Here is a 72,089-nt window from a genome sequence, read left to right as displayed (position 1 = left end):
TGCACAGTGCCAAAAATGGCCAAAGCCAGAACCTCTGATTTGGTGTTTTTCACACATTGCCCAGCATTCTTGCTTGGGTCAGCTGGAGACCTGCATTCTCCGGGTAGTTGGGCTTCAGCTGTAAAACACGCAAGGTGCAGAGTGTGCATAGGTGTGGGTTTGGATACCAGAGCTATGCTGGAGCCGATGGGACTGACTGACACACGGGTCTCCTCACACTCTCCATGCAAATGTTGCAATAGCACTGTGTTTCTTAGCAAATTAGCTGATGCAGAGCAATTATCCTTATAAAATAAATGCCAATGGTGATTTAAAATGTTGTTTTCAGAACCTGGTTGCTACTATCTCTCCTGGCGAGAGATGTCCCCATGTTTCAGCCATATGAACTTTCAAACTGCTGAGCTAAACAAAAGAGAGATAATTTTCCTTTCAAATAACATGGCAAAGTGCTTACAAACAAATTAAGAGTTACCTTGCACTGATTAGAGGAGTAGTTGGGAAGCCCCTGTAAAGCAATAACAGAGATTACTTAATTGCTCAGAGGGTGATGCATCACCAATTGTAGCAGCGTTGTGTTTCCTACCAGATCCCATCTGATCTGCAGGCAGAGCAAGTTTCCTAGAAGAGAAAAACCCCGACCGTAGTGCTTTCCTCTGGTAGCTGGGAGCCTTTCTTTCTCAGTGAGAAGAGAGCAGAGATCTTCTATGGGTGCTGGAGTGACTGGAGGTGCTGGACAACGGCTGCTTTGCTGCCTACTGGAGTATCCTCTAAAAAGCAACATCCTTTCTGTCCTGCCACCTCCTACCTTGTGCGTGACTGTTCCTGCTTTACCTCCGCAGTCCTTCACTTCCCTGTGTCACTGCAGCATGCTTATTCCACCTTCAGGAAGGGTTTTCCTCTTAATTAAGTGTGATTTATTTACCTTGTGCTGAACTCTTTTAGCGTGTGAGAGGCCAGCCCCCTCCCAATGGATGCCCAACAGCCCTGGGTATGTTGTCCATCCTCAGCCAAGGGATCCTTCAGGTCCAGATTCCAACAAGTCACATTTTCAAGTTGAAGGTGAGGCTGACAGCAAGCTCTTCAGATTCATGCACTATTCATGCAGTCCTCTAGGCTTCAGTGAAGCCCTTATAAGATAATAAGAAATTAATGAAACGTGGCAGTCTACACCTCCACTCCAGTTTTCATCCAGGGATCTCTGCGTTTCACTAATATTTATTAACTGAGTCTTGCAATAGTCCAGCAGGGTCTGATAGTAATTTTAGATCTGAGGGACTCGCTCTGTGCAGTGAGTCCATGGCAGGGTTGGGGTAAAACCTCAACTCCTGCTTCCACCTACTGATTACTGTGTGAGGACATGGGCACCCCATTTTGGACTCTTCACCTCCATTGCTATCGCTAGGGTGCTATGGGGTTTGCTAACAAACAGAGCTGCTTGCACGTTTGGAGTAGCTCTGCCTTCAACACTGCGGTATGAAAGGAAAACTTTGGATCCTGTGCCTGAGGAGGGTGAAGACGAGGGAATATTAAACACAGCTGTGAGCAGAGGTAGGTACAGTGCAAGGATAAAACGGGCACTGAAATGGAGGACAAGGTCAAAAATGATGTCTCACTTCTCAGCTCTCCTGGGGCAGATGTAGGGAACTGATGTATCTTGGGACAGAAAGTTGCGGATGAGAAAGGGCAGGACAGCAAGCAGGAGAATTTAGGGAAGGACAGACCTGAGTGAGAAGGGAATCGCAAAGACAGGAGCTGGAAGGTGACAAGAAACAGAGGCAGGAAAAAACGACTTAAAGAAGGTCAAAAAGAACGGGCTGGGAAAATGGGACTTCCTACCAGGAAGGATTAGAAAGCATCTGTAAGTGTTCATGTGCCCCTCTGTTGTCAGGATGGCTATGGTTGAGTCACTCCCTTGCACGTTTCCTGTTTTTACAGAGGTATAAGTGCTTTTTCCAGCTAGGTTAAGTGTGGTATTGGCTCTTATTTCCATTTGAAGCTGACTGAGATCACCCAGCACCGCGGGCCACGCTGCCCCGCTTTGGCACTTGGAGCTCCAGGCAGGGCAGCACGTTCACCCTAGCAGTGCCCCTTGCTGAGAAAGCAGACCCCTATACTGTCCACTTGAAAAGATATGCTAAAGAAAATTACTGCCATGACTGATGTGAGTGCACATCTGCCATGTATTGTACGTAGCAATGAATGTGAAGGAAAAAGTCCATCATTTTTCAGGTTATTGAATCTGTCTGTGTAGCCCACAGATATGAGGCAGTTGACATTCTGTGTTTGCTTCAGAAATCAGAATAATCCCAACCCACTGGCTGGCTCCCTTTCACAGAGATTTCGTATCCTTTGTTGCTTTCTTTAAAAAGAAATTGGACAACTAGACTGAAAAATACCTTTTCATTCTCTATGCTTCCCAAGCAATATTTGAAAGTAAGCTCCTTCTGTACTCGTACCAATTTAATTTAAAACTGCTTCTTTAGATCTTCGATATTAAGGAGCTACACATCTTTCACCCATAGTTAGTGGCATCCGTGCAGAGGCAAGGATGTTAAAAATTGCCTGAATGACTCCACTCCAGCCCTTGTTGAGCCCGATACCTGTGTTTCATATGGTGGTGGATACCAGATGCTCTAAGAGCCCTATTATAGGCAGATGTGGGATAATCTACTTCTGCCTCTCAATATCTGATCCTAATCCCTAATAGTCATCGAGTGTCTCAGTCCCAGAAAACCCAAGGTTAGATATTCTTTGCAATGTTTTCTCCTGTTGTTAATTATAAACCTCTGTTTATTTGTTAGTGTTCAGTTAAATGTCTGCACCTTCAGCTGCAATCCTTGAAAAAAACCTCTTACCAGCAATTTAACTAAGACTGGTATTGTAATTTCTTTTCCCTGCCTACTAAAATTAGTTTTCCTATACATTATTTACAGTTTACTGTCATCCTACTATGATAAAGACAACAGCTTTGTGGCTTTTCAAAAATCTGTTCCTAGCTTGCCGTGACATCCCCTCACACGACTCCGTGTGTCAGCACAAGGGTGTTCCTCACGCGGCGTGTTGAAAGCCAGAAAAGATTTACATCTGCGGAGTGTCACTTACCACTGAGGTTACTTTCATGAAAATCGGTGCTTATAACAGCTGCTTCACGTGGGTTGTTTGTGCATGTGGTTTTTTCCCTGTATCTCATCCTCTTCTATTGGTTTCTGCTGGGGGAGGCTAAGTCTCATAAGATTGAAGAAATTCGGGGTCGCATGGTGCTAGTTCTTTTCCCTAGGGCAAGGTGAGTCCCCGTGATCAAAGCAAGCAGTGACAATGACAGAAGACCACCTGGCCATACCTCTCCTTTCCTAGCCCTAGGGCGCTGGCAGCGATGCACCTTGTTGTTTCTCAAAGATGCGGGAGAAGGAAGAATTTCAAAGCACCGAATGGGATCCTGCAATGAGAAGCCTAAGGCAGGATATACGCCTGAAGTGTTGAGTTACTGTGAAACTGCTCTTTTAAAGGAAAGTAGCAAGTGAGAGAAGAAGGCATTTGGCTTCTGTAAAGAAAACACAATGTCTGAGCAAAACCCAATAGCTCCTGAGGGGTAGGACCAAGCCAAGCCTCTCCAATCTTGGGTTATGTTCACATTCAACTCGGGACATTTGTGGCACTGAAATTGCACTGCCACACGTGTCTGAGACACTCATGGTGACCCAGATGTCCCGTGGCATGGAGCAGGGCTGGTGGCCGAGGCTGGCTCCCCCTTTCCCTGCCGCAGACCAGAGAAGGGTTCTTTAGGGCACATTTCAATGTGGCTTTGAGTCACCAGGTACCACATGTGTTACCGAAGATGCAGAGAGGTATATCTCACCTGACGAGGTGCTCTGCCTTTGCACCTTCACGTGTGAGAAAAGGATAATTTATTTAAATTTATGGTGGCTAACGGGCTTATCTAACTACAGTTAAAATAACTTGCTGAATTATTCATGTGATATTTGGAATCATGATTGTGGGAACAAATTAGCTGACTGAAAACTGGAGACTGATGTTGCTCATTAATAATGCATAGAGGGAGGCCGGGTGCTGGGTGAGCGGGCGGGCTGGCTCCGAGCATACAAATGGGGCGTTTCCACGTGAGAAATGTTCTTCCTGGGCAGTGGTTGTATGGAAAAGTATCACCGGCTCCGCTGCTGGCTGAGTGGTGGGGTGTGATTGTAGAAGCAGGCGTCTGCATTGCATTGGTCAGGTATTCTGTGCCTGGTGTTCAGGGTACTTCTGTGCTGAAGGACCATGTCCCAGGCAAATACACGGCCATCCCATGCAGAATTTATACTTTTTAAAGTATCTCCAACAATAGGCCAAATGTTCCCAGCTTCACTTGTGCAAGCAAACGCAGCAAAGACTTTTTGATTCTAGAGAGTTTCCTTTTAAAGATAAAATGGGGCCCTAGATCACTGGGTGTTTAGTAGAATGATACTTTCCCTCTTCTAGGTCTTGGCTGAAAAAGTCAGATAATGTGGTGGACGTGTAAAGAAAGCCATCTCATCACCCGGAGATCATCTAATGGGCATTGCTCTCCATAGAAATCAGTTCTCGCAGCACCAAAGAACTGGAAGATACTTGAGGACTCAGGATCACATTAGCTCTGAGGGTTTGCCAGATGGTTTGGTGTGCCATCAGATAAGGATGATATAATACAAACAGGGCACGACTTGGATAATGAGGGGCTATATGTGAAGCGACATGATTGCTTGATTAAGATAATAGTTGAAGCATGTGGAGAAGGAAATTATAATTTATATATTACTGATTGTGAGGTTTATTTTAAGGACATAATTTAAAGATTGTCAAAATCAGAAAGAAAGATCCTGAGCAAAAGGAAACCAACGAAAGAAAAAAAGAGAAATTGCTACTGAACAATAAATGTCTGAGACCAAGCAGGAGGTGGGCAGCAAAGGGTGGAGGCACTGCAGAAGACAAAGACAAGAGCGCCTGTTCTTAGCAAAGAACAGAACCAGGAGCCAAATACCCACTGGGATCAGGAAGGGCATTGGATGTATCCACCCCATCCTTTGTGGGTAGATGCTGCTTAAGTTCAGCCGGATGCATGGAAGCTCCTGCTGCCGGCTCTTCCAGCCACCACCTCCATGTTGTTGGGGACCCCAGTGCCGGGGGTCTGAGCCAGCCAGTCCTGCTGCATGTCTTAAGCTATCTGCACAATGCCATGCATCTTCAGCTGTTGACAGATAACTGGAAAATTAATTGCTGCATGATCTGGGGGGAAATCACAGTGTTTTCAAATCAGGCCGAAACATCTAGTGTGGGTGTAACTGTGACCAGCGCTGAGCATCTGGATGATGCTTTGGTGATGATGAATATTTGTGATGGTGAAACACTGCTGGGTGGTGGGAGATGGGAACAGAACGTGCATGGTGGGCAAGGTGCTAGCAAGTCCCACAGCCATCTGCAGTGGCGGATAGGTGTACCTGCGTCTCCAGCGTCAGGAGCGTGAGGACTTTCTCCAAGGCAGCCAGTTTTCTGCCTGCATTGCTGATTTGTTCATCTGCAATGTCTTTAATATGATTAATGTAGAGGGTTCTGCAAACTGATCAAGACAGACCTGGTCTGCCTGTAATTTCAGCTAAATTACTGTGATGTTCAATTTCAAACATACCTTTGATACGGTAATAGAAAAAGCTAATTTAGCATATTGCGCGGACTTTGGGTAAAGTGGAGGTGATACTGAATATTGATCAAATGCATACACAGGTAGCAATACTGGAGGACAGTGATAAATATTTCCGTAGAGACTGAGTAGATTTATATTGTTATCCCTCTGCAAGCTTGTACCTTAACTCCTAATACCTTTAATTAGAGCTGTTCAGGGCAGGCTTTCAGCTTGCTTCCATTGTACTCCCATTATGAATCAAAAGTTTATTTGCTTCTCAGGTTGATGTGTGGGAAATAATGATATGGCATATAAGCTCACAACTTGCACAGCCACCATCAAAATGCCACGGTGAATGAAACTACCCATGTGTTATGACCTTGATGCACAATTTAAATAGATGATTTTTCAAGCCAAATAAAACCTTTCACATTAGGCAGTAGATGAGCCACTTGTATGTGCTACAAATGCAGCTCCCCCTTCTCCTAATTAATAATATAAAATAGTGGTGGAATAGATTTATGCTTGTCAGCAGAGCAGTTAACTGTCATGCCACTGATGAGTCAATGGCTTGTTGTATCATAAGTGCTGATAATACCCAGATCTGGGCTGGGCACTAAGCTGTGATATGGCAATTTAGTTTTCACACACCATTTAGTTATGCTTTTATTTCAGATTAATCTCTGTTTTTTTTCCTTTTTATTTCAGTTCTAATGCAATAGGCTCAACAGTGACCGAGGTCACAGTGTGAGAACTTGCTGTCACAGGCTGAACTTCAGCTGTGACTGTTCCTGCAGGTTTTGGAGAGAAGGATGCCTGGCAGAGCCAGGGGAAGAAGCAGGTCACGAGCACACCAGCACCCGGTGATAACTAAGGACCAAAGTTCATGGTTGCAAGGATCCTACAAGCAATAGGGAAACACCACCCCAGGTAACTGAGGTGGCATTTGCCTTTCCACAGCAGCATCAAATTCAAAAATTCAAATGGCAAAAGAAAGAGGTGTCCTGTTCCCAACCGTGCAGTTTTTAGAGGAAGGGTAATGTAAGGGCTCTTAGGCTGACACTGCACCACCAGAAGGTTATTGCTACTCCATGTGATTCAAGGTGGGACGTAAGATGAGTTAAGGTAGAGCAGGCAGGGCCTGGTCCAGAGCTTGGTGGAGATGGTGCTATGTTTGATCGGAAGAGAGCTGCAAGTCTCTCTTCGTTAACCCACAGACTGTCTCCAAAACAGGGGCTTGAAATAAGGGCTTCGTGGTCTGTCTTGTTTTGAGGCTCCTCAGGAAAGATTCTCCTTTAGCAAAATATATGAATGTAAACTATCAGAGATTGTCTCTGGGCAACCACCAGCTGTATTTGGGATTTCATGTGTTTGTTCTGGGCTTTGTGGTACCTCTCTGGTATTCTGTCTTCCCCTGAGGACTGTCACACTGGGAATTTCCTTTTAGTTGATAATATCTTCACCTCTGTTTTCCTTGGGGAAGTTCACCTGGATTCCCAATGAGCCTAGTTTGTTTTACAGGTCAGCACAGCCCTTGGGATGCTGCTGTACCTGCTGTACCTGAGCATTTAGTCCACAGCGTTGGAGTTTTTAGGAACGTGATGGGTTCAGGAGATGAGGGTCTGCTTCTTTGCAAAGCTCTCACCCCACCTTCACAGGCCTGCAGAGACTTTGGTAAAATGGTCCTGGCACGCTGAATTTCAAAGCTTTTTGTGCAGCAAAAGACTTTCCCTGCAGGCATGGATATGCTCAATATTGTGCAGACCAGGAATACCCCAAACCTGGTTTTAGCATTGCTCTGTTGACCTTGCAGCAAAGTTGCATTGAATGAATTATCTGGGGAAGGAAATCTTGTCACCTCGCACCCACCCTCACGTGTGGGCTTCCCATTGTTAGCAGGGAAATGTCGCTCAGCGATATGTATTTTTTCAGGCAGTGAAATGACAAGCAGAAAAAAGGAAAATCAGCCAGCAAATAATAACACATCTTTTAAATATTTTTTCAGTGAAACAATAGCTATTTTATTAAATTTGTATGTATTTTCTCACATACAATAAACAGCTCTCCTGGTGCTAGCTTGAAGCTCTGTCAGATTGACCCTGAAAGGCAGAAGAAGATCTCCCGTGCATGTGGGATGGAGATGCCTGCAGCAGAGTGGAGGGGTCTCTGTGCAACAGCTCTTCTCTGTATTTTATCACTTATGGTGATATTATACGGAATTCACAAGGAGTCTTTATTTCTGCTGCCCCAAATCTCAAAGCTTTTTTAAAAATTCAGTCTGACCATTCTTTGTGCTTGTGAACATCCTACACCCGGGAAAGGTTTTAGTCCTTCTGGAGCAGGGCCTGGAAATTAATTGAAAAATAACACCGAGTAAAATTAAAATGTACAAGGACCATTGCTCCAGCTTGGTGGTGGCAGATGCAAGGTAACTTGTTGCTTCCTGAAAAGCCTGCTGTGAGAAGGATGTATCTGATACCCAGTTTTTGACGGGCTTCCCACGCCGTTCCTCCCGTTCCCTAGTCAGTCACGGTGATGCTTGGAGTGAAGTGGTTTTGAGGCAATGTTTCCACACATTTGACTTTTAAATTAAGGTGGGATTATAGCGATAGCACATGGTTACATGCTTAAATGTGTGAAAGAAATTGCATTTTATATTCTTTAACCCTACGATAATGGGCTTTGGGTGAAAACTTTCATCAGTAATTTCAGATCCCGACTTTGCGGTTGGATTTGCATGGCTCACCCTTCCCACCTGGCTGGCTGCCGGCGGCTTCCATGCAACTTCATGTGGCCGTAGGGATGCACTGCTGGCAGCACAGCCTGCGCAAGCCTTTGTGTCCAGCGTTAGTGGCCTCTGCAGTCAGTTCAGTGAACATCTCTCCCCACCAACACTGGGTTTTTGGTTATTTTCTCTTAAACAGCACAATTCAGAGTCCCCGTTGTTTGGTGCAGTGTAAATTAGGCCGTATGTCCCCCGGTGCTGGGAAGTCTACCCTTCCGAAAGTAGGCTTTAACATTACTATGATTATAGCCTGATGCAAGTTTCTCTTAGGGCATGGCCTCAATTTAAGGATTTACTTTTATAAGGAAACTAAGTGGGTTAAACTGAAAGTTCGGTGCTCAAAACCCAAGTGCTCAAATGTCAACGCACAGCAGAATTTAAACACAAGTAGCTGGTCAGTAGCTTTTGAGCTATGGTATTTGGGCAGAGGATGTCAGAGGCTCTTCTTGTTTGAGTCAGTATTTTTGCATATTGAAGGTTCTGGGCACTTGTCTGCATGATTCTTGTTGAATTTTATGAATTATAGACTAGGTAAATTTTGGAGCATGCAACAAAATGGGTAGACAACCCCAAATAGACATAAATTTCACTGGTCATGCTGTTGTATTTGCATTTGCCAGGAACTGCACTGCGGTGAACACCCCCCCCCTCTGCCACCACAGCGAAGCTGAAGACATTCATGTCATTTTTGCTCTTGCTAATGCACTGCAACCTGTTTGGAATAGAGGAGTTTGCAAAGGTCATGTATTTTCAGAACAGGCATTTCTGATATATTTTCTGAAGATCTATGGATAACTGTAAGAAGGCTGCATTGAAAAAATATAAAAACTAGTAATTGAGTTACAAGACCTGGAATACTTAAAGTTTCTGCTAATATGTCTAAAAGCTATAGAAATGCCACATAAATTTTGAAAAGAGGAGGGGGCAACAAATCTTTTAAAACCAACTGCAGATTGTGTGGGGGGATGCTGGAAAAGTGAATACTGGAAGAGGAAATCTTGTGTATGTGAGGGTAGGTAACTGCTAACACCATGATCCCTAGCCTGCTCCTCTGAAATATTAATGATTTATTCTACGTACAGTGGCAGCAGATGTTCCCGGAGATGGTTCTGACCATCTCTCTATCTCAGTGCTAGAGCAAAACAGCCTGTTCAGGGCAGATGTCCTGCACGCTGCTGTTTCCTCTGCTGTGCACAGCTCTCTGCAGAGGGACCTGCAATCTCAGCAGCAATCAGGAGGTTTTTTTTTTTTTCACCTCACACTTGTGTCTGGCAGCATCAGCTCTGGAGTACGGAGCCTCCAAGAAAGGCATGCACAGTATTTATGTCTAGCTGTGCTCCAGGAGCAGCGTGTGAAAATAGAGATGCTTTGCCTGGACGATAGCCACTAACATCAGTGATGTCTGCTTCGTAAAAAGAGAAGCTTGCAGAGGTCCTGAGCTTGGTCTTGGCAGAATGGCAGAAATATTGTCCTTGTTTACTGGGTGGAGAACGGAGGTGTTGGAAAAAGCATATAGGTGTCTGAAAGTACCAGCAAAGAGGTAAGGCGAGGCAGATCCTGCTTTGTTTTAAGCATCAGGTTGTCCTTCCCTTGGGCACCACGCTAAAGTTGTGTCATGTACTCAATGTGCCTTACGCTGAGGCTCTTTGAGCTCAGGGGAGCTGAGCTTGACTCGCCTGTGGCCAGTTAGGGCTGGTTTATATTTCCACTACCTGTCACCCTTTTATATTCTTTGTTCATATACATAAGATAATAAGGCTGGAAGAGGAAAATGGGTATGGTGATAGAGAATATATAAAGAGAGCAGATGATGCTAAGTAATGACCGTTAAACTACGTGATAAATCCTTGGTGATAGTACAAAACCTTTGCATCTGCTCACAAGGTAGAATTATTTCATTGCTTCCAGGCCCCGTACGTGGATATATAAGTCAGTGCATCAGCATCTTCAGGGGCACATCCATAATAAAGATAATACTAATTTTCATAGCAATGTTTTTTCCTGTCAGCCAAAGGTAATTAAGTGGTTAAAGGAGAACTCAGTTTGCTACCTAATGTAAAAAATAACTCATGCATTTTATGTCTCCTAGTCTTCTAACTTTCACCAGTGTCAGGCCACATTGGTTTTGCATTTATTGTAACAACCTTCCAGTAGATGTGAGACAAAGCGTGCTAACCATGGGGTTTCTAATCACTTTTCTTTTGTGTCTGATGTCCCAGCCGTCCACAGACCTTAGGCGTGATCAGATCATGTCTCTGAACTAACCAGATTTAATGTAGAAATAAAAAAAAAAAAGGATCCAAAATGAGGTGGAACTAACAAATGAAAATAATAAGGAAAGTAAATGACAATAATTGAAAAGGTTTCTAATGTCTTAGATGCAGTACAATAACATTCCTTTATTAATTATCTAGCCTTGAGACAGTTACTTGCTTTTGAAAAGTTTTGCAAAGGTATATAGATTGATATAAATGCTATATTTTCTGTACCTACTCTACCTAGACTAATTGAAAAGCTATCACGGAAAGGAAATTGGGTTGGTGTTGGGAGACTGTGCTTGTGCTCTGATCTTCAGGAAGCTGTAGAAAATCTCCAGAAAAGTAATTGTTTAGACTTGAGAGTGCTCCATTAAACTCAGGTAATGGGCAAATTTGGCATTCCTCAACAGTGATCTCAGGTTTCTTCGAAATCTTACTACACTAATCATTATTTCTGCACCATTCAGTTCCGTTATTTGCTATTTGCATAGCGTATATTGCCAAATTACTTCTGCAGTTGAAGAGGCTTCACGGCAGAGGCAGGTACATTTTTAAATTACAGCAAGTTTTGCGCTCTTTTAAAACAGAAGATGATCCCAGGGCGGCACGGTTCCCACCCCCCCACCCCCCTGCCATCATAAGGTTTGTTAAAAATTCCTGTTAAGGATAAAATCACATGTTGAAGCTTCATTTTTCAAGATGTTTATGTGTGTGAATAAAAGGGAAATTTAAATCGTGTTTTCTGCCAGGCCCCTGTGAAGTCCATCCCTTGGAGGACCACAACCCCCCCACGCCGTAGCAGCAATCCCTGCACCATCGGGCTCCCCGTCGCTGGGGGTTCGTATCCCTTCCGACCTGTGCCTTCCAAGTGCAGGAAATATTTTCTTTTCTTCTCTTTGTTTGCTTGTTACTCTTTTCCTTTTAATGGTGTATTAGTGGCAGAGAAGCCCGTGGAAATAAAAGCTCTCCAGAAAAAGGCTACAACAAAATACTTGATACCAGGGAGGGATGAATGAGACCTTGAAATTACAGGCTGCAATATATGACTCAGTCCTGCTCGTGGGTACTAAAGGCATTAATTTCTGAATACTGTCTGCTTTAGTAGGTAATTTTTGTGAAATGCCTGGAGAGGCTGGTGCATTTCACCATATACTATAATGAAGTATGGCAGGTTTTAGAGAGATGAAGGACTTTGCAAAGGTGCAGCAGCCTGACACCGGGATTCATTTTGAGCATGAGCTGCTTCCTATTTTATCTAAGCCTGATTCCGTCATCCTCAGAAAGGAGGGTGTTTGCTTTTGATGGTGAATCTTGTTATAAGTACTTATTTGGCATGCCAGTGAATAAGAAAAGCTATCATGATTTGACATGTGAAACGTGAAGTCTCAATTACTTTTATGTTGTTTTTCCTTCTGTAGATCGGGAGTGAAAAATATATTTTAATTAAAAAGTGAAATATGATATCCAGATTTCAGCATGCCTCGTGGAGAACAATCTGAATTTTGGAGTGCTTCATAAGTCTTGGAGCAGAGCTTACGCTGCACTTCACAGGCATGGGCAGCAGCCGTGGCTGATAACGCTGACTGATTTATTTGGCCATTATCTGACAGTTTCTTTACTTAAGGGAAAAGGAAGCTGTGGATTACATCCTGCATATTCAGATAGCTGTTATTGTAATGTTCCTTTATGTATTTTATATTCTAATTTTTTTTTTTCTCCCTTGCAGGCCTAATTTTTTAAGGAAATAGGGGTTATGAGATTGTGCTTTCTGCCTTCCTTCATCACCTCCTGCCTGGCCACTTTTGAATCCCTTGATGAGCCCCACCTGAATTTGATCATGAGATGAAGGCTCAGAGATATTAAATCTCTGAAAGTGCTGCACCAATCAGTGGTGAAGCAAGGATGTTCCTCAGGTAAAACCAGGGAGAAGTTAGTTATTAGCCATTTTTGCTGATAATGTGTGGGTTATTAGCTGGTATCTACGGTGGACTGGCTGCAGCATGTGTTCTCAACCATGCAGCAAGCCGAAACAAAGCCAAAAGCCACTGAAAATGCAAGGGCATTTCTGAATGCGTTATGGTGCTAAAGCTGTGTTGGCAGAATGCTTGTGTTTGTATTCAGGAGCCTCTGTCCCCCATGCCACTACAATTTGGTGTTATATTTTTCACTGTCAAGAAATATAAGCAAATTAGCTCTTTTGCTCAAATTAATACCTAATTTAAAATAAAAAGGATAATTCTTGGCATGTTGGGCAAAAATGTCTCTTTACGCGTTTTGAAGAGCTATGTCCGAAAAGGTAGAAGGTGTTTCCCTCGCCTGTGTTTCCTGGTGGTTGTTAAAGATGTTTCACTGTTAGTAAACATAATGCATTTCTTCAATCAGTTTATTTAGGATGAAGACCTTGGCTCCTCATCCATTACAGTAAGTGGACTAAAACTTAAGCTTTTTATGGAGCTCCGTCTAATTTCCAGATGTAGCGTACCACTTCACCAATAAAGTAGTATTTTTTTCTTATCAGAAAATTGTATTTACCCAACACTGTGCTATACTAAGTGTGTTGAATATCTTTGATACCTGGCCCATAATGATGCTTGCACTTTCCTTTGAATGCTCCAGCTGCTAGGGGCTGAGATCAGTGCAAACTGATGGATACTTCAGCTGGAGCTTCCTCAAAGCAGCCTCACTAAGCAAGCTTAAATTTAGTGCATGCCTTACTGGATAACACTAGAATCATAAAATCCTGTGCTATGAGAATGGCAATCACTATGCTTGATGGTGCATGGTTTAAGCAGTACTCTGTGTATCTAAAATTGTCAACAACTTAAAAAGGAATCAAAATCAGTTATGACAAAAATATAGATGGATAATTATGCAGTATTTTAATAGAATCATAAAAAATTCACTATATTATCTGCATATCTTGCTCTCTTAAAAAAAAAGGGGGGGGGGGCAGAAAATGAAAAAAATTTTAAAATCTACCTCTGTTAAATTGAAAAGTGGCACAGATTTTTTGTGTGCTTTGCTCCAGAAATGACCCACTGGAAGTTCATGGCACAATGACTCGAAATCCCAGTGACATTAGGACTCCAGTGGGTGGGAAGCTCAGGACCAAGGAGGGGACGGGGCCCCTTGCCCAGCCCTGCTGGCATGGTGTTAGGGTCTCGGCACCCTTCCCATGGAGGTGGCAAGGTTTGCCCTTTCCCTGCCAATGCTGGACCTGGTGGAAAATGTGGTGGAAGACTTCTTCTCTCACCCCTTGTTCTCCTGCGGTAGGTATGGCTGGGGGGACCCCATCCTCTTCTCCAGGCGTATGGAGATGGGCAGGACTTGCAGAGACCAGGGGCTGCTGTTTGTAAGCTTTCTGCTGAGTGCTCTTAGGCAGAGTTAGTGTATGTAGCATGCACTCTTAATCAGGTGAAGAGGTCCATGAGCGAATAAACAGGGTCTTTCTACATTAGCCCTTTTGGCACTCTAAGTCAGGCTAGAGTTCATAATAATTGTTTATTTAATACTTAGCTTATGTCACTAATCATCTTTACTTGCAAGGAACTGATCATATTTAAGTCCAGGGAAGTCAATGAGTATTTTATTACCAATTTCATTAAGGCCAGCATTTTAATCCTTGCCATCTAAATCTCTGCATTTGAGTAGGAATTTCTCTAGAGCTCATTACTTTAAGTATGAGAGCAATGGGTGAACCTTACCAATCACACCAGCTATTATTATATTTAGTACTGGGGTAGCTGCAATGCTAGAAGGACTCTTCAAATAAACAGTCATTAAGTATGACAGTGATAATGGAATGTGCACTGTGAAATTATCTAATTACTGACACTTTGAGTCTGTATCAACAATTTGTTTTGAAATAGAATATAATTAAATTCTTTTGCTCCAGCTACATCCTGAAGAGCAATAAACTTTCACATTTCAAATAACAAAGAGTGAACAAAAGGTGGCATGTAAAGATGATTTTGAACAGTTGGAGGCTAATATTCTCACAGAAAATGTATGTCGTGACTACCATTCTTGGACCTGTTTGCTGGGTATATTAAAACCTGTTGATGGTTATGGAAATGAAAAGGATGCTCCCAAAGGAAAGGGAGAAGATGAGAAGAGCAACAGATGCTACAGCACCCCAGAATGCTTTACTGTTGGCTGTGGAAGACATCTAGAGCCTGATTTGAACAGTAATTGCTTTATTGGGTCATAGCTTTGAAAAGTAATATAGCAAAATGAACAGATGCAGCTAATCTGTTATTCAGAATAAGAATGATCATAGATGCTTCTAAGTGTGGAAGGTCATCATTGCAATTTGTTGATACAGGCTGTGAAACAGAAATATATGTCAGTGTGCTAAGTAATAATTAGAGTTAACTGGACACTTGGAAAGGCGTCTGCAAACATGTTTGATCCCAATCTGTTAGTTTTCCATAAATCTGAGTATATGAGTATTGCAGCTTGAATTTTGCAGATGTGGAAGCCATGGATGAGGCGGTAGGAGCGTGCCTGTACCACTGGCAATGAATAGTGATGGAAAGACAGAAGGGACCCAAGAGGAGCGTGGGAGCTGTGAACCCATCCCTTGCTTGGTGTCACTTGTGCAGTGGGTGCTGCGTGCGTGGGGTTCTGGCTTACAGCCTGGGACCCTACGCCGGGCTGTCTGCTCGCAGGAAACCATTATGTTAGCTTTGCCAGGAGGACAAGTGGGGAACTAGACTCTAGAAATATTTTGAGGGGGGGCCTTTCGAGGCCCTAGCACATGTACGCTTGTCAAGAGTAAGAGTAAAATTCAGGAAAGAAAAGACGGCAAAGGAAAGAAAAAGATGTTTTCCAGATTACATTGCTCGTAGCTTGCTAGAGCTCCTGTTTATGTCTCTAACAAGAAAACTAGGTTGCATGCATTTTTTAAAATGTGTTGCTTTTCATCTACTAGCAAGAAATCTTGTGAGTAGTGTTCTCCTCTCATAGTTTTTTTTTTAATTAATTAAAACCCATATAACCCAGCAGTATAAAACAGCCAAGAATGTCATCTCTCAAGTATCACAGCCTTTAATAAAAGTCAGAGTGGCACCATTCATGACCGTCTGATGTTTACGGCTGCTGCTTCTGAAGCGCATTGTGTTTCAGCGTCCACCTTGGCTTGTCTCCATTCTTGCTTTAACCTCGATGACTTTGGCATAGTTATTTCAGTGCTGAACTTCACCCATTTTGTCTTCCGCAGAATATGAAGTCTGCTGCTTGCTTATCAAATATGAAACTGTGTACAACTGGGCAACGTAATGCTAATGGAATCGATATAGCAAAAGAGATCTCACAACCTCTCCGTACTTTTTACAATTTACTTTGTTCGTCACCCATTAATTCTTATATTGATTTTGCTATAAAACACAAACTGCATTCCTATCACAGCCCAAGAAAAAAGTGCATTGATTATATTGGAACAAGGTGTGTTGTAAAAATGAAATGCCTAAAACATTTAAATGTAGTAAGCTCTGCTAAAGTACATAAATCACATTGTTTAATGTTGTAAATGAGTGGTGCTGCCTTAAACAAGGGAAAAATATGGTGCCATAAAACAATTTTGACACAAAATAACAGTCTCTGTTTCTCCGTACCTGCCATTTCAGAAATGCCATCAATAACGGTTACGGTTGTTTGCAAGTGGGAGGGGGGAAATGTTCTCGATATCCCCTGTAAAAAGTTCCTTCAAAGTCACTTTGTAAAATTGACAACAGTGGTGTTTCACCTAGCTATAAATAAAGCCTGATTATTACTGTGTCCTGTTTACTTTTATCATTCACTCATCAAAAACTTTGATGCATCATTACTAATGATCGTTTCAGGAGCCAAAGTCGAGCCATGTGCTTGACTGTTATTGATGGGGAGGGAACTGCAGCTGCTTCCTACCACCTTGGTGACCACATCATCTGCTGGAGATCATGGACAGCATTCCACCAGCTTAAAGGGAAGATGGTTCAAAGGGAATTCATCTTTCTGTACCACTTAGAGTTTAACCCTGAGTAGAGAAGACTACTGATTAGCTATAATTCTGCACTGTGAGAGCATCATGGCAGTGGAGAGTGGAAAAGGAGAATTTAATGATAATTATAAAATAGGTGCCTTTTGTCACCAAAGTTATGATTGCAGAAATCTATTTTAGTTGAGATTCCAGTAGTGCTTTGGAGCTCTGGTCATGATCCAGGATTCCACTAAGCTCAGCACAAGCCCAGGAAAGTCACTTTGGAGAGCCTGCAGTTAACAACAAGACAAATGGCAACAGCCAGGCAGGGATGGATTTGGGTCGAGCAGGAAAGAAAGGGTGGATGGGGGTAAGAAGGATTGGGAGAGGTCTCAACAGCTTGAAAACCTAAGCTGTTTCCAAGGTTTTCAGGATCCAGGGAAACAGATTTGATGGGGACGAAAAAAGAGACAAAGGCAGGAAGCAAGAAAAAATGAGGGTGATTAAGATGGGTATTGTGCATTCACTTAACATTTAAGCTGGTCAGAGCTGGGGTCTTGGCTTCCTGCTCAGTGCTGTGTCTGTGCATGACGCTAAAAAATCATCCCTTGTGCCAGATTTTCTTGAATGAGCTGGGAAGAGGGAGAAGGGAAATTACCTCATCTTGGATTAGCGATCGTGAAGCAGGGATGGGACTGCTGTCTGCTGCCTAACCCTTGGATGGGTGCTTTGGTTATTTTAGTTCTTGCTTCATCTTGTCCGATACATTTACCCTTTTGATTCAACTTTTCTTGTGTGTTTTTCTCACCTGTGAATCAGAGCAGCTGCTGCAGAATCTGGGATGGCTCTGCCAAACTTTTGTTTATCTGTCAGCTAAAGCCTCCCTGCTTCCAGCTACATCACTCTAAAATCCAGCAAAACTCAAGTGACTGTAAAGAGGTTGCTATAGACTTTACCTACCGAGAGCAAAATTTGGTCTGTTCCTCCAGAAAGGAGAGAAGCAGAGGATTTGTTTTAGGGGATGTGAACATTCACTAAAGCTGCTGGGACTCTTCCCACACGTGGTCTCCCCCAGAACAAGGCCGGTGGAAATGAAGCTGGGTGACAACCCTCAGAGCAGGCTGTAGCACTAAACCATGAGCACTGGGGGAAGCCGGCATACCTAGGAGATGTGCTGGGTACAGGTCCTTTTTTGGGGGAAGAGATTATTATCTGTATGGAGGTGGCAGATGTGAGACTGACTTTGCTCAGCAGGAAATCTGCAGCTGCAAAATTCCAGTTAATTTCTGGGTGCTTCATTATTTGAATTCATTAGTACGAGTTTTCCCTGTGTGGCTGGCAAACATTCCTCCTTCAAAGTTATAATGTGCTTTTCTGATGGGAGATTGCTCTTGTCCCTTTTGGGTCAGCACTGTTTTTTCCAGTTCTTTGGGGAATTGCACCATTGGCAGAGCACAGCAGGTCTGTTCTTCTGCATGGGTTTGCAGGGCAGTAAGACTTCTTTCTTCCCCACCTCCACCCTCTCTCTTCCTCCCAGACACGGGGGGAAAAATTCCTAGAATGACTTTAATATTGAAAACCCTGTGAAATGGATTCCTGTTCTTGCAAGAGGAACTCCATGAGGACTGTGCTTATCTAAAAAGTCAGCTCCAAGGCTTTTCTAAGTTAATGATTAAAGTAAATTATGTCACATCTCTCATCAAGGAAGGCTCTATTTTTCCAGGTTGAAGCTTTTAATTTTTCATTGCAAGGATCAATCCTGTAGGATCCTCGGAAGTTTAGTTAGGGCATTTTGTCGGCTGCTGCAAATGAAATCAGCTGCAAAGAGGCCCCCAGGCCTGGGTGGGTGGTGGAAGGCTGGTCCCTATCAAAACACTTGTGGAAACAAAGAAAAGCTGAGGAACTGGAGAAGAAAACAATAAAGGAAAGAGCCTCATTTATTTTTTTATGAGTGTTAAGCCCACATAGCTGTCATGCTTTGCCTGCATGCAGTGCATCTAGGAGAGCAGGTTGCTGTGATAGATGGACAGGAGCTGTAGCTGCTAAGAGAAGTGGCTTTAGATGGGTGATTTGGTACAAGTTGCTGGAGCTTTTACAAAGGCACAACAAGTGTGAGGAATTAGAGGCAATCCTCTTGCAAACACCAGGAAGCTGAATGTCTGGACCAGGCTTTTATAGGCTCGTGCTCAAAACCCAGTTATTGCTGCTCCATGGTGACTGTTTCCTTGCTGATACCATAGCCGTGTGCTGGGGACACGTAATAATAACCAAGCCAAGAAATATGGTTTATGGGGTTCTTGGTGGGATAAAATGGGGACTTTGTCTGAGGCCAACAAGCAGGGTTACAAAGGGGCAAGTTCAAATGCCAGTCCCCAAGCTTCCCTTCTCTCTTTTGTGGAGGTTTTTTAATGAGTGGCTCCTGCAGTCCTCTTCCCTTGTAACTCCTCCGCAGCACATTGTGTGCCTGCAGGAGGTTAATTAGGGAGCCAGGCAAAGCTGGGCCTCTCTACTCACATTTTGAGTCACTAAGTGCTTTCTTCTATTAAAACTAATGGGCATTTACAAGCCTGCCTTGTATTTATCTAACGAGGATAATTAGCCACCTCCAAAATGCCATGATGCATTTGGGCCAAGGCAGCTCTTCTAGAAATAGGGAAGATGTTTTACTGTTGGGTTCTTTTGAGCTGTTCCTACGGAGCAGTCTCATGGTGAACTGGCCTGGGGCAGCAAAAGCAAAGCTCAGAGCTTGCAGGATGATGGTCCAGATCTGAGTAAGTTGAAAGGATTTTCTTTGTTGAAGCTGAATTGAGTATGTCTCTAGCAAAGTGAAAACTGAACTTGTTGTGGCGCAATGCCAGGAGCTAGTGGTAAAGGTGGTGTGTGGAGGGGGAAGCCTGACCTGCCTGGTTTGTTGGTTTTTCTGGAGTAGGATTTTTTGTTTGTTTGGTATACTGTTTTCCAAGTTTCCGTAGGTTAGTGTCATGGCTGTGTGTTAGTTAAGCAGTTGCTTGTACTTAATAGACACTGCAGAGTGGATAAGGTAGCCCAGCTTCTGATGGGCTTTAGACATCTGGTTACCAAACAGGTCTTGCTCTTTCCCCAGGCAGTTTCTCTTTAAAGCAAGTTGTTAATTGTGAGTGCTGTTTTGTGATGGCCCAGTGTGCACTTCTAAGAAAGTGCTGTGCCCTCAACTTGAAGTGTTTTGTCTCTGTAACTACTTGAATTGCTGTTTTCTGCCTTAGACATAGGTAATTGTTATTGCTGCAAAACGCTTTCTTGGATGATTATCAGTAGACTTGTATTAATATTTACAATAACTTTTTTGTTAGTAATTTTTTGCTACAACAGGAAATGAAATGCAAATTAACAACTGTAAAGATTAAAACATAATGAAATAGGACATGAACTCCAGAGAACTAATGAATAAAGTGGCTCGAAGGCACCAAAAGATGTCCTTCAAAAACAAACATAGAGATAAATAATAAGATAAATAATTTTGAGGCATTAAACTGACAAAGAGAAAGAAATAACAAGCATGGGACAAATTGTTTTGTGCCAAAGTTATAATTGCATTCCTTTTTCTTAATAAAAAGATGCAGTTTCTCCTTAAAGTTAACCAACTGTGTAATCACTGCATGGTAGATTTTTTTTTAACTTACAAATCAGCACATCATAAATGTCTCTCTGTTTGTTTACCTTTGCTGTTCTCATTTGGCTATTTAACAACTATATTGGTCTAATGGACAGAAACAACACTTTTTAATAGTATTTGTCTCCTATGCTTTCTGCTTTAGAAAACAGAAATGTGTATCTGAAGTTGCTGGGTGCTTTTACAAGGTGTTTTAAGCTTGTCTGAGCTGACAGGTATTAGTCCCTGCTCCAGCAAAGCTCCCAAGCCCTGACATCTCTTGTCCTTCGTGAGACTCACTTTGGCAGTTGGCTTTAAGACAGTACATTGCTCCTTTGTTTAACCAAGGGCTGGGGGCAAAATCTGTGCACGGGTGCTGCTGGCTGCTTTTCAGGGCAAAACCCTCATTGACTAGGTAGCTACGTTGGTGCATCTGACCCTGAGTTAATTTGCATTGCTGTAATTGTTGGCTACGCTTTGGCTTTGTTGGTTTAAGTTGTCTTGGATCTTGTGAAATCATGATGTATCTCTGATTCAGTGCATCTTTCATGAGCTATTTAGTATGGTATAAACTTAGCACGGCACAAGCATCTGTACACATCAAGACTTTAGGTATGAGTCTAACATACCTGCCCTTAAAATCAAGGAAGAGGTTCCCAAGGCATTGCTTACAGTGGGGTTAATTCTTTAGACTATAAATGTTGTCAGGGCTGGGTTCTCCCTTTAGCTCATGGTTAAGCTGTGTACAGCTCTGGCATTTCAGAGGAGATGGAGTGGAGCCTTCAGGGAGTTGCTGCTCCCTGACTTGGTTAGATTAGGACAGCACTTGTTGCCCAGGAGGATACAAACCTCTTTGTAATCCCAGGCCATTTGGATTACCCAGTTGTAGCCTGAGATGCTTCTCCTCTTGGTCTGCTTTCCATTGCTACTGGTTTTATTAGGGAAAAAGATGAAGGTTTGGACTTCTGAAGTATCTGTGTACTCCCAGGTGAAGATACTTGCCTAGCTGGATTTTCAGGAGTGCTTGAGCCTCCTTGGAAATAAATTGAAATTAATATTGAACCTGGTTGAACTCCCAGGCTTTAAAAAAAAAAAATCTTTTTGCAATTGCTGTTCACCCATCTCTTGTGAATTTTCATGACATGCTTTGAAGACCCAGGTGGGACCTCACAGTAGTTACTTGCCCAGGTGAAGTCTGTTTGCATGTTTGAGTCAAGGCAGTCAGGCTCTCCAGCAGCTCATGTCTGGAGCCTGTAATGGTCTGAAAAGATTCAGTTTGCCTTTTACTCAGTTTTTTTTTTCCTAGAATCTTTCTTCTTTGTTCTTGATGACAAGGGACAGTGTCATAAAAATAAGAGCCTCTTATTTTTTTAAGAGAATTCATGCAAACACTGTTTCTATTTATTCTCAGCCTGATGTCAGAATAATTCTGTGTATGATATCGCATTCATTATCATACATCGAGTTGTGATGGCAAACAGAGGGCTTCACCCAAAGAGCAAAGAGGAGGAATGAACTCTCAAGAACAGATTAAACCTCAAAAGTTAATTTTAAAAAAGAGCTGGCTGTACAAAACAATGTTTTTTCTTTTTTGTCATTTGCACTTCAAATTTCCTTGGATGGCCAAGCCCTGGCTTGGTTGGTGTAGTAAAAAAACCTTTCCTAATTGAAAAGTTTTCAGCTTTTTATCATGGAGTCTTCTTGCCTCTTAAATGTCATCTTTAATCTCTAGTTCTAGCTTTGTACCATCTAGCAGTTTTTTGGTGGCCTCAAGGCTGCAGCTTGATTGGTCAGAGTTAGTGCTTTCCAATTTGGTAGCAACTCATGATGTCTGAGCAATTAGACCAAGTATAAAAATAATATCTTGTCCTGTATTACCTGTAGAAGATGATCTATCCTTGTAAATACATCTGGGGGGGTGGAAAATCTTATCAACATTGATATATATTATCCTCCACCTTTCCATAACCTTGGTGGCAAGTTATACAAATATTTCATCTGCTGAATGCAGACTTGTCTTTAGAAAGTGTATATTTCAGCTCTCCATAAATAAAAATAATGGGCCTAATTTTCATTTTTGCTAGGGACCACTTGTATTTATTTGGGGATAGAACCTCAATTGGTGCAAGTTGTCATTGTGTCACTGCAGTTGGTGGGGTTTGGATGCCTCACACCTATTGAGGGTTTGTTCCTGGGTGTTTTGTGGCACCATCAAGTAAGTGTAAATTTACACCAGAGCATTGCACAGGGCCTGAGCCAGAATGAGAAACAGGTCTAATTAAGTTTTGTAACTGAAATCATTATTAAGATCTTGCTTATTTTCACTATACAAATATTCTAGCTGAAAGGATTATATTTACAAGTGCTATTTATAATTAAGCATTTCACTTGATTCATCTGCAAACAGAATGTAAATCATATTTTGCTCTGCTAAAAGGCAACGAAAAGGGAAAAGTGTCTCTGAGTAATTTATATTACATTTTGTGGTTAGCAAAAACACAGGTTTATGCAAATATGGATTTGTTGAAGTCTGTGTGTTTTACTTGCAAGGGTACTTTATTTCAAGCAGGCTCTGTTAGGCAGAGGAGAGGGGGGAAAAAAGATCGACTTGCTCATACTCTGCATTTGCAGCTGGGCAACCCCTGGAGATGCCTGGGCTCTGCAAACCAGGTTGGAGGGTGAACATGCCCCCCCATCAGTGGCTGTTACAGCCAGGCTGTGCTTACAACAAGCATTTGCAGTGGTCCCGGGAGGTTAATGGGTACCGAACCTCTTGTGGGATGGGAAAGGTCTCGACACATCTGTGAGGAGGTTGCCTGATGTCCAGGGGATTACCTGTTTTAATCCAGTCTGTTGAGACATAAGGGAAGATTAAACCCCTGCTTTGGGCTGCCTCAGGTAGGAGAAAGCTGTCTGGAACAAGAGACTCGGCTATGTAGGGAATGCTTTTATGCAGAGATGAGATGAAGCTTGTCAAAGCACTGAGAGATGAGAATAGCCAGCTCCTTTGGTACCTCGTGGCTCTGCTACAGATCAGATTTTCTTGCAATAGATGAGCTCCTAATGTTGCTTAAAGGCTTCTGGTGTTTGTCCTTGAAGATGGAAGGAGACTTAAAGAAGGACACTTCTTTACCCCACCGCCTCGGGAAGCTGATATGCAGGAGGTGACCCCTCAGCTATGACGATGGGATGCTGTGCAAGAGTCGCTGGGTAATCTCATGGTGTTAGTGGTGTAGCCCATCTCCCCACCGTATTATTTATTTGCTTTGTGAATCTTTCTGTAGCTGCTACAGCAATATAAATTAATTGATGTGAATGGCAAGGATGAAATAACTTAGACATTATACTCCTGATGGAGCTAGGCCTGAACAGACAGGAATTCATCTTCATGCTTGCACATAAACATCCAAATAAGATTTTTTTTTTTAAATTTTTAGCTTGGTTTCTTATTCCCTCTTGTCAGCTAGCAGTTCAAGGCTCTTTTGTGCATGTGTGGTTCGTGGTTTTTTTGTTGTTGTTTTAAACAGCTGATTATTTAAACTGTTGTTTTTCACTTCATCTGCTGTTCCTATGGAAAAAGGATCTTTCAGGAGCACTCCCAAATTTGATACAACCTGTATCTGTGAAGCCAAGTCCTGATTTACATTTGATAAATAACCCAAAATTTTCATCTTGCTATTCACTGAGTTTCAACAGTTGTCAGCTACCAGGAGTGCTCCTGTCGAAGGCTGGCAGAGCCGGCCTCAGCTGCACCAGGAAATGCGGCCTTGCCAATGGCGGCAGCTGCTGAAGCTTTTCACTTTCTGGTGACACTAACACCAGCAGAGCTGAAAAGGTGGGAGCAAAGGGCAGTCCCTTATCTTCCCACAAAATGACAGTGTTTCATAAAACTGCAGTGATGTCTGAATGGCCGGGTAGGCTGGTGTGTGTCTGTGTCTGACTGTCCCGGCCACTGTGAAAGGAGGAAGGCCGTCCTCTGATCTGAGGGTACAGGCTCTGCGTTGGAGAGGAGGGAGCCTGCCTTCCTCAGGTGCAGCCCCACGTGCTGGGGTCAGCGCGCTCGGGCTTCAGTATTTTGTGGTGCATCATGCAATAACCTGGAAGTGTTGCTTCCACAAGAGAGTGGTACGATGCAGCTGATGGGGGAAAAATGGGGGAAGAGGACGGCTTGGACTCAAGCAGGGGCCAGGGCGAAGTGCTTGCGGGAGTGGGAGCCTCCAGGTCCATCCCCATGTATCTCCCATCCAAGCAGTGCTGGAATGGCTGGTGTTTGCTGCTCTGCAAGAGAAAATGTGCGCAGGTGTTAGTCTGGGATAAGCTTTTCCTGAATTCCAACTGTTTCTATCTGATACCAGCTAAATGGGGAGAGAAAAACTAAACACCAAAGCCAATGTGTTTTGGAGCCTTGGCTCCCTCTCCTCATGTTTCCCTGGGCTGTGGTGCTTTTCCAGTTGCATCGCTCATTCTCAATTCCTCAGGGTGTTGTCTGGCCACTTGTTTTATTAGTGCTGCGTTGTCTTCTGCGCAGCAGCAAGGACTGTTGAAGGAAATCAGTGCATTGTGGGGGAAGATGCAGTTCTCCTATGCCACCATCTCTCCATGAGTTGGGTTAATTTCTCTCTTTCAAATGCACTTTGAGAGTGTTTGCTAAGGAGATTAAGTTGGAAAGAAATGGAGACAGATTCTGACTTCTGCACTGATATAGATTGGGAATAATTCAGTGCTGGGCTGTGGTGTTCAGGTACAGCCAGATCAGTGGGATTCAAGCCTGCAGGGAGTTTGTGACTTGTTCAACTGTAACCACCATTAAACGGAGAAAACATGTGTCCTTGGCCTCCAGAGGCACTTCTGCTCTATGCCCAGTTAAGAAAATGAAGCTTAAAACAACTTTAGTGAATTGTGAGCAAATGTTGATGCCATGTTTCCTTATGGGTACTTAGTATTTTCTGCCCAGTATTAAGTGGGTTGTTAGTGGAGGCTACAATGTTATGGGTGGTTTAAGTTGCTGGAAGATGCTGCAGCTGATGGAAAGGGTGTTTCTGACCTACCCCTTTGCCTTGGCTGTAGTGAGCGTTTCCTCTTGGAGCAAGGCAGGGGATCCCATCCAAAAAATGTGCCTAAAGAATTGGAAAAGGGAAACAAAAGGAAGTGGTTCCAATTGGATCCGTGAGCTTGAGCCTTTCCAGGGGCATGTGGTCAATAGAGCTGACACAATGAAGGGGGTGTGGTTTCATTCAATAATTTAATTTTATACGTAAGCTATATAAGCATATTGTGTTCAGTTTAAATTACATGCCTCTTCAACCATATTTTTTTCTCTACTTTAGGTATTTATCCTTTGGTTATCCCAGTTAATTGAGAACTGACTCTTCAATTTACAACTGAAAATGAAACATTTTCATTACCGTGGTGATTACGCGCTCCAGCCAAGGGTTAGACTCTGGTTGTGTTAGATACTGTACAATCATAGCTCAAAAAGATGATACCTGCCTTAAATACCTCATAATCCAATAGGAAGACAAAGAAAATGTATGTATCTAATTAAAAGGAAGGGTCTGATGAGCGGAGGCCTGGGAAGGCAATAACCAAATGATGGCTCGTCTGGGGCTGTTGTCAAACCCTTCCCTACGGGGGGACATGAGTTGTGCTGCCAGTTGTGCCTGAGCAGATCTCCAAAATTAGGAAAATTTAAAGGCCATCTGCTGGTAGATTAGGTAAATAAAAATATAACGTAATTGGATTGGGTGCTCATTTCAGCCTTCTGGGTTATAAAAGATAGGGAAAAGGTCACGTTTCTTCGGGCTATCTGAAGTTGAGTGGATTTATTGTCTCGGCTTTTCATAACCCCCTGTTTAAGAAGTAATACCAATTTCATTGTTACCTTATTTTAGCCATGGAAAATTTCTCTGGCACTGCTGCATGTGGCACAGTGCTCTTGAGGCAGGCTGGACCTGTGCTAAAGGGTTGCGTGTTTCTATCTCTGCTGACTGTGTTTGGAAACAAGTAGGTTTTTTTTTTAAATGACAGGACAAATCAGTTAGGCTGGAAGCTTCCAGCTCAAGTAATTACAGTTCTCTAATCTCCTGCTTCAAAATTGGGTGTTGCGGATACCAGCTTCCAGGTGTTACGGGAATAGCAGGAGCTGAGCTAGCACAGCTGGATCCCGACTGAAGTGATGCTGGAGTGGGATGGGAGGGGAAGGAGAAACAGGGGGAGGACATCCCAGGCAGGAGGTGTGTCATGCGAAGCAACTGGAGGATGAGATGCAAACATAACATCATAGTGGTTAGCGTTATTTTCAATTAATTGGGAAGCCCTAGAGTTGTATGGTGTGGCTGAGGCAGAGATGAGGGATGCATTAAATTATTTTCAAATGTGAGAGACTCAACCTGGAATATCTGTATCTATCTACTTACCAGTGGCACCAACAGCATACCTGGCTTAAGAAAATACATCAGGGGAACAGAACTGGTGTTTAAATCTTAAACATTCAGTTTAAAGAAAGAATTGGATTTTGAAAGTGAAATAACTGCTCACAAGCTGGTGTCTGTATTTTAAGATAGAGCAGTGCAGCAGCCAAGCGAGCATCCCAGGGTGGAGAGGGAGGTTGCATTGCTGTATCTACAGAAGTTCAGCCAAAGGAAAACATGACTATGTGGGAAATACAGGACACTGAGGATGTGGCTTTAGTTCTTTAAATAATTTTTTCAGAGCTTTCATCTAGAAGCATTTATTTTACTTTTTTAATTCTGAAATAATAACACTTTACATTTTTACAGAATATTTTAATTGCAGGAAATAATATTTCAGTATTAGACTACACTGCTTTTGAAATTTTAAATTGATTTATCATAGATATGTTTCCTGCAAACATAGGCTTCCTTCCCTTTAAACATTTCCCTTTCACCCCGCCCCCCCCCCCATGCCTCTCCTCCACCCCACCTCCCGCTCACTCTGCAGGTTCCCACAGACCAGAAGTGAAACACAATTTATTTTCACCCCAACTGGACCAGTTTCATTGTACCACCATTGTGCAATGGTACCGCACGTGCCCAGCTGGAATTCCCACTGTTTAATTTCTGATATTTTTAAAAAGTGTCCAAACAATTTTAGGCTAGCTTTTTTTAGACAAAGCCTCCCATATATAGCTATGAAAATGTCTTTTTAAAAAAAGTCCAAACTGTTAAAGGGCACAAGGGCTGCTGCATGGTGCAGCTGGTAAGAAACCAGAGGAGGAGACATCCTCCAAGCTGAAATGTGACAGGTACCATGTTAAAGGCATCTGACTCGGTACACGAGTGTTATTTAGGTGATCAGGAGCCAGATGTTAAATCCTAGCAAAGCTCCATTTCCCCTGTTCTCAGCTACGGTTTTGCAGAGGTGCTGTAGGACCTCTCGGGTCAGGATCTGGCAGCCCCAAGGCAGACAAAGCGGAGAAGCTGCTGAAGAGCACGTTTAATAAAATAGAATGAAAACAAGCACTATAGGGTGCGGGCACACAAAAATGTAATTGAGGGGGGAAAAAATGAGCTCCCCAGGCCCTTTAATACAGATTTTAAACAACCCATCTCTCTTCAGCCTGTTTTTTTTGCCAATCCAAGGCAATGCTTACTCAGCCTGTGCTTGCAGAGGCAAGAGGAACCCCATGCCATGAAGCTTGGAGGGGTTGGAGCACCAAAGGTTTTGGGGCAAAGCTGGTGTTTCTGAGCTCCTTTTGCTGGTGGGATGTATGTACACCAGCTTAACCATGGTGGGGGCTTTTTGGGTGCCCGAGGTACCCTGCTTGGGCCAGCGCAAACATGCTTCTGGGCTGCGGAAAGCAAAGCTGAGGCTTTTCCTGGTGCACTGAAACAAATCTGTGTGAATCGAGTCTGTGTTCAAGGAAACAAAGCCCGTGAAGATAAATAGGGCTCATCCCTCCACAGCCCGCAAACAAACACCACTGTTCACACCAGAGACAGAGAACACAAACAACCCTGGGAAAGCAGTTTGGAGAGTGTCAAATCACATGACAAAGCCAATATATTGCTCTGTGACTTCCAATTAGAGACTTGCTGCTGTATAATTAAGTTTCTGATGACACTGTATTTAAAGCCATGTCAGTGCTTTCATTTATAAATACTGCTCTGCAGGTGCCTGAGCTCCCAGCTGGAATCTGGCTTTCAGGATCTAATCCTAGAAATGATTTTTATTTTTTTCCTCTCATTTCAATTTTTTTTTGGGAAAAAAAGTCCCTCTGAGCAGTTAAGTTACACAGGAGGGAAAATAATTAAGTATTTTCAGTATGGTTTAGTTCTGCTTTAGGTCCCAGCCATGGATACGTAGGTTTCATTACTGGCATCAGGATGTGTGTGTGTGTACCTGTGTTTGCACATTTCTGTAAATTAGCAGTAATCAGACCTGGAACCTGTGCTCTCTGGTGTATTTTATACTTTACCTAAATTGTAAATGACATTAGTTAACTTTTTTTCTTTATTTATATTCCTTCCTCTGTAAGATTCGTGCAGGCAGAACAAAATGTCCTCGCTTTTCCTGCACGATTTGTTGTTTCCCAAAGTCTGGGTGAGAGCAGGGCTCGGGTGGTGGTTGGCGTGGAGGCAGCCCCTCTCCTGCTGGCGTGGGCTGGCTGTGTGCCTCTTGGATGTATTTATTTGCACAGTCACAGTCAGGATCTGATGAGCTAAGAGTCAGGGCCAGTGTGTGCCTCACTGCCCCACAGCGCAACGGAGGTAATATGTGATGTTATTAAATCTTCTCTTATGTCTCAGCATATAAAGCAGTGAGTTGAGGGGGTTGGGAAGCAGCTCCCCCCTCCCCCCAACACCAGTTCATACTGTTATCTTCTAATGTGCCCAGAGATGAGGAAATCCTAACCTGAGCTGGCAGCCAGTCCCAGCCAGAATGACCATGCCTGTGCTTTCATAACTGTTATGTTTAGAACAAAAAAAAAAAAAATTAAAAATACAAAAATACAATAGAGAGGTGAGCATCCCCTTTGGAATCTGTTTTGCTCTGAACACCAGAGCAGACTGAGTTTTTCACCCCTGGCCCATGCGTATATGCAAACGTCATCACACGGGAGCGATGGATGCTGCCCGGGACAGGGGACAAGGGTGGCCGGGACTGTGCCCCTCTGCCAGCCTGGGCTGGGGACCAGGCTCTCGCCCGGGCTTTCTCCTCCTGGGCAAACAGAGCTCACAGCATGGTGAGAGGTGCTGAATGCCGGTGAGCTCTCCTTTGCAGAGGTTGCATCCCCCAAACCCAGCACAATCTCTGCTCTCATCAGGCTCCTTGGCTCGGCAGTGGCTCTGCAGGCATGGGAGGTGGTGGTGTGATGGGGATAACTCTGTCCCTCCTCCACCTCCTCCTGGGCAGTGACTGCTCCTGGCAGGGAAAACACTCTGAGTTTGTTTTTTTTCAAATATCTTAAAAACACACTCAAGCTGTTGGTCATTACAGTACATTTAGAGCCAGATGCAGATGCCCGCTGGTCCTTTTGATTACTGGTTTCTCCTGTGCTGATTGAAATTACGCGAAGCCCTGAAGGATGGGGAGTCTGCGGAGTGCCGTGGGGTGAGGAGGGCTGGCGGTGCCCGTCTGCTGGGGGGACGGCGTGCGTGGGCGCTCCTTCTTTCTGAAAGGCGTTTGCTCCATCAAATTCAAGAGACGTTAATGATACACACCGAGCTGCAAAACCATGTGTGTGCACTTCCTGAGGACTAAACCATTCGATTCGGTCTCGCTTAAAGGTCTGAAATTTTCGAATGGATAACTGAATTCTCGAGTCCATTAAGCAAGGCAATTTACAGTGTTCTCAAGCTTTGCCCATGGAAACACATTACCACGGTTTCCTATTTGACTTGTTGAAAAGCCATTATTCTAAATACAAAAAGGGAAAGAAAAATAATTTTGCTTTTTCAAAGTTTGTGTTGTGTTTGTACCAGCGCAGCAATGTTGAGTGGTGCTGTGTGAAACCTTTCACAATATTGGAGGGAAATAGGGAGGAAGACCGTGTTCCACACTAGCAGTGCTCTCATCAGCTCGGATCTATCCAGGTAGCACCTGCTGCTGCCATGAAAATCTACTTTTTTCTGGTTTAGACATGATCTAGCAAATGAAGAATGAAGGAAGTCCTTGGAGTGGATCAGAAAGATGTAGCTTGGCATACCTGACCACTCCTGAAATCACCAAAATATACGTGAGGAGAGATGGTAGATTGTCCCTGGTGCCATCTCCAATAATTTAGCACCTCTAAAGAAATCTTTAAGATGACTGATGGCTTTTGGTAAGATCAGTTGTGTTTTGGGAGTTTGGTTTTGTTGGGCTTTTCTCTTTTTCCCCTTGATATTCTGTCTCCCTCTCTATGCTGAAGGAGCATATTTCTCCTTTAGGCGTGAGAAGAAGGGTGGATTTGAGGGAAACAGGTGATGTGAAAAGAGGTTTTTTGGCTGGGGTTGGGAGTACTTTGTCTCCCTGAGTTTCTGCTTCCCCTCTGTAAGTCAAACAGCCGCTCATGCAGCGAGTGTCTTGCTCGTGGCTTCGGCTCTCAACAGCATCTGTGGACAAAGCACAGGTACTGGATAGCTCTAGGGATGTAATTTGTTTTCTGCAGGTATTGGCTAGTGACTTTTTAATTCTAATTTTGAAGAGAAGTGGAATTTATCAGTAGTTAATACACTTTGTATCAGAGAGGCAGCCCATGTAATCTTGCCGTTCAATTTAATGCATTAACGCTATTTTCCTTTCTGTCAGGGTGATGCTGCCGAAGGCAGGGATGGTTGTGGAAAGGGATACCAAAGTAAACAGTGCACATTATTCAAGTAGATGGCTAACTTTAGCCTTACGCTGCTCCCTTATGTTTCCAGCAGAAAACACTTTCAGCACATCAATATTGGGAATTAGCAGCAAATCTTGCTTATCTGTCATATGCTAGCTAAGTAAATGCCATGTATTTTCTCAAGCCACGTAAGAAAAATGCACTTGACGATGACAAATTGAGTAGGACCTTTTACCTTCTAGTGGTGACAGTATCTCCAGGAAGATCTACATTAAGTCAGTGCTGTATAAAAACAGTTAAGCTGGGCAGTAAAGCGTCTCCTTTAGATGGAGTTAATTGCTGCTGATCTCTGAATTCCTTATGCTGGTTTGTCTTTTTTGCATTTTTAATTATTAGTTACTAATATGCCTTTATATCAGCAAGTGGGAAATGTAGGTTTGCCTGAGTAACCATATTCCCTTGTTGATGTAGGAAGATGCTTCCCAGCTCCCTTTGATGCGAGCTCACATCTTGCCAGTAGAAAGTTATTCTTTGTTGACTTCAGTGGTCTTTTTTTTTTTCCAGTTTGCTGCTTTTTTAGTCAGATTGCAATAATCTGTCTAGTTTTTTGCTTTAATAGTCTCTAGAAACTTGTTCTACCTGCAACTGTAAGCCTTACGGATGGTCAATAAGAGGGTGGTCTCGCAGCCTTCAGCAAAAATGGTCTTATAAAAATATATTTTAAATATTGATTTCACCTGAAGTAACTTCCTATTGACTGTCCTGCCTATGGCACAGCATCCAGCAGCGGTAGTTTATTTTACTTTTATGCTCTAATTGCTATCTGCTGGTTGAAGTTTTGGCAGACAGTTTATTTGAACAGACAGCATATTGCTGCAAAAAGAGATACATTTGCAGGAGAAACTCACTTCAAGCCTGTTTAGAGGGATGACAGTTGAAAGATGACATACTTGTACACATATAGGAAGAAATGGTGTTTAGAAAGTAAGTGGGCACTCTTTATTATTATCATTACTTCTGTCAATACAGGGGAAAGAAAAACTTTCTTTAAAGATGTTTCCACAGTGCACAGGTAACTGGAGCTCAATACCAGGAGGCAGAGTTGTAGCCAAATGCTTGAGAACACTTAAGAAAAGATGAGACAAGAAAGAAAATTCAAAAACAGCAGAAAAGAGGACTCCAGAAGATCTGGAAATGCTAATAGATCGCATTTGTGAAAGAAGCAGCATAGGAACAAGCTAGTTACTTCAAACCAGAGCAATGATGAGAAAAGTGCACAGACCAGGTATTTCATTGTGACTAGTAAACAGTGTGTGTGTGTGTGCTCACGCTCATCTGAGTATGTGTGATCCTGGTGCTGATAGGGATAATTCGAGCAGAAGTACCTGGGTGCATGCTTTTTCCTTGTTCTTTCATTCATTCTTTCATGCTTTTTCAACTCTTTAAAAAATATAAATTTTTAAAAAGTGGAAGATGGAGGTCCTCCATGTTCTTTATCTTGCTTTGAGGTGTGCTCTCGGAATAATCAATTTAATGCTTCAGGCTTAACCTGGATCTTAGCTGACTTGCAAACCTGGTAGGATTGTCCAGTTTTGCCAATTAGTGAAGGGGTAGAAGCGATGCAGTATGAAAAGCTCTTACTCCCAAGTCACCTCACTGTACGGACACTTCATTGGAGTCCCTCTTTGGAGCTGTCTGAATTTCCCTCGGCTTCCTGGTGAGATTTAGGGTGCGTGCGCCTCTCGCAAGGCGCACGATTCATCATGGTCTTAATGGTGCTTTCAGGCTTGCAATGCAAGGTGAAGCTTGCAAGATCACCCTCTCTGGAGGTCATAGTTTGAAGGTCTGGCAAGCTCCTCGCTGTACCGTGCTTTAAATAAAGCAGGATGTTATTTCCTAGATTATCTTGTAAGACTTACCACCGGGCTGCGGAGTTTGTCCGTTGCTGAACCGCTGCAGCATGCTATAACTAGTGTGATATGAAGGCTCTACAATTCCAGCTGATGATTCACAGCAGATCATTTGATATTTAGGGCTCTGTTCATTAATAAGTTATGCTCCATTTACCTTGTTTTCTGTGGAATTTATGAGTCAAAAGTGCAGAGTGCACCAAAAATGATCCATTCATCAAATTCCTCTTCTCTCTGTGTAATTGGCTAACCCATCATTGCAGCCCCCAGGGGCACATTGCACAAAAAGGTGTGTCCCGCATGAGAGAGCAAAGCGACCTTAGGAGGGGAAACAAGGATTCAGCTTTTGTTTGAGTCTGCAGGTTGCCCCAGTTGGTGTTTTTGAGCTGTGTAGGCAAGAACCTTCCCAAGCAAACTTGTTTCCTTGTTCACTCTGCGCATACCCCGGGCGTTGTGACGGCAAAGGAGACATCCTGCTTCTCTGCAGGTCCCACCGAGTGCTTGAACGCCAACTTTGCAACCGCAAGAGTGAAGAGGGAGAGCGGAGGGAGGAAAAGGCTGTTCTGATAATCTAGATCCATCTGCACTTTACGTGCGTGCATGTTAGCATAACCAGGCCTGTGACACAGAGTAAAGGTGAATTTGCTGAGTGACTGAAAAGCCCCAAGGTGCCAGAAGTCCTAGCACTAAGGGACTGTCAGCTGTGGGAACACAGGGAATTGGTGAGGGGGGCAGGAATGCTAAAAACACAAAGAAATGAGATGCCCTTTTGCCTGTAAATAAGAGGAAAAGGTCTGCAGACAAGGGTTTCTCTAGTTGGCATCTAAACAACTAGCGTTGTTTTTAGTTAAGCACATAAATACTTACACGTTGGCACAATTACTTACACACTGACATAAGCTAGAGAAGCAGCTTAATAGCAATGAAGACAAAAGAATAACTATTGCATATATCCTTTTGATTTTCTACCACTTAATGGGTAAAACCCTAAACAGAAGACAAAGCAAATAATAATTAGAACGTACTGCTTAACAGGATGAATTGTGAAAATGTCTCTTCTGCTGTCTGCAGTGTAGCGTAAAGATACTCGCAATAGCTTTAAATGACCTGTCTAGCTAGTAAAGCAGGGAGCCTAACATAGATTAATTCACCTTTTTTAACACTTGGTATCTTGTTGAAAGCTGCTTTGGATAACTACAGCATCTTGCAATATAGACACACTGTCTGACTCCCTTCTTTCCCTGGGTTACTTGATGAATATCTGTTCATGTGAGTTTCTGGAAGGTGATCTTGGCTGACTTTGGGAGAATGGAGGTTGAGGAAACTGGGGGTTAGAGATGCAATATAAAACTTGATTTCATGTGCAAAGAGCTGAATTCTGCATTGTTGGGCAGCTGATATTCATTCTTTCTCAGATCTAATCCTCTTAGTATGAGTTGGATATAAACTCAGAATAACAGGCCAGATGTTTTGCTTTATGGTAAAAGGAGATACTGAAGCTTGCAGGGGGCTGTGATTCACCTACAAGTAACAATTCTTGAGTAAAACTACATTTAAAAAAACCCCTCACCCAAAACTGTGTGCTCTGTACCACGAGCTGGATGGGTTGGTACTTCACCAGGCGGCATCAGAGAGATGGGAGACGATCCTGGCAGGTCCTGGTCATGATTCCTGGCTTCCTCTGTTGGATAGACCTATAATTCCATCCAATTAAAAACACCTTAAAATGTCTTTCAGCTTTGATGCTCAGTCAGGAGAGGCTAGACATGCTCCTTGGTCTCCAAAAGCCTGCGTGCAGTTGCTTTCAACAGAGTTACCAGGTGTCTAAGAGGTTTCTTTTGCTGAAGTCGAGGTGCATTGGATAGTGGCTTAGATCGAAGGCTGTGTAGATGGCCGTTGTCTTGGACAAGTCCTAGTTGCTGCGTTCAACATGGCTGAACTTGTGTGCTTTGTATGATGCAGAAATTCGCAGTAATGTATAGGTGCCCTGTAAACCTGATGTTTGCTGGAGTTCTGGCTTCCCCACGCTGCCTGTGAGTGGGGTGCAGCCAAGGCACCAGGCTGGGGAGAGGAACGTTAGTTTTCCTGGCATGTAGGCAGAACTGAAGTATGATTTATTATGCACTTCAGTTCTGTGCAGAAAGCACGCTTTTCAGTGCTTCTCTTCAAGCAGGAGCTAACTCCAGCTGATATCAAGCCAGCTGATGATGTGCTCAGCTGCCTCCAAGAAGGGAGGCTCCAGGCCGAATCTGATCTCTCCAGTGCAGCTACGGGACTGCCAGGCCCATGTGTCCGTGCACCTTACTGCGCCAGGGCTTGTGTCCGGAGGTGCCAAGTTTGGAAAGATCAAAAAGTCACTTTTAAAATAGACCAGCTGTATGCAACTCCTGATGTAAGCCTAAAGGAAGAAAAATTAATCTCAATAATTTGTCTTAATTGATATCGTACTTGAAGAGAACAGAAAAACCAAACTTTTATGTGTGTGAGTGGAAGCAAGAAGAAAATATTTGGAAGTGTTTTTGAGGTCATGAGTATTGGATTGGAGCTTGTATGAATGTAATTTCTGTTGGGAGTCAAGTCTAATAGCAATGTAATTTATACGAAATATATAGCTGGGGGCGATGTCTTGGTTCCAGTGAAGTTAATGGTAAAACTCGAGTGTCCTCAGTGGGGGCAGGATTTGATGCCTGGAGAAATGTTTTATTATTAAAAGTTTATTAACACTTCATATGGAAGGGCTATCTTCCCTTGCCATGTTGTTTCTTCTGTGTAGGCATAAGAGCTGAAGAACTGAACAATAGAAATAATGCACTAAGCCTTCCTTTCAGTCTGAAATTCTCAACACAACATTGTATTAAAGGACTGTATTGAAAACTTTTGGCAAATAGATTAAAATACGGTTCTTTTAGACAAAGCATCCTCAGAGCAGGGTATACTGAAGAGCTGTAATGGATTTTTATCCATTCAAATTTTGCAGTATAATCACTCATCCTGAATTACAACAGGCAACCTACACAATGAGCAATTTGGCTTGTTAATTTTACATGCTTCTGTCACTGCCCCTGTAGGGTTAGCTCTTCTCACACCTGGTGAGTCTTCCCCTTCCCTTGTGCCTGGGATTGATCTCACTTTGCTTTTATTTTCTGTACAAATTTTGAAATCTCTCTTATATTTTAGAACTTAAATTTTTGGTCCATATAAGCTTACTTGATGACTGTCTTATTCCAGGAGTGTCACAAGTCGTTTTCTTTTCATTCACATGTACTTCAGTAGCACTTTTTTATGACCTTATAGTCCTATCAAACCTGTACTGCAGTTATGGGTATTGCTCTGTCATATCACTTTAGGGGATTGTTAATCTTATAATTAATTCCCACCATAATCTCAATTAAATGTGCAGACACCTTAGCTTTGCGCTCTTGTCTACGGAAAATGGATGGTCTCTATTATTGCAAGCTGATGACTGAAGGTGCATTGCCTGCATATGGAGCTGCCGGCTGCTTTTTTAACCTTGAAAAAAGGTGCCCTGTGGTAGAAAAGTAATGCTTTGCACGAGCAGAAATGTTCTGGTTTGCTTGGTTTTGGAGCAGTTCTGCTGCCAGATGCACAGGATTCGTGGGGGGGGCTTGTGCACGCAGGCAAGAGAGTGAATTGGAGTTACTCACTTACAGGATTTCAGCAGCTCTCCCTGGGTGCTTTTCTGCATCTTTAGGCAGCTAAATACATTTATCAACCTGACTGCTCATCTCTGAGAAGGGGCTGACTGCTTAAACAGAAAGCTAGGATATCCCTGGATATTGGGATGGAGAATGTCTGTGAGTCGCGATGCCTGCAGGACTGTCCCGGTGACCCTATTGCTTGCAGCAGGTCGGTGCGATGGGGCTGCCGGCTCGTGGGATGCTGTTACCTAACCGACATCCTAAAGACCTGCAGGACTAAAAGAGAACTTGAAAATTTGTCATATGGCTTTTCATCTCTGTTAAAGGTTGGAGAGACACAAATTTATTAGTAGTTCACAACGTTTTTCCTGTTTATATTTCATACAAGTAAGTTCCTGAAAGGCTTGAAAGGAGTTCTGAAAAATTACCGAGTATTAGTTCTTAACGCTATTGATAACAGTGGAAAATTCAGACTGCTGAGCACTTGCATAGGATCTGCCAAGATAAAAAGGCTGTGATTACAGGGGTAGATTTTTTTGATGTATCTCTAGAGCTAGCCAAAGGGTCATAAGGCTGTATGACTTGTGAGAAAGCATTTCTTATTATAAGCATTTGCAGAAGAAAAGCCTGTTCCTAATCAGTTTTGAAGTCTGCCTAATTTGAAAGCAGATATTACGAAATCAGATCCGAAATGACAGCTGTGTCCACAGCTGCCATGCAGCAGGTTGTAACCTTTGCTGACGTCTTGAAAAAACAGAGCAAGAGTTGATTCTTAGCTGTCAGTTCTGCTTTCCTCCTTTTGGCTGCACTTTGAGATTTCCATTGACTACATTATTTTCCTCTAAAAACAGCCAAACTGGAAGATTTCTTATTCTGCTGTGTACTGGGTTTCTACTATTGTGTTATCAGTCGCAGCAATGGAGTTCCTCTGAGATAATTTTAATTGGAAACTATATTTATTAACTTGACATCTGGTACAGCACGCAGGATTAGGGTCAGGGAAGATGATTCTCCTTCTTGGGCTTTGTGGACCTCCACAAGTGTGAAGGTGAAGAGCAAACAGGGCTGGTTCTTGGGAGTGGTGCTGCAGCTCCCAGCCCCAGCATCACTTATCTCCAAGAAAAGCAAGCTGGAGCTGCGAAATCAGCTGCCACCTGAAAGGCACAAGCATTTAGGAGATGGGATTTGGGGAGACAATGTTTGAAGCAATAGAAAGCACTTGAGGTCTGCTTCATCCATAGTTAAATGTCTGAGATATTTGCATTTGAAAAAGCAGCCACCCCAGGTAAGGCCTCTAGCCAGAGTCTGTTTTTAACAGCTTTGAAGTCCAATTCATATTTTATTTTTCAAATTTTTTTTTATTTCCTGAAGGCTCCATTGTGAAGGCCTGGAAGCAAACAAATATTATCCACAATGTTTCATTTTAATTCAAATGAGTCCAAAAGCCTTCATGCTTCAATAGCTACAAACTTGGTGAGTTACTGGCATGTTCAATAAATAAATAATTTAAAAAGGGAAAAATAGTGTCTGAGTGGTTAAAAAACCACCAACAAACCAACACAAAAAAATTCCCGATTCCCCCAAAAAATCCAAACCCAAACAAAAACCAAAGTCCAACAATAGCAAGGAAACCAGCCCCCCAAACCCCCTGTCATTTGGAGGTTGAGTCTAGGTGCTGAAGGTGGGCTAGGATCAGGGTGCCCCAATAGCATTAAGAATTTTCTGCTACCTTGAAGAAGTCTCTGACATGGATGTGTCCAGCAGAGATTTGCAAATTGGAAGATCAGCCATGTGAACATACTAAGATTTTTTTGTACCCCAAATTCGCTTTAAATAAGACCTATAAACTTTATAGCTTTACCAAGAATTTAGTGAGCTTGGCTGGAACAATAAACTATGGTTTATGAGACACCATGAATTAAACCTGCTTTTCTTATTTTGATCCTCTTCTTCCTATATTATTGCTTAAGAAGGCGTAATACTCGATGGCAAGAGAGAATCGCATATAAATTGCAAGGTTTGAAGTAGCAGCAGTAGATAGCTATTTATTAATCAAGCATTAGTTATGGTAGTTAAGCATTTAGGGGTAATAAAATGTAAATGTGCTTTCAGCACAAGTTGTGATTCTTAAAAAAAAAAATTCTTTAAGAAAAATTGTTGCAGTAAGTTTATGGCTAATATTAATTGCTGAATTTACTTGCTGTACCAGATAGTTCTTATATTAAACAGCAACTTAAGGAATTGCTTTTATTAACACATACAATATGACTTAAATTGTCTGATCTTCTGCAAGGTAAAATGTGAAGTCTTTCCTGGAAGATTTACATTTTAGCCTTCTTGCTAGTGCATGTCTTTCAGAAGATGCTAGACAAGTTGACCCCGTTCTTCATGTGGAGAATATGAGAGCACAGAATATAGTTTGGTGGACTCTAAAGATTGCTCTGCTGCGAAATGGGAAGTCAGCCCCCAAACATGCTCCTTGGGTCAGGATTCGATGTCTGTCTGTCAGCAGGAACTACACCTGTTAAATATTCACAGACTTCGTGGATGTAGGAGATGATTTGCAAAATACTGATGTAGGTGAGTTATTCCTCTCCTGTTCTCCCAGCTATCTTTCTTGCATGCGCAATGCCATGTTGGCATGGTAAATGCACCTAGGTGAAGCAAAAATGTAATTATATTTTTGTAGGTAAACTTCAGTAAATAAAATTTAATTAGGAAATATTGTAAATAGAAATGCCAGATGTGGTAGATAAACGTGAAGCACTTCTGTGACATGCAGAAAATGAGCATATGTGATCTCGGTTGGTTAAGCAGGAATAGCCATTTGGGAACACGGAGTCCCTTGGCTGGCTGTTGTGGAGAATGTGAGAAGCGATTGCTTTTCTCTCCAGCTGACAAAGGTTTTTGCTAAAGGGATGTTCTATCATGAGAACTTTGCTTCTGTACCCAAGCGACTTGGGAATGCCGCAGAGAGCTGTGTGTCCGTTGCCTGTCCCATATGCACCCAGGAGGGGTGGGCGCAGTCCCCATGGTGGTGCCAGGTTGTGCTGGTGGGGTCACAAAACGGGACCGGGGTGCTGAGACTGGGACTGGCAGAGCAGCTGTGCTGGATCTGGCCTTTTTGGGAGCCTATGGCAGAAATACAGCTGTGATCGGCAGTTACACCTCTCCAAAAACTGCAGTGGTAACATAATGGTGGAAGCAAACCTCTAAGCTGGAGATGCTGAAAGCCCAACGCTGCTGCCGAATGTCTGCATCCACTTGCTGACTGGGGTTGCTCTTTCCGTGTATCAGAATATTGGAGACATTAAAGAGATTTTATGGGCTAATCTATACTTTTGATCGGCTTTAATGATCTTTGCAGTCTGTTATTTATACACGGCGTTATTACACAGCAAGCTTTGTAATGCATTAGGTCATTAACGCATTTGCTTTACAGTTTGTTGGTTTTGCTGCTGAGCTAACCTGTCGTGGGTGTTCCTGCGTATGTGCCTTGCTTCTAGATGAGTCTCCTTTATTGATAAAGGCAAAAGAAAAAGGATAATAAAATGAGAAATCTAAAATGGCTCAGTAAGCAAGGGGGTGGTGGCTGTCCGATGTAGCTCTTTCCTTGGGACCTGCTGGGATGGGATCTCGTTTGTCCCAATCCTGGTGAAGTTGGACCTTTATTGACTTGTTCCTGGAGAGGATCGATTCCCTTACAATGGGTAATGGGACCAGACAAAAGGAATTTCTCAGTTTTACTTCTAATTCCTAGATACTGCAAAATCCCTCAGGTGATTCATTGTGTGTAAAGCTTTTACAGCCTCTTTACATCTTTTCTGGACTTTCACTGTAATTCTGAAGATGGGAGAAAGGCAAGCAAGCATGCAACGCTGCTTTCTGTGGCCAGGCTTTGCAGGGTGGTTCGTCACCCATCAAAATCTTGATGGAGATGGTGTCTGTGGCAGGGAGCCCCATAGCTGTGAGCTGACAGGTATGCTTCAGAAGAAAGATGCAGAGTGCAGATAGAACAGTGAACTCTCCTTTTGCATCTTCCCTGTATTGGAACCACTTTTGGTCTAAGCTCCATTCTCAGCCACTGTTCCCATGCATTTCCCTTTGCTACCTCGTACTGCTGGATTGGGACTTTTCCTGTTAATGAATGTAGAAAAAAAAGTCTGAATTATGTTTTATCATTAATTCTGAAGTTCCTTTTTTTGTAAGAAAGGTACAATTCAGCAGCTCCTGCTTTGATTTGTGCTACAGAGATTGTTCCCCCACTGCAAAGTGTAGAGTTTTTAACACCGAAATAAACAAAACCACCTGATGTGAGAAGGTCCTCATTAATGACTAATGCAAAAGATTGAGTAAAAGGCATTTCAGCTCCAAAACGGTTTAGCAGAGCAGATAAGGCTGAGTGACTGAAAAGTGCAGCTTTTTTATGCCAAAGGAAAAGTACCTAAGTGCAAATATGTAGCATTTCTCCAAAATGACTCAAAACACACGCAGTAAAGTTTTAATTTCTGATGAGTTCCTGACTTAGGCTCTGATTTCTACTCCTGGCCCTCTGCAGGTTTTCTGCATTTACGAAGGGCGTTGCTCAGTCTGTGGCAGCACCGGATGAGTTGATAAAGGCCATTTCAGTGACAAGCACTTGGCAAAAAAGGGATGCTTTTTGTGTCCCTTCCTGTGGTGGGGGTCTGACAACACCTTCTGCTCCATAGACAGTGTTAAATTGCTGAACAAATGCATATTTTACAATTGCATTGAGCACCAAAAAGCCTCATAAATGTAAATAATCACTTGCATCTGGTTTCTATTTTTTTTTCCTGTCTTATAAATTAGCACAAGATCAATTTTCTGTCAAGGGCTGGAAACAGTCAGAAGCTGAAATTTTCTTTTGGGGGGAAATTCTGTCATTTCAAGGTTTTTCACTGGGAATTGGAATGAAAAGCTAAAATTATGTGAAGAAAGAAAATTACTAAAGGTAAGTATGTGAATTATTCACAACTTTTTTTTATTATTTCAATAAGACCGAATCATTGCCTTCCTATAATTCTGAAGTTATAATAAAATATTTTATTTCAATTACTTGAAAACATATTATAATACATTAAACATATATAAGTGGAACAAAGTAATATTTCAGCATGCTATAAAATTTGAAATTAAATTAATTGAAATAATGGGTAAACCACAAGTTTTTGCATTCCAGAACAGAGTGAGAATTGTCCATATTTCTCTGTGACTTTTTTTTCTCTTTACCTAGGATGGATGTATTGCTATAGATGGTTTCAGTTTTACAGGTATGGGTCTTCTCCAGGAAAACATCTCCATCAAAGTGTGGTCAGCAGCCCTGGGGGTGCCCACAGCACCTTACCTGACCTGCAGAAAATGGGGCTGGAAACTGGTATCTAAAGAGATGCCTGTTCCCATAGTCAGTTTGACCAGCTGGTGTATAATAACCCTGAATATATCTGATATAATCCATCTGCAGTTCAAAAATAGCTGGGGTGTTTTTACATGTATTCGGTCTGGTTCTCTGAGAACCCGAAACCTTGTAGGAATTTTGTAAGTGGATTCTGGGGTTGTGCTATTAGCTGTGAGCTGCTGCTCCACAGGATCCCAGGGGTGGTTTTTGCAGTATTTAATAGTAATTCACAGTGTGCAGGGAACCTATGGCTGTGGTGTTGGCAGAGTTGCAGTGCTGTGTGTGTGCTACCACAATTTTTAAAGTGCTTTCTAAAACAAATAAGGCTTATGAAATTTGTTTCCTCCCTTATCTCTAATAACTCCTGAATCTGCTGACCACTCCTGACTTGGGAGAGAGAGAGGCAGATGGACATTCAGTCCCCACAAGCTTCGTGAATAAATGGTGGCAGAAGACAGGATGAGGAGGCAGGGGATGTGCAGGTACATGGGTATCGCGGCCAGTGCATCCTTTCCTTCTTTCTAGTACCTATCGTTTACCTTGAAGCTTTTCCTCATTCAGCGTGTGCTGCGCTCTTCCTTCGGCACCATGAATGCTTGTCCATATGCAGAGATGTGCAGCAAAACATGGTGAGACTGCAGCTCTGAGATGTCCCACCTGGATCAGGGTTAGTGGCGGGTGGGGGTGGGTAACAAAAACTATCTGCCTTTCTCTCCCCCTCTTCTGCTATGGAATTGCATGAGAAAAGTCTCTTCCTTCTGGCACAGGCATCTTCAGCAGTTTGGCAAGGATTCTCAAGATATATCGCATCTGCAGTTGATCCTTCTCTACTCTGGCTTCCTCTGCTTAAGAGATATGATGGGAATGCCTTGGCGAGCAGCTCACCGTGAGCAGTAAATAAACATCTGAGGGCAAAGACGCTGCTCTGGCAGTGCCTGACAACAGGCTGGGCAAATGCCCCTTGCTGTTAGCACTTGGGGGATGCAAGCAGAGCTCTGCTGGAAGGAGGGGGCTTGTGCAGGGGAGCCAACAGGGCTGAGCCACGGACCCGCAGTCTGCGTGGCTGCACTGCAGGGACTGTCACCCATACCACACACCAGCAAGATGTGCAACTGCCAGCACTTTCACCCCTCTGAGGATATAACCCAGTATGCTTGAAACAGCGCGTAATTCCCAAATGGAGTTATTCTTGATGAAATGAATAGCTCATTGATAATGTATGATGCCTCTGGTGACTCTGGTGGGCAGAACATGTCCATCAGTGTTATCACTGTTGCACAGTTGTATGGTAAACAGCCTCTTTGCTCCTGTTTGTCCCCTGTCCCTGAAGGGTGGGAGCTGCTGAAGGTTGACCCTGGCCTCGGCAGCCTTGCCTGCAGCTGTCCCAGCCTGCACGGCCACCGTTGTCCCCGGTTAACTCCTCTCTGCGCCCTGTGCTGTGCCTGCTTGGGAGGAAGTGTCTCATGGCAAAGCAGAGCACAGCAAAGGAAAGATCTAACCAGCGCCTTTGAAAGCAGCCGCTGCAAAGCACTGCAGTTGGAGAAGATGACTTTGGGGTGAGATTGAAGGAGGGAAGCAGGACCGATGGGAGTCCAGCAGAGAGGACGTGTTGGTTGTGTGTCCTGCAGTGGATGGTGGGTGGTCAGAGCCTCCTGGAGGGGTCCTGGGGACCTGTCTCACTCCTGGCCGAGGTGGAAAGGACTTGCACTCTCACAGCTCTCTGTGTATCTCTGTTTCTGATGCAGCTCATGCAGTGCAATAGGTGCAATGACCAGAAATCGGGTGATGTGCAGTCGTATCCCTTGTTAGTGGTTGGTTTTTTTGGTCCCTATGTGTTAAATGGGCTGAACCCATCCTGACTCGCCCTGGCTCGTTGGGGTGTACCTGTACTCCTCCTAGGTTGGGTCCCAAATGCGTCTCCCCTCCCTTGAAGCAGGGGCTGCCTCCCAAATGTTTTGTTCCATGCCTGTATAGAGCAATGCCAGAACAAATGGAAAAGCTTTAACTCCTCAGTCTGGTTTTCAGTCTATGCTAAGAGGAACAAAAACTTTGATGGGAACACGAATTAATAGGAACCTGCTCTGTGCTCGCAGCGCGGCTCTTCTGTCCCGGCGACCCTGAACACTGGGGTGTGAACATCGCTTTCTCTTTGGAGCGCACAAAAATGGAGCGGTTTGAATTTGAGGCAGGGACTGCCTGTCTCCGGGGCTGCAGCATGCTGGGGTTTAAGAGCTTGCTCTGAATCTTAGTATTTTACAGTCCAGAGAAGAGCTCAGTATGGGGGGTGAAAGTCCAGGGAAGGAGCTGCTCTTGCTGGCTTGAAAATTTGTCCTTTCTGATAACATTTCCATTGGAATAAATAAGCTTCAAAGAAACCAAAGAAGCTTTCTCCCTCCTCTGTGTCTCCTTGTAGATAATGATGGTAGTTGTGCTCAGCTGGGATGCTTTTGACAGCTCTCCTTGCCTTTGAATGCCTGGCAAATGGAGGCAAAGCATTCTTAATGGATGACTGTTAGCAGTGGCATCTGCTGCCTGAGAGCGCCAGGTTTCCTTGGCCTTCAAGCCCTTGGTGAATGGCTCATCCATTTCTTCAAGACTTTCTCTGAGGATGGAAGCAGTGAAAAATATACAGAATTTTCTTTTGAGGCAAGAGTCTTCTGGAATGATAGTGTATGCATATATATATTTTTTTTAACCTCCCCATGTACCAAATGTGGTCTATGTCCTCTGGCAGCTGAAGGTACGATGTCGATACCACACAAACTTCCTGATACAGTGAGTATTCCTAGTGGGGTATAATTAGTGCAACAGGCCCATGCCAGCTGAACGTGTGAAAGACACACACGTTGTCTTTGCTGCTGGAGTCGAATAAGAAACAAATCTTGTTCTGGTATTCTAAAACAAAATGATAACAGCATCCAGGGATTTCGTGACATCTTCTTAGAGAGTTGTACCTCCTTTGTGTCAAGCTGAAAGCAGATCTAAGAGCTAGCTATCTTGGCAGGCTGGTACCTGCAGTGGAGGAGGATGCTGGGGTCTGTGCCGACACTGCGTGCAGAGCCCATCATGGGGTGACTCCTTCCTGCTGGGGTGTGCTGGGGCTGTTCCCCAGGTGACCCCCTTCCCAGGGGCTCCTTCTGCAGGAGCAGAATAGACAGATATTGTTTATTTGCAAAAAAATACAGTCTGTTAAAGAAATGCGTGTTGTAGCTGAAGCCATCTCTGTGGCAGCCATGCATGGCTGCAGCAGCCGCCGGGGCTCTCTGGAGGTATGCCCCCCTTCCCACCAGCAGTGAGGGGCTGAGCACCAGTGCCCACTGATACAGCGGAGACCCGGTGGGAGGCAGACACAGCTTCTCTGCTTTGGGATGAAATGAGAGGGGAGATGGCTGGCGTTTGATCGGTGTGTAAAGCCTCAGAAAAGCCAGATGATTTAAGGAATCCTGTGGCAGGCACTTGGCTCAGTCAGTCCGGGGTTTGTTGTTCTGTCAGTAAACCTCTTGCCTGGGCTCCCTAATTCTTGCTAGGATGCGCAAATCCAGAACAGCAGAGCTGGTGTGAGTGTAGTGCTGTTGAGCATCTCTGCAGCACGAAGGATGGGGTGATGGGGTCCTTGCCCCGCTTCCTCTGCCACACAGGTGCAGGGGGCAAGGACAGATGCTGCTGGGTGGCAGCAAGGAGGTGGCCCAGGCTCCTGTGGGCTGCAGAAAGTTATTTACACCTGCTTTTGCTAAAGCCTGTTGTGCACGGATAACAAAATATTAACAATCTGCATGTGGAGTTCTGCACGTTACTTTGTTTATGTCTTTGTAAGAGAGGCTGCGTGTCCTCGCGCTTGCGGTAACGTTTTAGTCAAGAGGATCCTGGGGTGGGATTGTTGCTGTGGTCTTAAGCTGCTCTGCAAAGAGATTGTCAGATGACGTGCTGTCTGCGTTAAGGGTCTTGCTGGCCCTGCAGGGATGAAAGACGTGCGGAGCTAGCGCAGGTGTTGCAGGGGCTCCGCACCGCTCTGCGTCCGCTCACCCTGACTGCTCTCCCGGATCCCCGCGGAGGGTGGCGTGGCTGGCGCGGGGTGATGCTGCGTCCAGCTGTGCAGCGCTGCAGACCTCTGCGCCTTGCTTCTCCTCTGTGGGCAATGGTAACAATAAACCATCTGTAAAACATGAGAGGTTTGTAAAGTTTACATTTATTAAAGTTTGTAAAGCAGTTTGTGCTGCCTCAGATGGATGCTGGTGCTGGTACATGGGATTATTTTACTTCTGCGCTGCTTGGCAGAGCTGCTGTGATTCTCCTGGCTCCAGGGGAATCTGCAAGGACTCTCAGCTGCTTTGCAGTCCCAAATGAGATTTTTCTGCATCCTTAATGTATTGAACTTACTGTAATATAGAAAACATCATGACACCCAGGAGGTTTCATATCAGGTTTCATATGAATAGTGTTATGGCTAAGCTCAACTTTTGATAAGGAACTGCAACCCCCTGCTCTTGGCTCTGTGGTTTTTTTATTGTTTTTGTAATGAAGAGAAATTGATACAAATGCCCATTGAACATGATCACCAGCAGGAAAAATATTACCTTGTATCTCAAGCTTTGCTCAAGATGCAGTTTTCTGGTCTGAACATGGATGTATTCAGGTTTTGGTTCCTAAAGAGAACCCAGATAGGAAGGAAGAGAAGCCTGAGGTCTGACTGAGTGTAGATCTGGGACCAAACGCTTGCAGCTGGCTGGGGTGGTGTTTGCAACTGCAGCAAGCGAAGGATGGGCATCGCTGCTGTGCACGGTTACTAGCACTGCTTTGTGTCTAGAGGGTGGAGTCAGGACAGAAATATTTAGCAAATTTCTATCTGTACTATTCATAATAATGAATTTCCAGTAGTTGGTTGTTTCTAGAAAACTTCCCTCATCTTTGTTATCAACAATGATCACACAGAGTTCATGAAACATTTGAGTTTTGTATTTTAAATATAGGGAAATAACATTAAATCTTGAACAGGATTGTGTTTCCTGGAGGGGGGAAATGACATTAAAACAGAAACTACAGTGGTTTCAAAAAAGAAAAGTCATAAACAGGACTGAACCAGTGTCTATCAAGACAACTTGAAAGAAGGCAGGGAGGAGAAGCTCTGCTTAGCATACAGCTAATGACTTGGCCAAATTGCTCTGAATTGCCACGCGTGTGACTGAGAGCAGAATAAAGCCCAGATGTAATCTGCTCAATTCAGGCCAGAAAGGTTGCAGGATATTTTCTTCAGAATGAAGCTTTCATCTCTGTGGTGGTTGGATGGTTTTTTGGGGTTGGGTTTTTTTTTTTTTTGCCCAGCAGCTTTGATGTTAGATTGCGAGCCTGAGCAGCGCTGAGCAGAGCCTGCCTGTGCAGGGACGGTGGTGCGGGTGGTCCGGAGCCCCCTCCCCGCCGGGCTGGCGAAGAGCAGCTTGCTTTATTTATTTATTTTTTTTTTGCAGAATCTGCGTTTTCTATGGAAATGCGCTGAAATCTGCTGAGATAATTTTGTGCTTGGCTATTGATTAAGCCCATCCTGTTCCTCAGCAGGCGTTTGTTGTCCAAATGCTCCTTTTCTTTTCTCCTTGCTGATTATAATGGCGGAAATGTAATCCGTGCCCTTATCAGAAAAGAAAGGGCCCTTCTTTATCTAGCCATTGATTTGAGACGCAGAGCTCTTGTCCAGCTGTGCCCCCCTCCTAACAGCTGCTGGCCGGTGCTCGGGATGGGCACCGCTGGCGGGCACGGAGCCTCTGTGGCAGCCGAGCGGTGGTTTGGGTTGGTTTGTCACTAATAAGCACGTTCTTGAGTCGATAGAAATGGGTGTTAATATTGAAAGAGGTGCTGTGATGCTGATCTGCGTGCGCAGATGGGTTGTATAGATCTCTGCTGTGCTGCTTCAGAGTGAAGTTAGTCTTGGGTGAAATTATGAATTAATGCCAAAGTGGGGAGTATTGAAATATTTACTATATCATTTATAATATATGTCTCATTATAATAATATACATCTCATTTTGACATTTCCAAAACAAAGTGTTTCTCTCTGGCTCCAAAAGTATGATTTAAGAGTAAAGTTAGTATATAGATATTTCTTTTAAATCAGAGGCGCTAAGAGAGACATTCTGACTGCAAACAGCATTTTTGTTTGTTCTTTGACGGAAGAGAAATCTGGTAGATTATCATGAGGATGAAAAATAAATATTTTTTTCAAGCACTTTTGGGCTTTCAGGCCTGAAAGCCTACTTTTAGCCACAGCTCCACTGGGTCCCTGTTTCCTGAGTGTCCAGGGAAAGGTGCTACAGCCAGAGAGAGGATGGAAAGGATGAAAGGAAAGGGCTCACACTTTTCTGGGATACAGCAGTGGAGCCGAGAGGTCCCTGTGACTTAACCAGGCCGCTTTAAAATTCTGTCAAATTAATTTTCTCCCTGTTGTTAAAATGACAACCTCTGGCGATGGGATTGACTTGAAAGGCAATAAACAAGGAAATTGCATATTCTATTGCTAGCGTATTAATTTCATCGTTTGAAACATGAACTCATTTTCTGCTGTTGCCCTGGGTGGTGTCTCTGTGCGTGTGCAGGTACCAGAGGAGGGAAGACAACTGAGCGAGATTTTTTTTTTCTCATCGGCATTTTGGCTGGAGACCATCCTTGGCCCCTCGGCAACCCGGGAGGGGTGCAGCTCAGTGCAACAGGGTCCCATGTCAGAGAGGGCAGGAGGTGTCTGCAGTCAGGATATTGCTACTTACCATATAAACCATTTATCCAAAGTTTCTGACCTTAAATGACTGACTAGTCTATGATATACAGCTTAGATTTTTATTGCAAGTTGTTGGTTGAAAATGTCCTTTTCAGAGACATAATCGCACCCAGGTGCAGGTTGTTTTTGCAGTGTTATCCCACTGAATTATCATTCATGGAAGAGATTGGAGATGGTTTTCAGGCTGAAATTTAGAAGTGGCTGAATTAGAATAGAGGCTGAAAAGTATTTCTTGTAATACATGTTTAGTCTCACTGGAGAGCCAATTTCCTTCAGGTTTAATCAAGGTCATTAGAACTACACCAGGGCCGAATTTATTCCTAATTTCTGTGTCTGGAAGCAGAAATTGCTGCAAAGTTCTTCACACAGATGTGCAGGATGTGCTGAATATCTGGACTGACATGTCACAGATATTAACTGACTTATTGCAGCATAATAAATAAGTAACTTTCTGTAAGACCCTGGAAAACTCTGGCTCTGGACGGTAGCTGTGTTGTGGACAAGGTTGACTGTATTTTTGTACAAATGAATCTATTCATTGAGTTTCTTTTTTTTTCCTTTTCTCTTTTCCTCATCTTTTTTCCATGTTTCCTGACTGTGGTTCATTGATGCACAGGTGTTTCTGTGCTGGGGAAGGAATGCTAAGGTCCTGATTTAATGTGTGCTTTAGAAATATCTATAAACTAGATTCTTGGCCGTCTGTAAAAGCACGTCTCTGCTGAAGTTAATGGAGAACAGAGAGATGGTGCTCATTAAAGAGTAATGAAGAAATTGTAATTTCACCAGCAGCTGGATCAGTCCCACCTGTTTCACTCATAAACTGATTCTTTCTTCTGTTCTTTGGGAAAGATTTTTGCATTGACTAAACAATTGGGATGCAGTGATACTGAAACGGGGGTGGATAAAATGCTTCCCTCTTTGATGTTCAAGAAGCTAGATGACAACTTCAAGTGCTCCTGAATCCAATGCTCTTCCAAGTTACGTTTAGAACTGATGATTGAGCTTCCTTTAACTTTTTAATCTTGAACTGATATTGAGAAGTCTTTAAAAAGATGTTAGAGTAAAACAACGGACTTTCTAATCAATCACAAAAAATTATAATATATTGGAAACTTATTATTAATAATGGACTATTATTCTTTATGTATCATGTCTTACTATCTAATCTATCTATATTAGTTACTTTTAAAAGGAATCGGGTGATAAATTACTCCATTAAAACAGAATGAAGAGACTTAAGCTCTTCAATGGGGAAAATTACAAAGGGGATTTTTACAGTGACTTAACATTTTTTGCCAAGCGCGTGACATGCTGTTGGCTTCCTGAGCGCCAAGCGTTACGGAGGACACGGGGTTTGGACCAAGAGATGGGCATTTAAACGCTGTGTCGTGGCGGAGAGGCGAGCAACGTGAAGGCCACCTCTGCTTGGTACAGTGTGTGCATGCATGCAAGTTTGGTTTTGATTTTCAACTTGGTGATGATGAAATAATAAGCTTAAAAAGTGTTGTTTTGGCTTGGGCTCCCATCAGCTTCCATCAGGTCTCTGCTGCGTTCAGTGTGTCTGTACAGACTGTGAGTTGTGGAAACTTCTCTGCTTGACTCTATATAGGAGCTGATAAAAGGAAAAGAAAGCAGCAGCCCTTTCCTCGAGCTCTTCTGAGGCCGTAGAGAAAATATATAGGAGAATTTGGGCAAAGGACTGTGTCAGGGCATTTGCATTCTGCTTTTTGCTTTGCAATTTGCCTATCTCTGTCTCATTTTCTATCACTCTGGGGTGAGTTTTGAAAAACTGGCTGAAACAGTCTGCTCGTGTGCGGTATGTTTCTGTGGGCACCTTTCCCTGACAGGTGGGGATTTATTACACCGTTTCCTTAATGCACTTATTTCTGCCCCTCCAGCATGCCACGTGAGCCTCTCTTCTCATGGTCTCTTGGGTACGTGCCAGGCTTGGGGAGATGAAAGTAGAGAGATGAGCACATATGTGTTTGCATTTGTAATGGGTAGGGGAAAAGGCTGCAAAATAGCACTTTGTTTTCTTCCTGTGGGCTGATAAAGAGCAGATTTTGTGGGTTTGGGGAAGAATCCCTTTCAGCTTTTGGGGTTGGTTCAAAGAAGGTGGAAGACCTGGACTGGGCATCCTGCTGGAGGTATGGGCTGTGTGGGGCTGTTGGAACGCTCTGGGTACCCCAGGGCTGATAGGGTCATCATATTGGCACTGTTATGTGCAGTCGTAAGTTCATCCACCTTCTCTGTCACTACAACTTATTCCTATTAGCACCTAAAAGTTTGGATTGGCATTGCATGGTACCGGGCACTGTGCGCACCCTGGTACGTCAGGAGGTGCTGCAGAAGAGCTGCCAGGCACAGAGGAAGAGTTTGGAAACTCAGATGAGTGGGGAGAAAAAGTCAAACAAATGAGCAGAATGGGATTCATCTATTTGAATGTTTTAGCTGTGCAGTGCACATATAAGGGAAAAAAATCAATTTACTGGGATCCTAAATAGCTGATAACAGAATACATTCATCTCGAACTGAAAACAAAAATGGAAATGGTAAATAAATGTCTGAATGGGTAAAAGTGTTAAAAGCAGCAGTAGCGGAGTTGGAGGGCTAAAGGCACTATGTTTTCATATAAAACAAAATATAAAAGCAGCATAAATTGAGGATAAAGGCCTACTAGTAAGAGGCCTTTGTTTACTGATGCTTTAAACAGTTCATTTTTCTCCTCATTTTGATTTAAAATAATCTAAAGTGGTAGGGAGGGATTTTCTGGGAAGAAGTACAGTGCACAGCCTAATCTTCCATCCCACAGATTTAGCAGCATTATCATAAAAATGCTGGAGGTTTTCTTGGTTTTGAACTCATTTTTGTGAGAGTCTTGACAGATGAGCCCAAGTGCATTAATAATGGAGCTGGAGTGATTTTCATGTCTATAGGGAAACAGGCAATCTATTTGAATTTTGTATTGTCATTGTCTTTGACAGCCTTTGTAATGCCCCACTGGCAATAACAAACCCTTTGTCTGGGGTTTGGTTTGGCCTGGTTGGGATTTCCCAGTGTGTTGCATCATCCCAGTTCCAGCTAGCCCTCTTTAAAGCTTCAGTATTGATGGCTGGAAATTTTCCCACTGATTTTTGTGGGGAGTAAGCCGGGAATAAATGACAGCACAGCTGCTATTCGTATGACCCTCTGCATGGAGATATCCCATCTGATTCCCAAATACAGTGTCTTGGATTGATTCAGCTGTATTAGTCATAACTGGCAGCAGTAAATCCATTGATTCGGGCTGTGTCAATGGATTTACCTACTGCCACCGCTGAATAACACAGCGTGATGCCTCAGCGGAGGATTAGATTGCCTCGAGTTAAGCTGGATCTCCAGAGCCACATCCTGAATCCCAAGGATGCCGCAGCTGCGGGACCCCAGGGTTCAGTACCGTGAGTCCTCCCAGTGCACGCGTACCCATTTATCCGTGCCAAGGTTTGCGCAGCCTCAACATCATCGTAATCGGTACCTGGGCTGGTAGGTTAAAGCAAGACCTGTTATGCCTACTACTGCTGCTGTCCTCCTCCTCCTGGCAATGTAGGTGTGTAGATTTGGACAATGCCCTTAATAATATACTTCAACTTGGTCAGCCCTGGATCGGTCAGGCAGTTGGACTAGATCTAGGTCTCTTCCAACTGAAATACTCTAGTCTGTTCTATTCTAGATGGGCTTGGGTTGCACTTGGACGTTGTACCAAGACAGCTACAGTTGGTAGATGAAACCCTTAATACGGATGAAGTTAACCCGCCACAGCGGCGGCTTATTCCGTTACTGTAATTGCTCATTGCGGCGTCTGAGCGTGAACACGTTTGGAGATGTGGCAGGAAATAAACTCATTTGTCTTCTTTTGTCACCAATTAAATGTGCTGTTGTATATTTTGTGGCTAAGTTAGTTGTGTTTTTTACTGCAATATTGTTTCATGGGGAAAAGAAAGAAAATGGTAAAAGAAAGTTAATTTCTTGGGACAAAATGCTGGTTGACTGGTGGTGTTGAATGTTACCCTAATCTTAAATATCAGAGTAGTGCTAGTAGTAGCTGTGCTTGGAGAAGATTAAATGGCACAGTTGCTCTGGGTTGTGGCTGTGCAGAGGGCACATAGCAGCTGCCTTTCTCTCCTCCTCTGAAGTGGAGGTCCCCAAATCTGTCTTCTGGGAGTGTCACCACCGACAGCAGCTCTGGTTTCAGCGCTGCAGCTGGTATCTTGGTATTCCACTGTGTGTGGCTGTGGCTTAGCTAGCTTTTTATTAGTGATAGCTGCATTCAATCTACTTTTTATTTTAAAATTTTTGTTTGATGCAGCTGCATCATGAGGTCGTGTGTACCTATGTCTGGTTTTCAAGGGTTGCTGAGCATGTGAGAAGTTGGAGTAAGGTGGTCCATAGACCTCCCTAAGAAGGACAAAAAGGTTTTTTGATAATTTTTTAAATTTTGATATTGCCTTTTTTACCAATGCCTTTAAAAATATTGTGTTGCTCCATCCAGTGTCCCCCTGAATCCTTGGGGGGGGCGGTGCTTCAGAGCAGGAAAACGAAGATGATGATCGCAGCTTCTCCTTGCGTGCCAGTGCCATTGGTGCTATGGTCACTGCTCCTGCTTGTGCTGCCAAATCCCTTTGAGGCTGGGTGACTGGAAAGCAGACGCCTTTTCCCCCCGGGGTACCGCTGAGCTCTGTGACAAAATCACACTTTCAGCCTCCCCTTTCCTTCTCCCTTCTCTCCCGTCTGCTCATGTAGCACTTTGTACAGAGGTGCTTATTATGATGCTTTTGTTTCCTTTAGAAACCCAGGAACACGTAGAAACACTTCAAAGAAAAAGAAATGGTTCATTACAATAAAACATAAGATGCTTGCTTGTTATGCACTCTTTTTGGCTTAAAGCGCAAAGACATTTTAATTTCTCATGGCTGGGCATTGGCAGCTGTAGGAAGGACACACAGCAAACTCGTGGGTATGCCAGTAAAAAGGTATAAATTTGGAGGTAACTGTTGCATCAGTACCTGCCTGTTGTCCCTAGCAATGGATCTCAAGCATATGATTGATGTTTTGGGGGTTTTATGTAAAGTACCTAAAAAAGCAAATTAGTGCTGGTCTGAGATGGAAAGTAATGGACCATGCAGTTTACAGTATCAAACTCACTCTTTGTGAAACTAAAAGCTATAAAACATATTAATAGATCCAAATAACATGTTTAAGAGTCAGTGCGCTATCACCTAGTTTGCTTTTGAACCATGTTTCCCAGTCCAGTTTTAAGAGCACAGTACTTACAGTCACAGAAGTTAGAAGTCTAAAACATTTATTTTGTATTTTGCCCTGCAAGTGGAGGGGAAGGCTGGAGCTTCTAAGTTGTCAGAGGTACTGCTTGTTATTAGCCCAAAAACTGTTGCATTAAATCTTCCTGATGCCACAGTTTCCAGTTAAATAGGGCATAGCGCAAGAGCCATAAACTGGTTCATCCTACATCTTTTTAATGGAGTAGTTTGGCCTCATTAGGGGAACGCTGAGCGGAGCCTATGCCCAGACAGCGACGCTGGGAAGGAAGCTGTTCTGGAGAGCTGTCCAGAGGGAGTGATGGAAAATGTAGTCTAAAGAAAATGTGATTTTTAGGTCAGATGAGTTCATTTCAACACTGTGTAATACTCGCCTTCTCTAACCCCCATACGCAGTGCTATAGGAAAGCCTGCGTTTCTACCTGTTTTGCTAGATAAAGCAGAATCTCTTTTTCTCACTTGGCTTTTAACAATAACTCTGTGTTGCAGTGGATTTCACCCTCTAGAACAATAAATATCTTGCAGGACAGGTGGAATTTTAAGACCTTATTTTGCTGCTGCTGCATGTTTGAAACTTCTATTGAAATTAATGGCGATTGCACTCTTGTAACCATGTTAAGGAGAGAACCCTGTGACCTTATAAATGCAGGCAATATTGTGAAGCAGCTAGCTGCCTTCAGGTGGTGAAGAGCAAACACAACTGCACTTTATATTAGACATCACTCATTTGTCCTTTCTCCTCTTCTATTGCACGCCGGGTCCTGATCCTATTAGCCACTTTGTCCTTTTGTAATTTACAAAAGTAATGCTTCGCGCTGGGATCCAGGAGGTGATTTCCTGCGTTGCCTCCATCAGCATCGCTCTTTTAACAGAGCCGGTGTCTGCAAATAGTCGAGCTGGGGCAAGCTCTTGCAGTTCCAGTGCATGCCAGAGAGGCTGTTTTATTTGCTGGCTCAGATATAAATCTGTTTTCAGTGGCCCCTCTCTCTCGCTCCAGCCCTGCAGAGGCAAACTGATGACATTCGAGGAAGGAGGCAATGCTGGGGGTGGGCAGAGAGCAGGAAACTGGATAAATGGGCACAGAATTGATCTCTGATTTTTCCCAGTTATTCTCTTCTTACCTGTTGCCGTAGCTAATTGAGTTTTTGCCTATCTATGACCTCTCCTAATTCCCATGTGTGTAATTTTCAGAATGACCGTGTAACTTCATTCCCTATAGTCTCAGGTGTGTGTTAAAGATCAAAGGTGCTGGGGCAGAAGGGTGAGCATCGCAGTGTTTCCTGAAGGCATCCCACCAGAGGCTGTTCATTTTGATGTATGATTTTTTCAGAAATTCAGATGTTTCTTGACATTTGCTAAAGGATCGGTTTTGATTTTTTTAATTCAAGTAAGTACATGCTTAACAGAAGACTGTGACTCATACCCTTCAGTCACTTACCTGCTCTTGAAAACATTTCCATGTTTTCTTTCCAAATGCAGTTTTGTAGCATGTTCAAATGTCTATAAGACTTAAAATCTTGGTGTTCTGCATTACCGTTTGCAAAATTTTCCACTGCTTCGCTGTAAATGGATTTGGAGACTGTCTCTTTTCCTAAGCAGATCGAGGAACCTACATTTCCTTCCCTTAACTTCTTTAAAATGCATTTGAATATTAGTTATTTTTCCCCCAAATGAATTTTAATCCAAATCTTAGAGCACAGTACATACCTTCTGAAAAACCGTAACGTTTTTGACTGCTTTAAAAGAGATTTGAGCGCCAACAGTGCTTGAATTCTGTCCTTTTTTTTTTTGTGGATTTGGTTGTTTTGTTTCGACAGTGTGTGGGGGGGTGGGGGTGGGGAAAGCAGCTCTCCCTCCTCATGCCCCCACCCTACCCATGGAGAAATCAAAGGATGTATGGGGTGAGCTGACCTTCCCCAGCCGGCAGAGAAAGCCGGATTAGATTCCCGCAGAGGCTTCCCAGCTCTGTCTTCATTACAGGCAATATTTCTGGAAAACAAAACAGTCAACATGTTTATAGCTCAGGTTCAAAACGCTTGAAAAAAGAGGACCCAAATAGAAATTCTGATTTGTTTCCCCTCTGCGTGCCCCTTCAATCACCACGTGTCAAAGCTGGTGCTGCTGGAGTAGCTCTTCTCTTCCTGGCTACCGAGAAGGGATGTTGGATCTTACTGTAGCACTAATTACTGAAAATGTCTTGGTGTCCTTTATCTGAATCTTTAAAGGGTGAAACTATTATTGTAGAGAAATATCATATCACATGAAATATCGCAATTGAGTGTGCAAGGCCATGGATCAGGAGGATTGCCTGAATTAACTCGACTCGGTGATGAATGGGAAGGGTAATAACTTCTCAGAAGAGCCATAGGAGGCAGGCAGCAGCTTGATTAGCAGTGATATATCATGGGTAAGGATCTAGGGAAACACGAATCCAGAAAAAAATGACAAAATTTGACTCCTTCATGAGGCCCAGATATTCTGGGGAAGAAACTGGCAGTGAAGGTAGAGGAGAAGGAGCTTCATGGGAAGTGAGTGAAGCCTTTGCTACAGCAGCACCGGGGAAAGGAAGAATTGGAGAGGGAGAGAGTTTCCCATTCTCTGCAGATCATGGTAAAATCTCCATCCTGGGGATAACTTGTGAATTATGAGGCACTGATAATCCCTCAGAGAGAGTGTTCCTGGCTTTCCTCTCGCTTACCCAAAGGCAGATCAGCGACTCCACAGAAATCAGTGGAGTTTATTTTGATTCACTGAGTTTAAATGAAAGGATTATGCCAAAGAGCCCGGAGTCTTAAAGCTGCTGTACTTTCCTGAAATCAATGAGACAGCATCACATTATACCAGCTAAGGACATGGCCTGATTTATTTTGTTTCTGGGCTGCAAATACAAAATCTATTAATGGGGACAGATATTTCGAGATCCTTCTCCACTTGCTCTCTCCTAATTGTTGTATATCTCTCCTAATGACTTAGTTCTAAATAGTCCAGGAAGAAAATTCAGCTGTTGATTGCTGGGTTTGGATTTATTTATATTAATTTCTATTCATGCCATAGTTTCAAACAGTTGGGATTCTGGAGATACTGTAATGTGGATTAGCATTTCATAATCTGATAACAATATTTATTAGACCAATCATTATTTGTTAATTCATTGCTTCCTTCTGTTGTTCCTTAAAATACAGCTTTATCTTATTTTATTTTTAAATCTAGTTAAGTCTCAAGATCCTTGGGGCTGGGTTTTTCTATTTTCTTAGAGTACCACGTATGCTTAATTAAAGCCTACTGAACTTGATAGGAAGCTTTTGATAGATGTTGGATGTCTCAGTAGCACATTTGGTGCTCACCGTGATGTCCAGGGGCTGCTGAGCACAGGTGCCCAGCTGGGTGGACCACACTGACCCACGCTCCAGGGAGCTTGGGGATGTCAAACTCGCAAACTGCAGTAAAAAAATACAGGGTTCTCCCTTCCTTCCCCGGTGTGTGTTAATGGTCTTTTCATTTTACATTGGGATGCTTCACCTGTAAGGTGGGAATAACCCCAGGGTGGCAGAGGACAGCGTGTGAAACCCTGAGTGTCCCTGTTCGTGGGGGCAGGGTGGTTTGCAGGGTGGTCACCCCAAGGCCCCTCTGAGTCAGGAGGGATTTGCAGCCTCCCAGGGTCTCTGGTCTATGCCTACAGCTTTCCCGGTGTTCCTGCCTCATCTCAAATTGAGCACATGCCGAAGCACTCCTGGGTGATGTATACTGTAGGCGCATCGCCTCTCTTCAGTGCTGATTTTTCCTGATTACATCACTGGCCTCAGAAAAATCACATGGCTCTTTAATAACTGAAAACTAAGAAGGGAGGGAGTGAATAAAGCAAGTCTCTTGATAAAGTGCTTATAAGTACAGGCAACCCACAGAGTAAAGTCAATGGGTCCCTCCAGTGCTGGAAGCATTTGAATTTCCTGCGGCGGGGTGAGAGCTCCTCTGCTTAAATGTTGAGCTGGTTCAGTGCTTCCCCCCTTGTGCACTTCCAGCAGATGCATCTTTAACAGCCAGCTCCTGAGCAGGCAGGAGGTTACAAACTCTCACTTACTGATTTCTTTTTCTTATACATTAACCAGTTCACTGACACAAGATTATCATTGAAACACAAACAATTTAGCTTTCTTTGGTGACCTTAAAACTGTGAGATTAATGCACATCCTGCTTCTTCCTTATGTAAAATCATTGTAATGTGGAAAGCCGCTGTACTATGACTCTTATGAAAGTAGCCCTGCAGATTGCACATAACATGTGTGTGGTTTTGCTTTTTTGTTTACTCGTCAGTTTTTGGTTTTGCTCATGAAGCATTCAGAAGACTACCTAGTGTATATAAATACCCTGCTTTTCAAGATCACTTTAAGTGCATTGGGATTAAGCTACTGGTGAATAGTCCTGTATAAAGGGACTTAGTTTTGAAGAGCCATCTGTGCTGTGGGGTGGGTGGGTGGCTGTATGAAGCCTTCCCGAGAAGCTGGGTGTGATGCACTATGTCCGAGTGCACGCAAGCAGCAAGTGCTTTCAGTCCAGTACAGTGCAGAAGTGGAAGAGCAGCCAGCTAAAAAGGGAGGCTGAAGGTCTGTGCTGAAGGGATTAGTTTATTGTAAAATACGTTAGTGGCTAATTCCATGTCAAGGTTCCACCTAGAAGTGGACCTTGAGCAAATACCCCAAGTGAACTGCCAATATTGTTCTGTTCTCTTGCTGTCCCTCTGCAAATAGGCTCTGTTTTTACAACCCTAACTTATTTTAAATCCTTGAGTATATGTGGGCTGGATGTGCTGAATGCCAGAGTTTTCTGCCCTGCCTGTCTCTGCTTGCAATGCTGGAAGTCGATACAGCTATGATAGCATGCACCCAGCGCTCCTGGGTATTGGGTCGACATGTGATGGAGTCGCTGGAAACACTAGAAATTGCCATGGTCATGGTGGGCTGCTTCTATTAGCTGTTATAGTAGCACCTTCCAGAGCAATTCCTACTTTGCTCTATCTCGTTTGAGATCTGTAAGTAGTCTGTGCAATTAAAAGAGAGAAGATGGAACAGCTGTCAGCAGTTCAGAGCACCAGCTTTTTGCAAAGCACTTTGAGCTTAAGAAACTAAAGGAACCTCTATCCAGGGTTTAACTTCCAAAATGAGATGAGCTTTGGGAAGGTTATGCAAGAAGCAGCGGATACCCAGCTGAGTGTGCAAGGATTAAAAAAGTAAGGCCATTGCAACTATCACTTTAAGGATTTAAGACAGACCTAGCAAAATAATGGAAAATATTAAGGAATGGGTTACGCTTAATAGGACAATGTTTTATTTTCTACCATGCAGAAGGCTTTTAGATCCAAAAGATGCCTCATGGCACAGTCCTGAGCCTCAGCCTTGCCCTGATTAAGTTTTTATTTCTCAAGTTCTTATAAAAGGCTGTGAAGTTAAAAATTCAATGTTTTAAGAGATTATGATAATGAGTTTTAGATCCTTTGCCAGTTTATAGATAAAATGCCATATTAAATGTAAGCAGTATTATGTTTCGTTATGCAATTCTGGATAGCTCTCCCTCGAAGATATATCAAAGTAGACTAAAGAAGAGTATTTTTTGTAATGTAGATTTATGGCAGTGCACAATAAAGTGCTGCTTCTCAGTTGCAGGTATTTTTGGCATTCTAGTTAAAAGTGTCAAAATAAATGATTAAATTTAAATTACCCAGTAGCAGCTCTGCTACCCCCATACCAATGTAATAAAGCAAAAACTAAAACTGTAAGAGACAAATCCAACAGCATCCTCCTGCTGTGTCATTAACTTTCTCCCAATTGCTGAGATATTTGCAAGTCTTGCTCCATGTCTACAATACAGAGGAGGGAAAAAAAGGATGCTTTTAGGCTGAGGGCAGCAGCAGGAGATGTCGTGGGTTGTCCCTCCAGGGGAGAAGCAAGGAAGTCGCAAGGTAAGGATTTAACCACGTCTGTCCCCAAACCAGACTTGCTGGCTCTTTAACCCAATCCTCGGCAATTACAAAGGCAAGGAGACCTGGAATGACTCAGTGGGTTATGCCTGGGTTGAATTAGGATCTCTGTTTTGAATTACTTGATTATATTTCTATGCCTGAGTGGGAGCTTTGGGCAGGGGGAAGAGGTGTAGGGTGGCGGAGCCCATCTTGTGGGGGCCCAGTGAGCCCATCAGTGGGGGACACTCAAAATCCAACGGCTTTCGCGGGCAGAGCCTGGCCAGCTGGAAATACTGAGTCCTTTGGCTTCAGTGTGATGTGCAGATCCTGGGTTTGAGGAGAGGAGCCTGTGGTTTGTTCGTATTTATAGTGTTTTGAGGAGAGCAGAAAGAGCACCAGGTGTATTGCAGAACAAGCAAAGGAAAAAATCATTTTAATTTTAAGCCAGTGACGACATTGTGAGCTCCTGACTCATATAGTTACAAATAATAGCCAAATAAGTTTGTCTACCTAAACCAACACTGGGCTAAATAGAAACCAATTCTCTGGTGAAAGATTGTGACAAAGCCGCATCTATGGTGAGAATTGCCAGATACCTGGGCTGGCAAATAAACAGCGAGGGCAGAGGAGAAGCTATGCTCTGTGATGTCCCTGCTGCTGCAGAGCGCCCAGTTCAGCTGCGGTGGCACATCATCCCAGTGGCACATCATCAGCTGTGGTGGCAACCAGTGGTCCAGGTGTGGCAGAGGTGATCTCCTCTGCCTTTTAAACTTGACACCAGAGGAAAACACGTTAGTCTTGGGTTTCGATTACACGTGTGGAATGTAGAAGTTGATGATATTCTACGAAAATTCAATAAACCTTGAGAACAGCATCAGGGCTGATATCTGTAATTTAAAATAATGGATATCAAGAAATTGTTTCTCATTTATCTTTACTGCCGAGTTTCAGAAGCACCAAAGAGACTTCATTAGGCTTTTTTTTTTTTAAATAGCTTCATTTATCTCAATCAATGATGGGTTCTAGAGGTGGCTGACTATTATGTTTAATAATACACAGGATAAAAAAAATCCCCATCCTTTCACAATTTTTGACATATGTGGAAAGGATGTATGAAATCTCTTCTCAGTGGGAGATAGAAATAGATTTTTTTAAAAAATTCATTATGCAAGATAAATGCGTTTTTGTTGCACAATGTGATCTGTAGGCAGAATATTTAAATCTTTGTTTTACGCGGATTGAAGTTTCATTAAAAGAAATTACTTTGAAAACTCGGGTTTAAGCAAATCCTGCTACCTAAACACGACTTGATTTAATCTTGCAAACACTCCCTGAGAGGTCTCTTCAGGAGACATGGTTTAGCCTGGACCTTTGAATAGACGTTTTATGGAACCCTTAAAATTGACAGTAGCTGGTTTTAATCCCTCCTACTCCTCTCCATCCCTATGTGGGTGCCAGTTGCCTCAGCCAGGGGTTGTTTAAGGAATATGGTTTAGTGTTATCCCCAGGCTACGTAAGCTGAGCTTTGGACCTGCCTAGCCCCTGCAGTGCCATCTCCCGTTCCCCTCCCCCAAGCCCTGTGCTCTGCTCCAGAAAAAACAGAGTTTTTGCAAACTTAAACTCAGGTCCTGTGTTTGGGTGTCCCAGAGAGTGGACGAGTCTCTGCGGGTATGTACTTGCTGCTCTGGCTTCTTGTGGGCTGTTTCAGCCTCTCGTTACTTGATGGAAGTTGAAATAGGTTTCACACCTTCCTTTTTTGCTTCTCTCTCAGGTAATTTGGTCTCAGGTTTGGCGCAGCTTAAGAAGAGGTCCTGAGGAATTCAACTTACTTTTGCTCTTCAGTGTCCTTCAAAAATTTGCAAAACTGTTGAGAAGTGATTTTTCACAGGTGGCTTGTTGAGTCTGACCAAAGGAGCATTGCGTTTGGGAATGAGGTGAGATGCAAGCAGAGCTCATCTAATGGAAAGCAGTAAAGAAAAATGATGTCCAGGAAATGAAGACACCCAATAGATCTTACTGTTGTGGGCTCACAGCCAATGCTACGATCCCAAGTGCTGCTCCCTGGGCTCGGAGGAATTAAAGGGGATGAGATTTTAAAAAAAAAAAAGTGAATTCTAAAGCAAAAGACTCTATAGGGTGATTCAAAGTGGACAGGTCCCCTGACTGAATCAGGTTTTCTTTCTCACCTGCTCTTGCGTACAGCGTACTCCGTGCCCCAAAGGCCAGTGTACGAGCAGGCTAAAAACCAAGAGTGTCTATAAAAGGGGTTTCTGAAAGGGATTGTCCTGCATGGTTGTGGTAAAGGAAACTTTACCTGGCTAATTTGAATACTAAATTCTGCCAAACGAGATGTATTCCTGCACTCATGAATACAAGGAACTTGGGAAGCTCCATTTGTACTCTGAACTTATTTTGTTAGGATTTGGCAGGGAAGAAAGGCTTGGTTTGGGTATGTAGTGCCACTGGGGAATGGCTTAGTGGTATAAGCTCTGTTTTGAAATTACTCAGATGGCATGATAGTGACATGTAACTAGTTCTGTATATAGGCAACAGATGCAAAATATGTCTTTATTTAACTTTGACAAATTGCAGATGAATTATAGAGAAGCTCTGTAATTACCAAGAGAGAAAAGTGGATTTCTGAGGAGCACCTTTTGCAATAACTCCTCTTGCAAAGGGCTGAGCTCCTAATGTCTGTGCATCAGAAGCAGGTTTGGGGTTTTTTTATGGGTTTTTTGGTTTGGTTTGTTCTTTTTTTTCCTTCTCTTGCTGCAAATTCTGAATGTTTGGTATTTTGGGAGCTCACATTTGAACACCAGGAACATCAATTTTTTGAATCCAAAGCTTTTGGATAATTTCAATCCAATTTTCTGGTTACCCTTTGTTTCCAAAAGGTAAAGGTCAGAGGAAAAAAATTTCAAAATCATAAATGGAAAGGGCCTTCAACTTCTATTGGCATACAGGAGAACTGGGAAACTTGGTCTTTTTATGGCTGCAGTGGTTCCAGCCTTGATATCAGCAGAGGATGAGACTGGGAAATGTTAATCCATACAAGTTCTGGGTCATCTGGGTATGCCAGGCAGGTTGTAGAAGTAGGTAAGCAGATGGAGTAGGTGGATGGTAGTGAGTTTAGGGCACGTAATGCTGCTGATGCTGGTTAGGATAAATACAAGTGTGATGATTATTCAAATATTCAGAGTATAAATATCTAGATCCAAAATAAGTCTGTACTTTAAGAGATGGCCATGTCCCTTGAGGCTTCCTGCATGACACCTTTAAGTATCAGCAAAACCAATTCGATGAGGGCAGAGAGGTTTAAGATAGGTTTAAGTTAATCTTATTTAGATTAAATCAGACAGGAAAGGTGTTGAAATGGGGGTCCTTGGAGGTTTTGCTGTATCATCTGGTGCAAATATTAAGGCTGGTAGTTTATCTTTGTGTTAAGAAGCTACTGAATAATTTATGTGTTCTGGCAAGCGTTATTCTGCAGCTGCAGAAGCAGGGAGAAGAGTGGTTAATGTGATGGCAATTAATGAGTTAACTGGAGTGCAGAATCGAAGTACATGGGCGCTGCTTTGCAAGGTCCCATCAAACATTAGCACAGTTAACTTCTGGCAATTAAGTTCTCCAGATAAGTGCAAAAGATTAGACCCCTCTCATAATTCACACCAACAGTTTACCTGAAATGGGATAATCAAACATGATCTTTATTTGCAAGCTACAGCTTACTGAAATAGAACATGATATTTCTTTCGAAGTTGTTCCATTCTTAACACAAATAAATAATGATTCCCCAGGAATCTGTTTTAAAGGGATCTAAGACTCTTTCTATCGGAGTTTATTTCTTTCAATTCACTCCTAAGAAAAATCCTATCACTTTTGGTTATGTAGTTTTACTTCATCTTCCCATTGCAGCCCGAACACGGATCTGCACTGACAACATGTTTTCAACGGGCTATGCGTAGTGTCATGCACAACTAGAGGCTTTCCCCGTGTATATTGTGGAACTGTCTAATTTAACTTTCTGGGTTTAAAATACATCTTCCGTTCTTATGGCTTGTTAAAAATGGAAGACTGGTCTTCAGGTAGGTTGTTCAAGGAACTCTTGAAACACCAGAAAGTCAGGGCCAAGCTCTGTTTCCAGAGGTAAAGCTTCCATTGATTGATTGAGGGGGCTGGGGCAAAAGGATGTCATTAGTTTTAAAGGCAACACATTTCTATATACACTTAAAAATGGACTCTACATTCATGTTGGATTTCTCAGGCTTGTGGTTCTTCAAGATCCTATTCGTTCTCTTTGGGTACTATTGAGAAATATAGCTTCCAAAGGTTACAGTCGCTCCTGGGATCAATAATTCTAGCACAATTGTGTACAAGCAATAAGTAAATCTCAACTTTCCAACAGGCTGGAGCAGAGATTTCTCTGCATGAGCAGGATGTGACTGATCCCTGGATTTGCACGAGCAGGCGGTGCGCTCATACCAAGGTTACTCTTAAGCTACTGCCATGAGTATTTACTTAATTATGGGCAACAAGGGGGCAGGTTCATTCCGTGGCTTGTGGGAAATACAGGCTCTCTGCTATGTGTAGCATGTGCTTGAGCCCTTACAGGCTGTTTGTCAGAGGCGCTGCCCTTGGGTCGTGAGTAGGAAATTTTGTAGGCAAAATGATGGAAGTGGCCTGGTAGAGCAAAGCTGCTGGTCCCTGGTGGGTCCTGTAAGGCTGTAGGGCTGCTCTCAAGGGCAAAAACATGAAACCAGGCAATGTGCAGTTATTTTTCCTCATGTTTACAGTGGAATTACAACGTTTTGAGCAGTGCATGAGCTAGAGACAGTACATTAGCTACTGTCACATCTAATGAACTGATCATTAATCATCAATCCTTGTCTATGTTCATAATGTGTTCACTGTGTATTTGTACGTATTTCTGAGCTAATGGTTCTTGATACAGTTGTGTTGGAGATCTGAGCTTGTCACTTAAACTTCTAAAGTGCTTTTTATCTAATTCATCTTTTCATGTTAGTGTTTTCTAGGACTGGTCTGGAATTTTCTATGGAAATATTGAGCAAAACTTTTTATTTTATTTTTTATAAACAAAACCTGCTGAACTGAATCAACCATGTGACAGTGTACCAGACCATCTCACTGAGTTCCCCTGTGGATGATGTGTTTCAAATGCCCTTCCACCCCTCTTGGTGAGGAAACTCACCCACAGTGCCTCGCATCCCTACCAAAACAGGTACCGTCACCTTTAAACCAACTTTGGCCTGTTCTGGGGGACTACCCCCAGAATATTATTTTTTTTTTAAAGTATTGGTGCCTACACATACATGCTGAAGAGCACAGCTTTCATCCAGGCAGCTTACCGAAACCTTTTTGAGATTAGAATTTTTTTTTGGATCTCGTAAAAACCAATTTGGGCAAAGGTCTGAAATCCAGCATTTCTTTCATTTGAAAGAAATGTCCTATTCCTCCATGTTACAGATTATCTTTTCCCTCTCAAAGACATTTAGGATGTACAGCCTGTCACATGTACACTACCACGTGTGGGTTTTTCAGCAAGATGTTATGCTGTTGTGCTCAAATTTACCAGATGAAGTCTTCTGATGAAAAACTTAAATTTACATGACTCGTTCTACCTGATTCATATAAAGATATTATTCCTTTTGAGTGATATTTATGATTTTGAAAATGAAATTCAGCATGGGGCAGTCAGGGCTCTCCTGCTCCCCACCCCGGTGCTGTGACTCAGAGTGGTTTTGGGTACAGGAACAGACAGTCTATTACAAGGAAACAGGACATATTTTAAGACCTCTTGTAACTCATCTGTGGCTCTGGCAGAACATCCGTCTCTGCTGAGCTTTCTCCTCTATCTGCATTAGCAATGGGAGTTCAGCTAAAATAATAGGCTTGAAAGCTCTCTAATATAAATCCTGTCAGTATAAAATTTCTTCTCTCTCCCCTTAGGATTTTTACTTGTTGGTTTTCCTTGAGATTTTTCTAATATATTTGAATTATTTCCTCCTCTTAATTTTATAAGATTCCTTCTACGTGAATAAATTTTAACTCTAAGACTGCAGCCATTCATACTGCAGTTCCTTCCCAAGGCAGCTCAAGAGAAAAGAAATGCCGTTCTCTGAAGATACATTCCACTTTAGTTAATTTTCTCCTGTTATGTTTGTATCCTGTCCAGTGGGGCTGATTACAGCTGTCTGTGTGGTGTCATCATGTAGTTAGAATAGAAGGGATTTTTAATACTGCAGTTACTAAGAGATTTTTGTAACATTCGTTAACAGACAAGAAAGTTAACCCGGAATACAGCTACCGGAGCCTAGACCTTCTTTCCACTCATTTGGTGTGAAATTTGACTTAGCTTCAATAGGCTTTTGAGGCAAAATTTAAAACGAGCCACTCGCTGCAGACAATTTTCTATCAGGGATCTATTCTTGAGCAGTTTTCATGCCCACATATCTCGAGGGCTGACAATGCCTGTCCCTATTCTGCTAATTAAACAAGAATTCAAGCATGTCTTTATGGTATTGTTGAAGTACCACCTGTAGGATGCAGTAAATAAGGGTTGATCTTGCTCATGGCAAGAAAGATCTGTACACAAAACAGTGCTGTGTTATTTCTGCAACAACCAGCAGTCTGGCAATTTCACTGGAAGAAAGTTAAAATAAATTATTTCAGTTGGTTTTTTTTTTCTTCTGTAGTTTTATGTGTTTGGGACACTTTCCACAACCGCTGTAGACACAATATAATGTATTGATTGTGCTGAATTGGTTTAAGCAGATAAGGCATCTCGGATATACTTAAAAATGGCATTTCAATCAAAGACCCATCTTTGTTCTCCACATTTTGGAGGATGCTGCAGCCTTCATGATCTCCTGTTTATCAAGCCCTGTCCCTGGAAGTATTCAAGGCCAGGTTGGATGAGACTTTGGACAACCTGGGCTAGTGGAGGGTGTCCCTGCCTATGGCAGGGGGTTGGAACTAGATGGGCTTTGAGGTCCCTTCCAACAGAAACCATTCTATGATTTTCCTGGTACTGAGCTACATACTTTCCAATGGAATTTAAGATAGGAGGTTTAGGTACATTACAGACATCTTGTTTTAAATGTGTAGTATTTACAGCTGCTGGTGGATATCTACAGATAAAGATAACCACAATTCCCCAAAGGTCTTTATGACCGTTCCTAAATGGTTTGATGTGTTTGAAGGGAAGCACTTACCAGTTTAAGTTATTTCTGTTGTCCAGTAGTTAAAATACATCATGGCTTATCAAATCAAAGTTTTGTTTCAAGAAATGTCTGGGTGATGCTGGTTTACAAGGGTCATGGTCTGCTGTGGGATGGAGTTGTATTCAGTGAGATTCACTGAGCTCTTCTAGAACTGCAAAGAAAGGATAAGAAAAGAGGGAAAAGGTAGCACTAAAACCTAAAAATGTTAACTTTATTAGTATAGGAGTTCTTAAAGTTCTGCTTCAATATGGGGTGGGACAAAGAGAAAGTAAAAAGCCAGAAGAAATTGCAGGCTTGTTACTACTTTTTGGAATCAGATGAGACTAATCTCTGTCCTCCATTTGTACTCCTCCAGACGTTTGCTCAAGTTTTTACTTGGCCATCTAATTGTTGTTTTTTCCTATTTCACCTCAGGCTTCCTAGGAAACCTTGGTTTTCTATCCCCTAAAGGTCACAAACTCTACAGCTCAGTAAGGCTGATTTTGTTACACGGACTCCTGCTCCATTAACACAGTCCATAGGTTATTTCTAATTCCCAGAATTGATTTATTTAATCCTTGTAGATGCCATTTGTTACACATTATTCTCAGCGTTTATTCACAGCACAAACAGATGGTCAACGAAACCAATTAACCTTTCCCGATCTCCCTTTCAGGCTTTCCACTTTTTTTGAGTCTATGGACAAATGAACAAAAACTACCAGGAGACTTCATGCCAGAGCGTGATGAATAGGAAGGCCAACTGGCACGCATGCTGTGCTCAAATAAACCTCAGCTTCCCTAGGCTTGAGCGCTGGAGGAGGACTATTGCTGACCAAACAGGTAGGAGAAAAGAGCTGCCAAGAGGTGGGGAGTGACCTAAGTCTGCCTGTCTGCTTGTTGAATGGTGTGGAGGGTGAGGGAGAGATGACAGCTGAACCTCATTCCTTGGTTTGTTGTGGTTTTTTTTTATTTTTATAGGATTTTCAAGGTATGAGGAATGCGTATTTTGTGGTTAAGTGACAGGTTTTGTTATAAACAGTTCTTTCAATCAGCAAAGCCTTCACTAAGTGCCATGTGAAAATAAAAAAAAAACCCCCAACCTATTTTATTAACAATAAATGTAATATATGAGTAATTATAAATTGCATCCCTGACCTTCACTGATAAACGGGAAGACAGACCATGTAAATTTAGAACAGTATTCACTGTTAACTTTTATGGTAAAACTACAAATAAGTATTGAGGTGGATCCTATCTCAATCTAGTTTTCCATGTCATAAAAACACAACCACATTTGCATTGTACAAAACATCCTTTGATTGTTTCATGGCTGATTAGTTTATTATCAGAGCACGTGGCCTGTTGGAGGGACGCATCTAATTTGTCCTTTCATAAAATCCTGAAGAGGGGACTTGGCAGGGTGCGGTAGGGCCGTGTCAGGGCTCAGAGTGGGATTTTTGAGAGTTTAGTCTCCACAGAGTTTCCTGGTCCTACCTAGGAGATACTACATTGTGTGGAGAGCTGCAATTATTTTTTTCTATGAATTCTGTGTCTGTCTGTGTAATTATCATGGTGATGTTTCTTATGTGCCTAATGCTACCTGTGTATCCCACACAGATTTGCTATGTGGTAAGCAGAGCTAAAACTTGACAAGCCTACCGAAAAACCTCACTCAGACTATAACTCTTCTGGTTTTAGTGAAGACAACAGGGTCTGTCCCAGCTGGAATAACATCCCACACCATAACCTCAAGGCCTGTTGGAAAGGTTTACTTGGGGTCTGAGGCAATGACTCATTGCCAGTGATAGCCACGTGCTCGTCTCTGGATACTTGCTATTTATCCCTTCTTTTGCTTAGGCTGTCAGGGTTATTTAAGCTGGGACGTAGAAAGCCAAAGATGTTTCTCTTTATTTACACTAAGCGTGCCAAAATAAGTGACTCTAGGTATCTCCTCAGAGCAGTGCAGACTTTGTTATTGATCCAGTCCCCCGGTTTGTGGGATTGCGCTCCATTAGCAGGCGAGAGGTTGTGGGCTGTAATTACTCATTCCGGTTAATCCTCATCTCAGGTTAGTACTGAGACAAATGCACGGCCCTGGGGCTGTACCCGCTCTGTGTCGCGACAGGCACTGAAGATGAGCCCTGGGTTCCTCCTCTTGGGGAAGGTGGGAAGTTGCATTTATAAATTCTGCAGATTCTTTTCCCTTTGTTTCCTCTCTGTGTTAGAACAGCTGGGTCTGTACAGGGACAGCCGATACGGATGTTCCCTTCTCCCTCCAGCCCCGTGCTTTGATGGCCGGGTGTGTGTTGGTGCTCTGTGGCTTGGGCTCCATCTGCAACAGGGCTGAGCCAGGAGGCTGAGTCCTTCTCCACTGAAATGCACGGCATAAAAACACAAATGGAACCTCTGCATCTCGAGTCCCTCTCTAGTTAAGGGAGGAAGGAAGTGAAGATTAAAGCAGAAGTGACTGCATTCTGCAAATCCGAGTCTGATCTCTTCTGTTTTACAGATTCCACTCTTAAAAAATAAATAATAATAAAAAAATCCTAGATTTTTAAGTGGAATCAGGGCTTCCATGCCAGGCTGGATCTTAGCATTGCTATGTGGAAAGAATCTGTATAACAGAAGTAAATGTTTGAGGACTTCTTGCACTGTACTCTTGAATCCCTTAATGCTGTGTGCATCTCACGGGTGGGCAGCCCCTCCAGGCAGAGCTGAATTCAGCCGGGGAAGCTTGCACCACGGACCCCTGCGCTCCTGGGAAGGTAATTTCCCTTCCTGAGTGTTCTAAAAACTGGCACTTTCTGAAGTGAAGGTTATTCCAATTTAAAGATCCATGCTCTGCTGTTATGTTCAATTACAGTCACACTTTTTTCACAAATATGAAAATTATTGCCCAAGAGAGAATTCTTAAAAGCCCATTATCGTACATAGTAAAAACAGATGAAGAAATCCTATCTAGGGCAGCAATGGTTAACGATACTTCTAAAACTAACTATAAACCCATGCAGCCCTCATGACCAGAGGAAAGCACAGCATGTTTGAAGTCTCCATCTTCACAAAGTGTGGGAACGGCATGTGAGGACGTCAGGAGAGGTGTTAGCCTCATCGCCTCCTGCCCATCACTCTAACTGCAACCCCCCAAAGCCACCGCGGCCCCAGGACACGCTGGGTTTAGCTCGGGATCTGCCCTGTGCTCATACGACAGTTGCGGTGGGTGGCCTGTAATTATGTCGCAGTAATTGGAGGGTAAAGATTTGCTCAGCAGTAGAAAGATTGAGTTATGTTTGTTATTCTTAAGGTTTTGCGTAAAAAAAGTGTTAGGTACGGTGGCTTTTTTATTTTGAAAGCATCACTGAGTTGGCCTGGCTCTGTGATATCCTGCTTTGAGTCTTTCGCAGGAAACTCCTGTATTTTGTGGGGGATAGAGGGGAAATGGCTTGCCTACGCGCCTGCTTTTTAAAACACGAATGACGCTCCCTCCCTTCAAGTAAAGGGCATTTATGGCTGATAATATATTTCATTCCCCAAACCTTAAAATCGGAGGCTTAAGTCTAATTTTGAACTTGACATTCTCTGATTAAAATTTAAAATTTAATAGAGCTCTGTATGTGTCCAGCTATAGGGAAAGTCGTATCTAACTTCCAGCTGGTTGCTCCATCTGTTAAAACATCTCTGTGTAACTAGTGTGACTGCTTGTAAGCTAACACAGAAAATGGTGAGAATGCTTTTTTTTTTTTTTTTTTTTTTTTTTTTTTTTTGGTAGAAGGGGGGTATTGACACCCTCCCTGCCAGGGAGTTTTTTGCAGCCCTTCTTTGGCCATTGCACGTGGCTGAAACCGGGGCTGCCTGAAACTTCTCACGGGCATCGTCCTTGCTTCAGCCAAATGTATCGTGATATTGGCTGTGCGTGCAAATGAGATCAAGAAAAGCTTTCAGTGAGCTGCCGCTTTGATAGAAACTCTTTAAAGCAAAAATATTTTTAATTTTTTTCTTTAGTAATCTACCCTGGTTTAGAGAAAGCTGAAAGGCAGTAATATTTATTTGCTGTCTCTTTGCTGGTTCTCTCCCTTGTTTTTATTGTTGTTTGTGTGGTAAATGCCACAGTTCAGGCAGCTACAAAGCAACTGTCTCATTCCAAGTGTATGTTGAGGGTGTTTTTAAGACTTCTTTAATAAAATCAAATAACTGGTTAATGTTTATCTTTTAACTCCCATTTAAATCATATGTCAGAGTGTAATGGAAGCTGACGAGGATGCTGTCAGGTGAAGAACTTCTTGTTATGATTTATGTATCCAACTTCTTGTGGGTTTTATTTTTCTGAAAAAAAAAAAAAAAAAAAAAAAACCAAAACAAACAAAACCCAACCAAAAAACAACCAGCCAACCAGAACTGGGCCTCCAAGTTGGTTTAGTGTATTTTGAATCTGATAAAGAATGAAGTTTGTAGCCCATCCACAGGTGAAAAGAAGATACTTATTGTAAATTAGCTGGCTTGGTGTTTCATGCCCATGGATGGGAAGCGACTGCCAGGTTTCCAACTGGAAGCTGCCGTGCATCGAGCGGGTGAGAGGGGCAAAGGCTGATCCTTTAGGGCTTGGTGGGGAGGGTGTGCGGGCACCAAGCCAGACAGCACGCTGCTCTTACAGAGCAAAGATGAAATCTGCCTCTTCACGAGCAGCTTCATTACTGAGTTAAATTTATCCTTTTCTTTTCCTTTTAGACGATCTTTGCAGAATATATACTGTAAAAATCATTAAAAGCTCCAGAGAATAAAGACAATCTGCCTTTACAACCC

Source organism: Grus americana, chromosome 14 (assembly GCF_028858705.1).
Source record: "Grus americana isolate bGruAme1 chromosome 14, bGruAme1.mat, whole genome shotgun sequence".
Lineage (NCBI taxonomy): Eukaryota > Metazoa > Chordata > Aves > Gruiformes > Gruidae > Grus > Grus americana.
The sequence above is the reverse complement of the archived record's forward strand: the minus strand, read 5'-3'. Positions refer to the sequence as shown.